This window comes from Eubalaena glacialis, chromosome 3, assembly GCF_028564815.1.
Source record: "Eubalaena glacialis isolate mEubGla1 chromosome 3, mEubGla1.1.hap2.+ XY, whole genome shotgun sequence".
Lineage (NCBI taxonomy): Eukaryota > Metazoa > Chordata > Mammalia > Artiodactyla > Balaenidae > Eubalaena > Eubalaena glacialis.
In genome coordinates this window covers 88235175-88307263 of record NC_083718.1, presented here as the reverse complement: position 1 = coordinate 88307263, position 72089 = coordinate 88235175, and the positions used below count along the sequence as shown (strand labels likewise).

Here is a 72089-nt window from a genome sequence, read left to right as displayed (position 1 = left end):
TCTTCTCTATCCATTCATCTGTCGATGGACAATTAGGTTGTTTCCATGTCTTGGCTATTGTAAATAGTGCTGCAGTGAACACTGGGGTGCATGTATCTTTTTGAATTATGGTTTTGTCCAGATCTATGCCAAGGAGTGAGATTGCTGGATCATATGGCAACTATATTTTTAGTTTTTTGAGGAACCTCCATACTGTTCTCCATAATGGCTGCACCAATTTTTATTACCACCAACAGTATAGGAGGGTTCCCTTTTCTCCACACCCTCTCCAGCATTTATTATTTGTAGAATTTTTAATGATGGCCATTCTGACTGGTGTGAGGTGGTACCTCATGGTAGTTTTTATTTGCATTTCTCTAATAATTAACAATGTTGAGCATCTTTTCATGTGCCTGTTGGCCATCTGTATGTCTTCTTTGGAGAAATGTCTATTTAGGTCTTCTGCCCATTTTTTGACTGAGTTGTTTGGTTTTTGTTATTGAGTTTTCTGAGCTGTTTGTATATTTTGGAAATTAAACCCTTGTCAGTTGCATCATTTGCAAATATTTTCTCCCAGTCCATAGGTTGTCTTTTCATTTTGTTTATGGTTTCCTTTGCTGTGCAAAAGCTTATAAGTTTGATTAGATCCCATTTATTTATATTTGCTTTTATTTCTATTGCCTTAGTAGACTGACCTAAGAAATCATTGGTACAATTTATGTCCTAGGAGTTTTATGGTGCCATGTCTTATATTTAAGTTTTTAAGCTATTTTGAGTTTATTTTTGTGTATGGTGTGAGGGTATGTTCTAACTTCATTGATTTACATGTAGCTGTCCAGCTTTCCCAACACCACTTGCTGAAGAGATTTTCATTTCCCCATTGTATATTCTTGCCTCCTTTGTCAAAGATTAATTGACCATAGGTGTGTGGGTTTATTTCTGGGCTCTCTATTCTGTCCCATTGATCCATATGTCTGTTTTTGTGCCAATACTACGCTGTTTTGATTACTGTAACTTTATAGTATTGTCTGAAGTCTGGGAGGGTTATACCTTCTGCTTTGTTCTTTTTCCTCAGGATTGCTTTGGCAATTCTGGGTCTTTTATGGTTTTGTATAAATTTTAGGATTATTTGTTCTAGTTCTGTGAAAAATGTCGTGGTATTTTGATAGGGATCGCATTAAATCTGTAGATTGCTTTGGGTAGTATGGCCATTTTAACAATATTAATTCTTCCAACCAAGAGCATAGGATATCTTTCCATTTCTTTGAATCATATTCAATTTCCTTTACCAGTGTTTTATAGTTCTCAGCATATAAGACTTTAACCTCCTTGGTCAGGCTTATTCCTAAATTTTTTTTTTATGTGATTTTATTTATTTATTTATTTTTGGCTTTGTTGGGTCTTTGTTGCTGTGCTCTGGCTTTCTCCAGTTGCAGCAAGTGGGGGCTACTCTTTGTTGTGGTGCGTGGGCTTCTCATTGTGGTGGCTTCTCTTGTTGCAGAGCGTGGGCTCTAGGCATGTGAGCTTCAGTAGTTGTGGTGCGTGGGCTCAGTAGTTGTGGTGCATGGGCTCAGTAGTTGTGGTGCATGGGCTTAGTTGCTCTGCGACATGTGGGATCTTCCTGGACCAAGTATTGAATACGTGTTCCCTGCATTGGCAAGAGGATTCTTAACCACTGAGCCACCAGGGAAGTCCCTGATGTGATTTTAAAAGGGATTGTTTTTTTACTTTCTCTTTCTGGTATTTCATTGTTAGTGTAAAGAAATGCAACAGATTTCTGTAGTTAATCTTGTATCCTGCTATCTTGCTGAATTCATTCATCAGTTCTAGTAGTTTTTGTGTGGAGTCTTCAGGGTTTTCTATATATAGTATCATGTCATCTGCATATAATGACAAATTTTACCTCTTCCCTTCCATTTTGGATAACTTTTATTTCTTTTTCTTGTCTGATTGCTGTGGCTAGGACTTTCAGTCCTCTGTTGAATAGAAGTGGTAAAAGTGGGAATCCTTCTCTCATTCCAGATTTTAGCAGGAGGGTTTTCAGTTTTTCACCAGTGAGTATTATGTTGGCTGTGAGTTTGTCATAAATATCTTTTATTATGTTGAGATATATCCCCTCTATACCTACCTTGGTAAGAGTTTTTATCTGGAATGGATGTTGAATTTTGTCAAATATTTTTTCTGCGTCTATTGAGATGATTGTGTGGTTTTTATCTTTTGTTTTGTTGATGTGGTGTATCACACTGATTGATTTGCATATGTTGAAACATCCTTGTGACCCTCTGATTCATCCAACTTGGTCGTGGTATATAATCTATTTTATGTGTTGTTGGATTTGGTTTGCTAACGTTTTGTTGAGAATTTTTGCATCTATATTCATCAAAGATATTGGCCTGTAATTTTCTTAATTAGTATTGTCTTCGTGTAGTTTTGGTATCAGGGTGATGGTAGCTTCATAGGATGACTTTGGGAGTGTTCCCTCCTCTTCAGTCTTTTGGAAGAGTTTGAGAAAGATTGCCTAAGTTCTTCCTTGTATGTTTGGTACAATTACCTAGTGAAGCCATCTTGTCCTGGACTTTTGTTTGCAGGGAGTTTTTTTTGTGTTTTTTTGTTTTGTTTTTATTACAGATTCTATTTCACTTCTATTGATCAGTCTGTTTAAATTGTCTATTTCTTCTTGATTCAGTTTTGGTGGGCTGCATATTTCTAGAATCTTGTCCATTTCTTCTAAGTTGTCAAATTTGTTGGCATATAATTGTTCAGAGTATTTTTTTTTTTAATGTCTGCGGTATCAGTTGTTATTTCTCCTCTTTCTAAAGGTTTTTTTTTTAATATTTATTTATTTACTTATTTGGCTGCACCAGGTCTTAGTTGTGGCACAAAGGATCTTTGTTGCCACATGCAAGATCTTCATTGTAGCATGTGGGATCTTTAGTTGTGGCATGCGGGATCCTTTAGTTGCATCATGCAAACTCTTAGTTGATGCATTTGGGATCTAGTTCCCTGACCAGGGATCAAACCTGGGCCACCTGCATTGGGAGTGCAGAGTTTTAGCCACTGGACTACCAGGGAAGTCCCAGTATTTCTCATCTTTAATTTCTTATTTTGTTTATATGGGTTCTCTCTCTTTTCTTCTTGGTGAGCCTGGCCAGAAGTTTGTCAATTTTGTTTACCCTTTCAAAGAACCAAATCTTGGTTTTATTGATTATTTTTCTACTATTTTTTAAATCTCTATTTTATTTATTTCCTCTCTGATCTTCATTATTTCCTTCATTCTGCTGACTTTAGTTTTTGTTTGTTCTTCTAATTCTTTTAGGTGGTAGCAAAGTATAACCCCAAGTTCTGTTTCATTCACTGCTCAGGTTATATAAGCGTGGCATTCATATTAATTCTTTGATTACACCACAAAGATGGTACACCCTCTGCCAACGGCAACCTGATAAGATTAATGGTATCCAAATCATGTCAGTGATGGGCTTTGGCATATGCCAACCCTACCAAAACATGCATGATCGAGCACAGGTTAGTGAACAAGTTGTGTTTGCTGTCCATTATGTCCCTGCTCTGTTTGGTCACAGCAGGACACTAGCTGGCAGCATCTAGTGAGTCAGATATGGAGCTTAAGTAAAAGTTGTGACCATGGGTGAGAATTTGTACAGACTTCTTCTTGAGTACATGGACTTAGACCTTTGGGCTCATGTTAGGATTATGTCAGTGTCCTAGGATAGAAAATCACTGCACTAGGATGAAAGAGGCTACAATCTTAAGAACCCCCTTCTGCTGTGGTTGACAAGAGCCCAAAGCCAACTCATGCCCTAACCCCACAAAGCTGGGTCTTAGGTTTGAAAAATGAGCACACCTGTTGCAGACATGTATTCCTGAGACACTGTTATAACACTGATGCCAGGGAGTTCTCCCAACTCCATCCCTTCAAACTACTCAAAATTGGCATGCACAATAAATATTCATAATCAAAGAGTTTTAACAATAAGAGAGTGCTTCTGGAAGGCCTACGATACACAGTAATTTATCATGAGGATAAAATAGCTACCCTATAATGGTGTTGTTAAAATTAAATGAAATAATTTTTTACAAGGAACTAAACACAAATTTGAATGTCCTGGATATTGTGAAGGAACAAAAAAGTTAAGTTGGGAATGAGCCTGGTGCTCACCTAAGTATCTACATCTTACCAGTGGAGACACAAGAAATCAGGAATTATCTCTCATTGTTGAGGTCCCGTTGTAACCTCATTTGCTCGGGGAATCCACAGGCAAATGTTCCATAGTGTTTTTCTCATAGGTGTGGCCCATAGATATGGATTCTGAAGGTAAATAGAAAACACACACTCACAGAGTATGGGATGTCTACTCAATGGTGGGGTCATGGGGTCATGGATAGCCAGCTTTGATAGATTGTAATACTGTTCCCAACTATTCACTTTCTCCCCTATAAGATGATTGTACATCCAGCCCTTAGCTAATAGACTTCAATGCCGCCCAATAGGCAGGGTCCGTATGATTTGCTTTGGTCAATGGAATACAAGTGGATGTGATGTACTCTATACGAGCTAAAGCTTTAAATGTGCTTGCTTAGATTGTTCCTACCCTTTGCCAAGAGAGCTATAGAAACCAAACAAGGGCTGTGCTGGTTAAACTCTTTCCTAATCTTTCCATGTCAGTACAATAAATTCGTCTCACTCAAAATAAATTTTTAAAAATATACTCAAAAAAAAATGTATATATTAGTTCAGGGGTCCCCAATCCCCTGGCCGCTGACTGGTAGTGGTCCATGGCCTGTTAGGAACTGGGCTGCACAGCAGGAGGTGAGCGAGCGAAGCTTCATCTGCTGCTTCTGATCACTTCCCATCGCTCACATTACAGCCTGATCCATCCCCCCAATCCGTGGAAAAAATGTCTTCCACGAAACCGGTCCCTGGTGCCAAAAAGGTTGGGGACCACTGTATTAGTCTATAGTATGGTGTCCCATAATAGAGTCCTTCCCCATCTTGATGAACATTTATGAAGTTATTTCAAATTTTTCACTATTAATGCCACCTGATACTTGAACTCGATGTGCCAGGCCATGTGCTGAGCACTTTACAAGTATATTATTTTCTTTGTTCCTCACAACAATGTACAGGGTAGGTAATATTCTATTCCTCATTTTACAGGTGAGAAAACTGAGCCACAAAAATATTAAGTTGCCTGAGGTCAGAAAAGTAGTTAGTGGTAGAGTCCACATAGTCCGGCTCCAGCACCTAAGCTATACCCCAAACAATGCTACAATAAACATCTTTGTTTATACACATGTGTAACTATTTCTGCAGGAAATCCTGGAAGGGAATTGGTGGTGAAAGGAACTCACAGTTTTGACAAACTTGTTCCACATGAAGGCTTAATCAGTTTATCTTCCACCCACAGTAGATGAGCATGCCCACTTCCACCACTTCTCCAGTTCTGAATATGACCAGTCTTTTTGTTTTGTTTCCAATCTGATGAGGAAAACAGATATCACGTTACCTAAAATTTCTTTTGTTACATGTCTGATTGAAGATCATTTTATAAACTAATTGGCTGTTTTTAGTTCCTTCTATTTGAATGGCCTGTTCATATCATTTGCTTATTTTTCTATTGTCTTACTTGTCTTTTTTTAATAGTTGTGTGAAGCTTTTCACACATTTTGAATTTTAATCTTTTGTTGAATTCCTTATTTAATATTATTTATATACAGAAGTTTTGAATTTGCATGTGTAAGACTTCTCCTTCACTGTTCTTGGATTTTTGTCTCTTACTTATAAATGCCTTCCTTTTCTCCCAGATTATACAAATATTCTCTTATATTTTCTCCTAGTAGTTCTCTAGTTTTGTTTTTTATATCTATCTCTGGAATTTGATACAATGCAGAGTCAGGACCTAACTTTACCTTTTTCCCCAAATAGATAACAAACATTATTTATTGATAATTCATCCTTTCCTACAATGATTAAAAGTAACATCTTTATTGCAAACTAGATTCCTTTATGTACATGAGGCTATCTTTTTATACAACTATACCACACTGTTTCAATCACTATACTGCTAGTTTGTTTTTAAATATTTCTTTTCAATTTTTGTCTTTCTTTTAATTTTTTCACACATTTTCTTTTCCAGTATTCAATATAAATTTGAGAATCAACTCATCAAGGTCCATAAAAATTCAACTGAAATTTTGATTAGATTGCCTTGACATTACCAATTAATGTTGGGAGACTGGCAAACTTAATAATTTGTACAATACTAAGATTCCCTATCTGGGAACAAGATATTTATTCAAGCCATATTTTATGTCTTTTAGTCAGGTTTTATTGTTTTCTTCAAATAGGTCTTGCATATTGCTTTTTTGTTTATTCTTAGGGAATGTTTAGTTTTTCCTGCTATTGGTTTTTTCCGTTTTTGTTTTTTTATAATTTTTATTTGAGCTGCTACTTTCTCCATTGCACCTGCAAAGATAGGTACTCTTTTTTTTTTGGCTGCACTGCACAGCTTGTGGGATTTTAGTTTCCTAACCAGGGATCGAACCCGGGCCCTCAGCAGTGAGAGTGTGGAGTCCTAACGACTGGACCGTCAGGGAATTCCAGGGACTCTTTTTCATTTATTTATTTTTTTTGGCTGCATTGGGTCTTCGTTGCTGTGTGCCGGCTTTCTCTAGTTGCGACGAGCGGGGGCTACTCTTCGTTGACGTGCACAGGCTCCTCATTGCAGTGGCTTCTCTTGTTGTGGAGCACAGGCTCTAGGCGCGTGGGCTTCAGTACTTGCAGCTCGCGGGCTCAGTAGTTGTGGCTCGAGGTCTCTAGAGCACAGACTCAGTAGTTGTGGCACACGGGCTTAGTTGCTCCACAGCATATGGGGTCTTCCCAGACCAGGGCTTGAACCCGTGTCCCCTGCATTGGCAGGCAGATTCTTAACCACTGCACCACAGGGGAAGCCCCCTTTCCTGCTATTGTTAATGGGATCTTTTATTCTCTTACTTTTTTAACTGGTATATAGGAAAAAAAATCAATTTGTGTATGTTGATCTTATATTCTGCCCCTTTATTGAACTGTCTTTTTAATACAAATAGTTATTCAGTTGATTCTTCTAGATTTTTTAAATTTCCACTTATAAAAAATGTTACTGCATGTTACTGTGACCTTTAGTAAATGGCTTAAAAGGTAAAATAAATGTGTTTTCAGAGTAAGAATGAGTCAGTAATGCCTAACAGAATAACAGATAACCATTAAAATATACTGGCATATATGGGGCCAGGGAGGATAAATAGCAACTATCTTATTTTATTGCACTACCAGCCATAAAATTGTAGGCTATGTGGACTTTCAGTTTGACCCAAGATGATGAGTCTAAACTCTCATGTTACTGAACCCACGTCCAACTGCTTGCCGCTTGAAAGCCAATTCTCGAGAGACAAGTGTTGGTAGGAAAGGAAAGCTTGCTTTATTTCAGAGCCTGGCAACCGGGGGAGAGGGTGGGCTCCTGTCGGAGAACCAACTCCCGACTGCTGCTCAGGGGAAGGGGATTTAAAGGGGAGTTTCAGGGCTGTATAGGCAGAGGGAGGGAGCAGAACAGCACAGTCAGCTCTGACAGTCATCTTGAAACCGGTAATGTGGTGGTCTGATCAGTGTCACCTTGGTTGTTTTAAGTACAGTTAATCTTTAGTTCCAGAGTTTGTTCCCATTTCTTTGAGGCCACTTCTTGGAACTGTGGCAGCTTATGTCATGGCTTCAATTTGGTCATCATGTAGTCATCCTCCTCCACCTGGTGGGGGCTTCAGTATCTGCAAAACAGCTCACAGGACATAGATCAGAATATTGTCTGTAGCCCTTAAGGAGGAACTAAAGGTCCTTGACTGTGCTTAATGATTAAACTATTATTATTCGGTCTCCTTTGACTGTTTTCCTTGGTTTCTGCATTTCCTCACTTCTCTGATCAAACCTATTCTTTGGCTAAAGATTATCCACAGACAAATGGCAGGCTGAGGACAGAGGGTGGGGCAAGGACCATAGGGTCCTGCTCCGTTTCACTAATATATCTCAACTTATTTATCTATTAATCATTTTAAAGTTTACACACAGCAAATTCACTCTTTCTTTTTTTTTTTTGGTTTACTGCTTTATGAGTTTTAATAATGCAGAGATCCTTATAACCACCACCACAAGCAAGATAAAGAACAATTCTAACACTCCTTAATCAGTCTCTCAACCCACCCCTAATCCCCAGAAACCATTGATCTGTTTGCCATTACTACAGTTTTACCTTTTCCCGAATGTCATATAAATGTAAATGTACATTATGTTACATTTTGAGACTGGCTTCTTCCACTCAGCATAATGCATTTCAGGTTCATCCATGTTGTTTGTGTATTAATAGCTTATTCCTTTTTACTAATGAGTAGCACTCTATTGTATGAATACACCACAGTTATTTATCTATTCATCTGTTGAAGGCCATTTTGGGTTGTTTTCAGTTTTTGACAGTTATGAATAGTACTGCTATGAACCTTTATGTACAAGTTTTTGTGTGGACATGTGTTTTCATTTCTCTAGACTAAATACATAGAAGTAGGATTGCTGGGTCACATAGGTATTTGTTTAACTTTATTAGAAACTATCAACATGTTTTCCAGGATGATTATTCCATTTTGCATTCTTACAAGCAATGTAGGAGAGTTCCAGTTGCTATAGATCTTTACCAGCACTGGGTATTGTCATTATTTTTTATTTTAGCCATTCTAATAGGTGTGCAAGAGTTTCCCATTTGGTTTTCATTTTCGTTTCCATAATGACTAATGGGTTCATCATGTGTTTTTTGCCATCCATATATCTCCTCTGGTGAAGTGTCTGTTCAAATCTTTTGCCCACTTTTTTTAAATTGTATTTTTTTTTCAAGTTTTAAGAGTTCTTTATATATTCTAGGTTAACGTTCTTTGTCAGATGTATGATTAGTAAACTTTTCTCCCAGCCCATGGCTTGTCTTTTCATTCTCTTAATGTCTTTTGAGGAAAAGAAGTTTTAAGTTTCAACAAAGTCTAATTTATAAATTTGTTCTTCTATGGATTATGCTTTCGGTTTTGTATTAAGAAATTTTTGCCCCACCCAAAGTCATGAAAATTTTCTCCTATAATTTCTTCCAAGAGTTTTATAGTTTTACATCTTACACTTAGGTCTATTATCCATTTTAAATTCATTTTCTATGTGGTGTGAGATACAGGTCAAGGTTCACTTTTTTTTTGCATATGGATGTCTAATTTTTCCAGGATCATTTGTGCAAAAAACTGTCCTTTCTCCATTGAATTGCCTCTGTATCTTCATTAAAAATCAATAGACTGAATTTATGAAAGTCTATTTCTGGAGTCTATTCTGTTCTACTGATCTGTGTGTCTATCCTTTCACCAATATCACCATCTTCTTTACTGTAGCTTTATGATATATCTTAATGTGTAATGTGTCTTCCAACTGTGTTCTTGTTTTTCAAAATTGTTTTAGATACTTCAGTTTCTTCACATTTCCATATGAACTTTAGAATTATCTTTTCTATACTTGCAAAGAATTATGCTGGGATTTTAATAGGGATTACATTAAATCTTTATATCATCTTAGGGAGAATTGACATCTTAACTATATTGAATTTTTCAATCAATGAAAAGGGTATGTCTCACCATTCATTTAGGTCTTCTCTGTTTTATTTCATCAACATTTTTTGATTTTCAAAATAAAGATCCTGCATGTCATATTATAATTATACCTAGTGCTTCAATTATGAAGAGCTATTGGTACCGTTTTTAACTTTTGGATTCCAATTGTTTATTACAAATATATAGAAATGCAAGTTGATTTTTGTATGTTGACCTTTTTTATACTGTGACCTTGCTAATCACTTGTAAGTTCTAGTAGCTTTTTGTGTAGATTCCTTGGAATCCTCTACATGGACAAATGTGTTCTCTGCAAGTAGGGACATTTCTTCCTTTCAGTTTAAATACCTCTCATTTCTTTTCCTTTTTAAAAAATATTTATTTATTTATTTATCTATCTATCTATTTATTTATTTGGCTGTTCCGGGTCTCAGCCGTGGCACACGGGATCCTTGTTGCCGCATGAGGGATCTTCAGTTGCGGCATGCGGGATCTTCATTGCCATGTGTGGGATCTTTAGTTGAGGCATGCGGGATCCAGTACCCTGACCAGAGATCGAACCCGGGCCCCCTGCATTGGGAGCGCAGAGCCACAAGCACTGGACCACCAGGGAAGTCCCAGTTCTTTTTCTTATTACACCATCTAGGATTTTTAGTACATTTATGTCTATAAATTGGAATTCGTATTTTGTAGAATGTTAAGTAAGAATCAAGCTTTGTGGGGTTTTTTCCGCCTAACACCATTTATTGATAAGCTATTTTTCCAAGTGCTTTGCAGTGACAACTTCATCATAAATCAAATGTCTTTGTGTGCATGAACCAGTTTCTGGATTCTCTATGGTGCCCTATTCACCTACTTGACTATTCTTACACCAACACAACACAGTTGTAGCTTAGTACAGCAAGTCTTCCACCTTGTTCTTTTTAACAAAAAGAATTATTGAAATAAAATTTTTTGATTCCATTTTTTTAGACTTTTTTTATTTTAGAGCAGTTTTAGCTTCAAAGTTAAATTGATAGGAGGTACAGAGACTTCCCATGTACTCCCAGCCCCACACAGGCATAGCCTACCACATCATCAGCATCCCCCACCAGAGTGTTACATTTGTTACAATCAAAGAACCTACACTGACACATCATTATCACCCAAAGTCCATAGTTTACATTAGGGCTCACTCTTGGTGTTGTATATTCTATGGGCTTGAACAAATATAATATAATAACATAAATCCACCATTATATTATCATACAGAGTATTTTCACTGCCCTAAAAATCCTCTGTGCTTCACCGATTCATCCCTCCCTCCCCTCAAACCCCTGGCAATCAGTGATCATTTTACTGTCTTCATAATTTTGCCTTTCCCAGAATGTTATATAGTCAGAATCATGTACTTTGTAGCTGTATTAGTTAGGGCTCTCCAGAGAAACAGAACTAATAAGATATATATACACATAGATAGATTGATAGATAGATAGATAGATAGATAGTAAGAGACTTATTATGAGGGATTTGTTCACTGATTACGGAATCTGAGAAATCTCCTGATCTGCCACATGCAAGCTGGAGCACAGGAAAGCCAGTGGTGTAGTTCCAATCCCAATTTGAGAGCCTGAGAACCAGGGAAGCCAATGGTTTAAGTCATAGTCCAGTCCAAAAACCCAAGGACCAGGAGCGACCATGTGTGAGGGCAAGAGAAGATGGATGTCCTAGCTCAAGTAGAGAGCAAATTTGTCCTTCCCTCACCTTTTGGTTTTGTTCAGGACGTTAATGGATTGGGTAATGCCCACCCACATGGGTAAAGAGTGATCTTCTTTACTCAGTCTGCCAATTCAAATGCTAATCTCGTCTAGAAACACCCTCACAGACACACTCAGAAATAATGTTTTACCAGCTATCTGGGCATACCTTAGCCCAGTCAAGTTGACACTTAAAATTAACCATCACAGTAGCCTTTTCATTTTAGTTTCTTTCACTTAGTAACATGCATTTAAGTTTCCTCCATGTCTTTTTATGGTTTGGTAGTTCATTTCTTGTTAACACTGAATAATATTCTGCTGTCCAGATGTACCACAGTTTATTTATCCATTTGCCTACTGAAAGACATCCAAGTTGCTTCCAAGTTTTGGCAATTACAAATAAAGCTGCTATAGAGACTTCCCTGGAGGTCCAGTGGTTAAGACTCCATGCTCCCAATGCAGGGGGCCTGGCTTCAATCCCTGGTCAGGGAACTAAGATCCCACATATTGCAACTAAGCCCATGCACCACAACTACTGAGCCTGCGCACTCTAGAGCCTGCGCGCCGCAACTAGAGAAGCCCACATGCCGCAACAAAGAGCCGACATGCTGCAACAAAGACTCAGTGCAGCCAAAATAAAAAAATAATTTAAAAATGAAAAACAAATAAAGCTACTATAAACATCTGTATCAACAAAAGACTCCAAATAGCCAAAACAACCTTGAGAAAAAAGAACAAAGCTGGAGGCATTACACGTTCTGATTTCAAACTACATTAAAAACCTATAGTGGGCTTCCCTGGTGGTGCAGTGGTTGAGAATCTGCCTGCCAATGCAGGGGACACAGGTTTGAGCCCTGGTCTGGGAAGATCCCACATGCCGCGGAGCAACTAGGCCCGTGAGCCACAATTACTGAGCCTGCGCATCTGGAGCCTGCGCTCTGCAACAAGAGAGGCCGCGATAATGAGAGGCCCGCGCACCGCAATGAAGAGTGGCCCCCACTTGCTGCAACTAGAGAAAGCCCTCGCACAGAAACGAAGACCCAACACAGCCATAAATAAATAAATAAATAAAACCCAAAAATTAAAAAAAAAAAAAACCTATAGTAATCAAAGCAGTATGATACAAGCATAAAAAACAGATGCATAGACCAATGGAAGAGAGTGGACAGCCCAGAAATAAATGCATACATATACAGTTAACTAATCTTTGACATGGGTGCCAAGAATATAAAATGGGAACAGATAGTATCTTCAGTAAATGGTGTTGGGAAAACTAGATATCCACATTGCAAAAGAATGAAATTAGACCCCTATCTTATACTACTCACAAAACTAATTTGAAATGGATTCAAGACTGAAATGTAAGACCAGAAACGATAAACCTCTTTGAAAAAAACATAGGGAAAAGCTCCTTGGCATTGGTGTTGGCAATGATTTTTTTAGATCATCCAAAATCGCAAGCAACAAAAGCAAAAATAAACAACTGGGACTACATCAAATCAAAAAGCTTCTGTACAGCAAAGGAAACAAGGAAATGAGAAGAAAACCTACAGAATGGGAGAAAATATTTGCAAATCATATATCTGATAAGGGGTTGATATCTAAAATATATAAGAAACTCATGTAACTCAATAGGAAGAAAACAAATAATCTGATTAAAAAATGGGCAAAGGACGTGAATAGATATCTTTCCAAAGAAAATACACAAATGGCCAACAGATAGATAAAAAGGTGCTCAACGTCAATAATTATCAGGGAAATGCAAATCAAAACTACAATGAGAAATCACCTCATACCTGTTAGAATGGCTATTATCAAAAGAAATATATGTAAGAAATAACAAATGTTGGCAAGAATGTGGCAAAAAGGGAACTCTTGTACATTGTTGGTGGGAATGTAATTTCGTACCGCTATTATGGAAAACAGATTGGAGGTTCCTCAAGGAATTAAATATAGAACTATGATAAGATCCAGAAATCCCACTTCTGGGTACGTATCTGAAGGAAGCAAAATCAGTATCTGGAAGAGATATGTGCACTTCCATATTCATTACAGCATTATTCACGATAGTCAAGATATGAAAACAGCCTAAGTGTCCACCAAAAGATGAATGGATAATGAAACTATGTTATATACACATACAATAGAATATTATTCAGCCATAAAAAGGGAATCCTGTCATTTGTGACAACACAGATGAACCTAGAAGTCATTATGCTAGGTGAAGTAAACCAGAAGGGAAAGACAAGAACTGTACGCTATCACATACAGTAGGATGTGGAATTATTATATGTGGAATCTGAAAAAAGAAAAAAGCTGAACTCATGAAAGCAGAGTAGATCGGTGGATACCAAGGGCTAGAAGGTAGGGGAAATGAGGAGATGTTGGTCAAAGGGTATAAACTTTCAGTTATAAGATGAATAAGTTCTGAGAATCTAATGTACAGCATGGTGACTATAGTTAATAATGCTGTATTGGATACTTGAAATTTGCTAAGGAAGTAAACGTTAAGCTTTCTCACCACACACACACAAAAGGTAACTATGTTAGGTGATGGGTGTGTTAATTAACTTGATTGTGATAATCATTTCACAATGTAAAAATGTAGCAAATCATTGTGGTGTACACTTTAAATATATAAATTTTATTTATCAATTATACCTCAATTAAGCTGGGTGGTGGGGCGTGGAAATCTGAGTGCAGGTTTATGTATGGACATAAGTTTTCAACTCCTTTGGCTAAATACCAAGACTCACGATTGCTGGATGGCTGGATGTATGGTAAGAGTATGTATAGTTTGTAAGAAACCTCCAAAGTGGCTATACCATTTTGCATTCCCACCAGCAATGAAAGAGTATCTGTTGCACCATAGCCTTGCCATCATTTGGTGTCATCAGTGTTCTTGGTTTCTGGCCATTCTCATAGGTGTGTAGTGTTACCTCATTGTCACTTTAATTTGCATTTGCCTGATGACATATGATGTGGAACATCTTTTCATATGCTTATTTGCCATCTGTATATCTTCTTTGGTGAACCTTGTTCTTCTTCAGGTGCCTTTGCTAAGATTTTAAAATCAGCTACACACATACACATGTGCACACACGTCTACGCATTGAGATTTTGATTGGCATTGCATTGAATCTGAAGACTAAATTGCAGTGACCTGACATCCTTGCAATATTGACTCATAACGCATAAACATCGTATCTCACTCCATTAATTTAGGTCTCTTTAATTTCTTCCAATATTTTTTCCCCTTTCTGCATAGAGGACTTGTATATCTTTGGTTAGGTTTATTCCCAGGAATTTGATACCTTGATATGGTATAAATGGTAGAAATTTTAAATTTTAAATTTTTCACTTCATACTCTTTTTAAAAGACTATTTGCTGTTTAAAACAATAATACTGTCAATGTATCATGGGGTTCATAACATTTGAAGTAACATATATGACAATGATAACACAAAATTCAGGAAAGATAAATAAAATTATAATTATACTGTTGTAAGGCTCTTACATTGTATGTGAAGCAATTAAGTACTAATTCAAGATAGACAGTAATAAATTAAAGATGTATATTGTAATCATTAGAGTAACTACTAAATATATAAGAAATATATGTAAAAAGACAATAAAAGAGGAAAAATGGAGAACTAAAACATACTTGACGAACCTGAAAGAAACCTGGAAAGGAGGAACAAAGAAAGAAGTAACAGATGGAACAAATTAAAAAACAAATATGGTATACTTAAAGCTAACTATATCAGTAATCACAAAAAATTAAATGGACTAATCACTCTTTAAAAGAAAAAGATTGTCAGACTATTTTTAAAAAAACAACCAACAATATCCTGCCTAAAAGAGATACACTTAAACATAATTGATTTAAATATAAGTAACTGGAAATAAAACATGGGAAAAGATAGTCCGTGAAAACAGTAACCATATGAAAACTGATATGGCTATATTATTAATGGTCAAAGGAGGTGTTAAGAAAGAAGTAACAGAGAATAAAAGGAAATTCATAATAATTAGAAGATCAGTTCCATAGGAAAAATACATAATCCTAAATGTATATGCACCTAATAATATAACTTCAAAATTTATGAAGCAAAAAATTGACAGAACTGTATGGGAAAGACAAATATAGAATTAAAGTTGGAGATTTTAACATATCGTCAGTAATCAATAGACAAGCAGGCAAAATATTAGTAAGGATATAGAACATTTGAGCAACAATACTAAGCAACTTAACTGACACTTGTAGAAAATTGTACTCAACAGCTGTAGGTTGCTCCATCTTTTCAAGTGCATATGGAACAATGAACAAAATATATCATATGCTGAGCCATAAAACTAGTAATCAATTTCAAAGGATTAAAATTATACAAAATATGTTCTTTACCACAGAAAAATTAAACCAGAAATCAATAACAATAAGATATCTGTTACCAAACCAAAACGTGGGTCCACTCGCCTGGTGGGTTGTGGTGAGGGAAAGCGCAGCATTTATTGTAAGGTGCCATATAAGGAACCCGGGACAACTAGTGCTCAAAAAGCCTGACCTCCCCAATGGGTTTCAGCAAGACGTTTTTAAAGGCTAGGTGAGGGAGGGGCATCCCAGTGTATGTGATGAGCTCCTGCTGAATTCTCTGATTGATTGATGGTGAGGTAACAGGGCGGTGTCACAGGGGTTAACATTATCAATCCTCAGGCTCTAGTAGGTCTGCGGGCTACGTGCTCACAGTCATCAAGTAGTTAATTTCATCCATTTGGTGGGGGCTTTAGCATTTATAAAACAACTCAGGAACTGTGTGTCAGATACAATCATCTAAGTAAAATACTTCAGAGGAGCTAAAGCAGAGGATATAGGGAAGAAGTCTGTTAGGGGAAGGACCCATAGGATCCTGTTTGGTTACATATCTAGAAAATCCCAAATCATCTGGAAATTAAGTAACTTACTTCTAAGTAACTGATTCATCAAGGATTAAATTACAATAGAAATTAGAAAATATTTTGAAAGTAACAGTAATGAAAATACAGCATATCAAAATTTGTGAGATGCAGCTATAGCAGCTCTTAGATGGAAATTTGATGAATTAAGTATCTATCTCAACAAGGTACAAAAAAGAGAAGGTAGAAAGAAAGAAAGAAAATCAGAGATTAATGAAATAGAAAAGAGATATAAAACAGAAAGTCAGGGACTTCCCTGGTGGCACAGTGGTTAAGAATCTGCCTGCCAGTGCCAGGGACACAGGTTGGATCCCTGGTCTGGGAAGACCCCACATGCTGCGGAGCAACTAAGCCAGTGCACCACAACTATTGAGCCTGTGCTCTAGAGCCTGCAAGCCACAACTACTGAAGCCCTCATGCCTAGAGCCCGTGCTCTGCAACACAAGAAGCCACCACAATGAGAAGCAAGTGCACCACGATGAAGAGTAGCCCCCACTCTCCACAACTAGAGAAAGCCCGCGCACAGCAAGAAAGACCCAATGCAGCCAAAAATAAATAAATTTTTTTTAAAAAGAGAAAGTCAATGAAGCCAAAATATGGTTCTTTGAAAAGATTAATAAAATTGACAGAATTGATCAAGGAAAAGAGTAAGAGAGAAAACAGATATACCTAATATCAAGGATGACAGAGGCAACATCACTATAGATGCCACATACATTAAAAAAATAATATGAGGATTAATGAACAACTTTATGTCAATAAAGTTGACAGCCTAGATGAAATGGGTAACTTTTTAGGAAAACACAACTTACAGAAATTTTGAATAATCCTGTATCTTTTAATGAAATTTAATCCATAATTTATAACATTCCAACAACAAAAACACCATATCCAGATGGCTACCCTGGTAAATGCTACCAAACTTTTAAGGAAAAAGATTAACAATTCTACACAAAATCTTTCAGAGAGGCCAGCATAACCTTGATACCAAAACCTATCAAGGATATTACAAGAAAAAAAATTACAGAGTAATATCCCTTGAGAATACAGATGGAAAAAAAAATCCAAATGAAACACTAACAAATCAAATGCAGTATTATGTAAGAACCACACACATCATGGTCTTGTGAGTTTATTCCAGAAAGACATAGCTGGCTTAACACTTAAAAAGTCATTCAATATAATTTTAACAAGGTGATCATTTTAAAAGATACAGAAAAAGCATTTTATAAAATTCAAAACCCATTCATAATAAAAACTATTAGTTGACTAAGAATAGAGAGAAACTTCCTCAATTTGATAAGATTATTTACCTAAAACATACAAATAATATCACACTTAATGGTGACATAGTGTATGCTTCGCCCTAACAAGACAAGGATATCTGTTATCACCACTTCTATTCAACATTGTATTGGAGTTCCTCTCAGTACAATAAGGAGAAAAAAAAAATTTTTTAATTGCAAAGGAAATAGTAAAACTGTCTTTATTCATAAATGAGATGATTGTGTACATAGAATATCCAAGGAATGTACAAACTACTAGAAGTAATAAGTGAATTTAGCAAGGCCATGTGATACAAAGTCAATATACAAGTATCAGCTGTATTTCTTTATACTTGCAGCAAACAATTGAAATATGAAAATGTAAAAATAATACCATTTACAATAGGATTTAAAACATAATAAGGTACACAAGACTAAGTAAAATGCGTAAGATTCTACAGTGAAAATCATAAAACAAGGAGAAATCAAAGAAGACCTAATGAAAGAAGAAAGAGCCTATTTCACAGAGGAAGATTTGTTATGATGTCACTTCTCCCCAATTGGTCTATACATTCAATGGAATCCTAATCAAAATCACAGCAGGCTTTTTTGGTAGAAATTGATAGGCTAATTTTAAAATTTAAATGCAGTTGCAAAAAAACCTAGAATCGTCAAAATCATCTTTAAAATAAGCATAAAGATGGAAGATTTATGCTACCAATTTTCAAATTGATTTTACTATCAAGGTAATTAATACACTATGGTATAGGCATAAGGATAAACAAATAGACCAATGGAACAGAATAGAGTCCAGATATAGGCTCACACATATACTGTTACTTGACCAATGAAAAAGACACCAATGCAATTCTAGGGGAAAGAAAGGTCTTAGAATAAATGGTGCATACATTTCTATCTACAGCATCCAGATAGAAAAAAAATAAACCTTGACTCTTACACTCATACCACTCACAAAAATTAATTTCAAATGGATTGCAGGGGACTTCCCTGGTGGTCCAGTGGTAAAGAATCTGCCTTCCAGTGCAGGGGATTCGGGTTTGATCCCTGGTCAGGGAACTAAGATCCCACATGCCGTGGAGCAACTACGTTCCAGTGCCACGACTACTGCTCTTGTGGGCCTCAATGAGAGAGCCCGCATGCTGCAGACTACAGAGCCCACATGCCCTGGAGCCCAAGCGCCACAACTAGAGACAGAAAACCCACATGCCACAACTAAAGAGAAGCCCGCACACCACAACAAACAGCCCGTGCCGCAAGAAAAAGATCCCACATGCCTCAATGATGATCCCGCATGCCACAACTAAGACCCGACGCAGCCAAAAAATAAAGAAAATAAATTTTTAAAAAATGGATTGCAGATCTAAATGTGAAATCTAAGTTATAAATCTTCTAGCTGGAAACACAGGAGACTATATGAGCATAGGGTAGTCAAAGATTTCTTATAAAAGAGCAAAAAGTACTAACTATAAAGGAAGAAAAGATAAAATAGATTTCATCGAAATTTAAAACTTCTGCTCATCAAAAAACACAATTAAGAAAGTGAGGGACTTCCCTGGTTGCGCAGTGGTTAAGAATCTGCCTGCCAATGCAGGGGACACAGGTTCCTGCCCTGGTCTGGGAAGATCCCACATGCTGCAGAGCAAATAAGCCTGTGCGCCACAACTACTGAGCCTGTGCTCTAGAGACCACAAGCCACAACCACTGAGCCCATGTGCCACAACTACTGAGGCTACGTGCCTAGAACCCATGCTTCTCAACAAGAGAAGCCACCGCAATAAGAAGCCCACACACCGCAATGAAGAGTAGCCCCTGCTCGCCACAACTAGAGAAAGCCCGCGCACAGCAACGAAGACCCAACACAGCCATAAATAAATAAATAAATAAATATTTTGAAATACATACATCTGCAAAGGATTTGTAACCAGATAGTACAAGGAACTCTTAAAACTCAATAATAAGACCACTCAGCTTTTAAAAGTGGGCAAAACATTTTCACAGACACCTTGCAAAGAAGATATACAAATGGCCAAGAAATTAAACGGAAAGATGTTCAACATCATTAGTCATCAGGGAAATTCAAATCAAAAACACCATGAGATAATACCACACACCCACAAGAATGACTAACAGTACCAAGTGTTGAGAGGCTATGAAGCTACTGGAACTTTTATATATTGCAGGTGAGTGTATAAAATGGCACCTCTTTTGAAAACTTTTTGGCAGTTTCAACTAAAGTTAAACATAAACCTACCCTATGACCCAGCAATTTGCACTGTTAGGCACACAAGAAAAATGAGAGCAGACGTCCACAAAAAAGACTTGTTCAAGAATAAAACACCTTCATTACACCAAAAAGTGGAAATAATCCAAATATTCAACAATAGGAGAATGGATAAACAAATTATATATTCATACAAATAAAAAGAGCAACCTACTGATACATGCAACTACCTGGATAAATCTTAAAATCACTACATTGTGTAACGATTCCAAGCACAGAGTGTGAGTACATACTATATAATTCTATTTATATGAAGTTTGAGAACTAATAAAAGCATCAGATGTTAACTACACTTATTTTGTTTATCATTTCACAATATACAAATATCATATGCAGATGTACAAGTATTGTACACCTGAAACTAATATGTTACATGTCATTTATACCTCAGTCATAAAAAACAAACAAAAACAAAAGGAAACAATGCTTACCTCTGGAGGTGGATATTGTCTGGGAAAGTGCACAAGAAAACTCTCTATAGGACACCTCTGCTCCACATCCATCATTACAGTCATTCTACCTCTGAACCATACCTAGAATCATCTTCTTCTCATGATTTCCACTGTCCCCACCCTAGGCCAAGTCTCAACTGTCTCTGATGTGCAGGCCACAAGAAGGATCCTGTGCCTGAGGAGTGAATGGAGGACAAGAGCCCCCAGAGACTCATCAGATATGAGTGTTGTTCTTCTCTATGTAAATGAGCCATTACCACAAAACTTCCATTCCTACTGATCCAGAATTTTAACTGATTTTCTTTTGAGCTTCAATTGGTTTTTACAATATTTCCACTGCCTTAACCATGGAAAATGACATTGTTTCTATGGGAAAATGTATTCTGATTTTCAACAATTGATTAAAATTGTTAAAATTGATTAACTTTTTAGAACCCAGTCATTTCTTCATTGGAGATTTTCCTCTTGTTTTTTATGGTATTTTTAAGTATCTAAATCTTTTTAATGGGTTTATATTCCATATTTCCAATCATCTTTGAAAATCACGAAGGGCAGGCTCTTCCATTACTTGTGTTTGTGTGTTAGAGCAAGGCATGCAGCACTGAATGCACAGGAGGCACAAATGAAATGGAGCAGGACCCTATGGTCCTCCCCCACCCACCATGTCCTCTGCCTGCCTTTTGTCTGTAGAAAAACTTTAGTCAAAGTTGAGCCTGTATATACTCACTTGCAAATTTGCAGTTAGCCTAAACAGAGAGAAAATTTGACTCAAGGATTAAAACATTTTACAAGTAATTTAAAAACAACATAAAACATATTTGCCAAGTTTAAAAGTAATTCATTACAAAACACAAAGTAGTGGAGCAGGGCTTCCCTGGTGGCACAGTGGATGAGAATCCGCCTGCCAATGCAGGGGACACGGGTTCGATCCCTGGTCTCGGAAGATCCCACAGGCCGTGGAGCAACTAAGCCCTGTGTGCTACAACTACTGAGCCTGTGCTCTAGAGCCCGCAAGCCACAACTACTGAGCCCGCGTGCTGCAACTACTGAAGCCCGCGTGCCTAGAGCCAGTGCTCCGCTACAAGGGAAGGCACCGCAATGAGAACACTGTGCACCACAACAAAGAGTACCCCCAACTCACAGCAACTAGAGAAAGCTCACGCGCAGCAGCAAAGACCCAACACAGCCAAAAATAAATAAATAAAATAAATACGTTTATTAAAAGAAAAAGTAGTAGAGCATTAAAATTACATTTTAAAATACTAAGTTTTAAAAGTAATTCTTGTATTGTTCTGAAATTCTAAAACCGATTCAGTAGGGAGACATTAATATTCAGTTTATAAAAGTATTCATCAGTTTTCCTATAACTAGGCATCTCTAGTACATTCAGAATTATCCAATTTACAAGTAATTCATTTATAAGTTAAACTTCCAACATGTAAAATGGTTGCATTAAAACACTCTTTTCAGAATTTTATTTTTAAAAGTACTATTATAGTATAAGTTCACGTTTATAACTGAAAACTTTTATGAAAGTTATCAGTCTAAAGTTACAGGTCCAAAGAATATTGATACTAATATTAATTAGGGTTGTCTAAACTGCTGTAAAAAGCAAGATTAAAAATTCGATAGCATAAACAAAATAGCAATTTACTTATCTCTCATGTAAGAGTCCAAGATTAATAGATCCAGATTAGAAGATCCAGTCATTTAGGGCCCCAATCTGATGGTGGACCTACTTCAATGCATAGTTCCCAAACATCTCTCTGGTTATCATTATTCTAGGCTACAGGAAAGAAGAGTGAGCAGAAGTCCAGGGAAAACCATTGCTTTTTAAATGTGTTAGGCAGAACTTAGTGAGAGCTTAGTCATATGGCCACGTGCAGCTGCAAGGGAAACTGGGAAATACTGTTGCTATTTGGGCAGCCCCATGCCAGCTACAGTCCTATAATGCTGTAATAGGAGGAAAACAGATTTTAATGAAGAGTTAGCAGTGTCTGACACCCCTCTAGCCACTAGAATTCTGTGTTCATCCTTCTCCTGTTATACTCATCCCCACCCCAAGGGAGACAACTCCAAATTCCATCCAGGTGCTACATCCAGCTCAAATTCTGGGATCTCTGGGTGACTTGCAATCATCTCCCTCAGACTCAGATTGGCTTTTTGTGGTCCAGCAACTGATTAACTCAAAGGAAGTCACTTACTTCTCCAACACCCAATAAACCATGGTCTAACAGAAACAGGATGATTATATGAGAACTTCTTGTTCTTTAGTATTCAGTGGCCCTTCTGCTGCCATAAATCTTGGGGAGGGATAAGACAAGAGGTTAATATTTTTGAAATCTCAAGGGAGATGCATTTAGGCAACTGGAAAAAAAAAAACTCCTGCTGTTTCTTTCTAAGAGAAAGTAGCATTAGACAGAAGAAAAGATATTTGGTGACAAAAGACATTCTATTTCATGGTATTTGACGGTGAGGACACTAGTTAAATAAGGGATTTCTGGAGCAAAGTGAGAAGAGAATCCAGAACAAAAGTAAATAGTAGCTTTTTTTTTTAAAGAAAAATATGAACTTTTTGATTAGCTTGTCTTAAGATGACTATTGAGAGATTAATGACATTTTGATAATAAGAACCATATCAAAAAGACAGAACCACATCAAAACACAAAAACACTTTAATTACTGAGAAATATATATAACTCCATCCTTAAGCTTCTTTCCCTTTATTCTCCCATTAGGCTATGTTGATGTCATGTGTTCCCCACTGTGTGTGTGTTTACATGTGTGTGTGTGTGTGTGTGTTCATATAATTCAGACCATATTTTGAGTAGGAGTCTTCCTGATGAAGCCAAATGATTTCCCAAACCAAATATCTATTTCTAAACATATTTTAAAGTAGTTGAAATAAGGCAACAGCTAAAAGAAGTTCAACTAAAGTGTAAACTGTAAAGGCAGGAGTTAGGCAAAGACAGGGGATGCAATAGAGAGCTGAGAAATGGACAAAGGACTTGTGGCTAAAAAAGACGTAAAAATATCCTCATAAAGGAGCAGTATAGATAGTGATTGAAGCCAGACTGCCGGTGTACCTCCCTGCCTTTCCACTTACTTGCAAAAGAAGTAGTTGATAGTATGTTCTTCTTGGTGTTGCTGAGAGGATTACATGTGTCCATTCCCATTGTATCTTTTGTACCATATAAGATAAACCCTTGAGAAATAACGATTGTTCTGGGAAGGATACTTTTGGGGTGATGTTAGTAAGTCAAAACCCTGGGCTGGAATTATTAGCATCAAATCATCTTCAGCAAGGTTGACTCAGGGAGTAGTATAAGGTGCACAAAGATGCATGGCATCGGTCACAACCCAGCTCTCCCAGAACCCCTTACACCTGTCAAAATAGACTCCTGGGTTGAACAAGCCCTGATTCTGACCCAGTGTATGAAATCCTATATCCATTACATTGGTCTTTTCCGAATAATTTGAAAAAATTGTTACATTTTAAAAGTGGATATTTTGTGTTTGTAATCACACAGGTAGCTGTGTGAGGAAAGTTCTTTTTTACAGTATTTTTATTTTTTTGAAATTATCTGTTTGTGTATCAGTCTTCTCTACTAAACTATAAGCTCCTCTAAGTAGGAAACTTAATCCACTCACTCCTCACTGAACCCCAGCACACAGCTCAGTGCATGGGTATTTTAAAGTAAATTTCTTCCCGTAGCACAGAACCAAAGATCCGATTTGTGGGGTTGGGGGTTGGGTTGGAGAGGTGGATGAGGGGCTGGGATGTGTTTTAACAGATCTCCTGAAAGATAGATGTTCTCCACTTAAGCTTTTGGAGCAAGACTTGCTTCGGGGTTGTTGGTGACAGTTTCCCTTCACCAGTAGGAGTTTGTCACTGTAAGACAACACCAGGAAGTTAAAAGTGAATGGGAAGGGCGGGTGATGGAGATTCCGACCCCTAGGGTCTCCCCTGAGAGTAGCTGAGAGTGCGGGCCACTGCAGGTGAAAAACAGAGAGGTCATAGGGTTAATTTTTTCTGCCCAGAGCAGGTTTGGCCCACGTTTTATACCCTCTGTGGGGGTAATGGGTGCTGCTGAGTGGGCGGTGTGTTGGCTGAAAGGAGGTGGAGCTGAACAGCCCCTCCACATTGGCTATTGCTGCTGTTTGTACTTTGTTGCTTTACATTTCTTTGCAAAGAGCTGAAAGTGCAGTGCCCTCCAGATCGCAGCTGAAGGATCTGCCAGTGTTGGGGCAAAGGCAGCGAGGTCGGGTACCGCAGCAGAGCTCTCAGCTCTGGGTCTCAGCTCTGGGTCTTCCAGGCACAGGGCTCACCCATCCAAGGTGTAGTAGTTCCCGGTGGTCCACGAGGACACTGGAATCTGGCTTCCCCAAAGGCACCTGCTGTTGCAGCATTTATCTAAATGCCACATTCAAGCTCTTCTTTGAAAGGTGTTAACTGATGTGTGCTTTCTGTCTTTTGTCATCCTTTCTTTAGGACAGGTTACACTGACCCAGCCCGGTGAAGATCTCTGGAGACCATGACCAAGAAAAGAATTGCTGTGATTGGGGGAGGAGTGAGTGGGCTCACGTCTATCAAGTGCTGCCTGGAAGAAGGCTTGGAGCCCGTCTGCTTTGAAGGGACTGATGACATCGGAGGGCTGTGGAGGTTTCAGGTAAATCTTCTGGTTCCTTAATACTTGGAACTCTCGCCGTAACTAGGTGCATAAGATATTTTACCTCGTGTCAGGAAGTATGACGGGCTTCACAGTGATTAAACCTGCCAGACTTCAACCTGCTGACCTCTTAGCAGCCATCACCTCAGGTTCTATGCAGGTTCCTCTTTCCCTACGCTGGCAGCAAAATGGGACGCAGGTATCACTCGTTTTTTCCTTTACTGATGTCTGTGAAAATGGCACAGAGATCATTTTCATTTACAGATCTTCCTTGATTTACAATGAGGTTACATCTTGATAAGTCCATCGTAAATTGAAAATATCCTGTTACAAATGTATTTAATACACCTAACCTACCTAACACTATAGCTGAGCCTAGCCTACCTTAAACGTGCTCAAAACACTTACGTTAGCCTACAGTCAGGCAAAATCATCTCACACAAAGCCTATTTTATAATAAAGTGTCAAATAGCTCATGTAATTTATTGAATGCTGTATTGAACATGAAAAACAGAATGGTTGTTTGGGTACAGAATGGTTGTAAGTCTATCAGTTGTTTACCACCCTGATCCTTCTAGCTGACTGGAAGCTGCCACTGCCCAGCATCACCAGAGTATGATACAAAATATCGCTAACTGGGGAAAAGATCAAAATTCAAAATTCGAAGTGTGGTTTCTATTGAATGTGTATCACTTTTGAACCATTGTAAAGTCAAAAAATCACAAGTTGGGCACTGTCTGTAATGAGTTTTGCTGCTATCCAGAAAAGGGTAACAATCCTGGTGGGGGGATGTAGCAGAATGGCAGACATGTAAAGTGGTTGCTCTTGGTCTGCGTTCATCGGGAAGTGATCTAGAATACTGCTTACAACTCCTTCCAGGAATCCCCCTTTTCAATCTCTTCTAACCTTACTGTTTTTTTTTCTTTTCTTTCTTACCTTCCTTCCTTCGTTGCTTCCTTCCTTCTTTACTTTAAACAGTTCTCTAATGATTCTAGTGCTTGAATAGGATATAAAATCTGGCTGCCTTCCTTGCTTTGCACTTTTCGTTCACTTGAGAAATCAAAGCAGTAGTCCGGTCTTCAGGGAAGGGAAGAGGGCACCTGCAACTGGGTTTTCTTGTCCTTGCACAGACTCAGTTTTAAAGTTGAGTTGCTTTAACATGCACACCCAGCCCTGCAACTTGTTACTAACAGTTAAGGTATCTTCTTACTTAAATGATAGTTAAGCTTATTATATGTCAAAGAATATCACCCTCCTTAACTGATCTCCAAAGCAACATCCATTGGGTTTGCTTTTCAACTCACTTTTTAAGCCAGTGAATGGTATTAAAGTGTCCAGATTTGTTTCATATTTCACAAAACGAACACGGTGTTGGCCAGCTACTTAAAAGTGGTTTCATTCGTTCATAGCATTCCTTAGTAGAAGAGCAGTACAGTTGTTTTGCATCTTGGCTCTGCCTTGGGGACTAACTCTATTTGACAATCGTCCTTATTCGGATCTAGGGTGGATACCCCTTAGCACACCACCCATGCCTCGGTCACAATCAGTCTTGGGCATGGGCTGAAAAGACTGTTAATAAATATTTTGTAATCAATAGAAAATTTTACTTTTGAAATCCAGCCACAACATAGTGTGGAGGTTAAGAGCACGTCTGGTTTCAAATCCTACTGTGACGTTGGGGAAAACCATTAAACCTCTCTGTACCTCTGTGTTGTCATCTTTAAGAAGGAGATAATACTGGCACCCACTTCATAGAGTTATTGTGGGGATTAAGTGAATGAATAATTATGTCATGACTAATAACAGTGGCACAATAATTGCTAAACATCAGTTATTATTCAGTAGGCCTAGAGTGTGGCCCACACATTTGGTGTCTGGTAAGCATCCTAGCCAGGTTTGGCAACTACTGACCAGGCATGAAATTAGTGAAGGGTCCACCATCCTACCTGATTATCAGGTTTTATTTCCAAAGTGGTTTAAACTTCCTCTCTGTTAAAGACCCAATTTGGAGTTTTTTCTGATTATACTCTTGGCAAAATTTCAGCACCTTATAAACTGTTTTCTTGAAAATAAATAAGCTATATTTCATCATAATGCTCTGACTGCTGTTAAGACAGACCACATCTGTGTCTACTATATTATATATAACATACATATATTTTACATATATTATAAATGCACACACAAACACCACTATATTTCTAGAGCCACGGGGGATGCCTGGCATATATTAGGCACCAAATATATTTACATTTTATAAATGAATCCTAGAGAAGCAAAATATCTTGGGTGGCTGCTTAGAATGCTTGTGGAAATAGAGACCTTCATCTCACATGTTCCACAGTTACACAGTTGTGGAGCCTGAGGTATTATAAACATCCATTAATTGCAGATTAAACATGTTTTACATGCTGATGCTGGTTTCCTCAAGAATTGCCTCGGAGATCTGCTTTTCTATGACCCCCTTGCTTGTTACTTGGAGTCTTCCTCTCCCACATCCTACCCACCCTAAATTTTCTGTAATTCATTGGGGGTTTCATATATAGGATCATCCCAAGCAATTTGGAATTCCACCATTGCTACCGGGTGTCCAGTAAGCTACTGGGAACTCAAGGCTTCCATTTTCTCTTTCTTTTAACAGGTCTCAGGGACTCAGTATAAATTTCTTTCTTCTTGATCTCCTCATTAATATTAGACCAGACTGATGGTGAAAAGTTGGTAGTAATGTGAGACATATCACTTTAATTTTCATACTACAATATTACTTTATGAACGAAATAGCTTAAAATGATAAATCCTTATGAAATGCTGAGGTTTTAATAAGTATGTATTGCTGGAAAATAATTTTTAATATTCTTTAGTCAATCTGAATTTTAAAAATCCTTAAAGTATACCAAAGCAGTGCTTCTCCAACTTTAATGTGCACATGAATCACTGGAGCTTTTGCTGAGGTGTACATTCCGATTCATTAATCTGGGCTGGTGCAAGATTCTATATTTCAGGTAAAGCCCCAGGTGATCTTGATGCTGCTGATCTGATAACTACAGTTCACGTAGTGAGGTTCTAAAGTGTATATGTGATACAAAGATACCACATGGATACAATATAATGTAAAATGAGGCATATTTAATACATTTTAATTTAAAGTATGAAATTAAGTAATAAACACGCTTAGATGAATAGGTGTTTTTAATTCTTAAATATCAACCCCCCCCCAAAAAAAAGACAACTGAATGGATACAAAAATACTTAAAAGACGGTAACTGTAGAGCAGTGGCTGTCAGCTTTGGCTGCAACACTGAACAATCACCTGGGGAACTTTAACAAACTTTAACAAATACTGCTATCAGTCCATCCAGATTCTGGTTTTATTGGCCTGGGGTGTCAATAAACCTCTCCACTAGTTATTTCTAATGCACAGCCAACATGGAAACCTTTGCCCTTCAGCTTTTACCCCAGCTTTCCCAGGCGATAAATGAGGATGACATTGCGTGTTTAAAACAAAATCGATAACAGTTCATTGAACAAACATTTCTGAAGCTCAGACTTTGTTAGATGGTGTGGAGATACAGAGTTATATAACCTCCTGCCACTGCCCTCAGGCATTCTGCAGTTTAGCTAAGGATGTGTGGAGAAAAGACTTCTGAGGTGGATGGGATAAACTCTGGTGCCCTGAGCTTTCCGGGGCCAGCACACCACCTCTTACCAGCAGATCTCAACCTTGTCTACACATTAGACAAGGAGCAATTAAAACAGGGTCTCTGGGAGTAGGGACCAGGCATTAGTATTTTAGAGTTCCCCAGATGAGTCCAGTGTGAAGACAATGCTGTGAACAACAGTCCTAAGACAGCTTCTGTCCCACGGGATTCTGAGAGTCTGTCAAAGGAACAGAAGCTCCACACTGTTCTCACTCCTCCCACTGAAGGGGAGTCATTTTGCTCCTTTCTTCTGCCCTTACTATTGCCTCCAATCCCTTCAGTTCCAATTATACCACCCTACGTCCCTGGTTCTCTCTTTTCTCATATGAACTTCCTACTCAATGCGAGTCATGTGCTTAGGCAGGAAATAGAATCAAGATACATCTCTAGAGGGCAGATTATTCACCTATGGTAGGAAATACTAAAGTGCAGGAGCAGAAGCTTCTTTTTCCACTCATGGACCCAGTACTGCTCTGCCCTCACTCTCTTTTATAAAGCAGTGAGTTGACAGTAATGAACCCTACGTAGGATCCAATCAGGTGTTTAGAAGGGCTTGAAGGTTTTTGTTGACACACAATAACACTTTGTTGTCTTAGTTACTTGAAAAAGAATACAAATATATGATTATTGTCACAGAGGTAAGATCTGTGATTCATTTAGCGCGGTGACCCCAACAGACCTGCTGTGGAAAGCATGGCTCTACTCCTTGTACTAAACTTTGAACCCTTGGAAAACAGGGACAGACTTGTATTTTTTAGCATTAATATAGCGTTTTTATTACAGAGAGACTTTAGAAATATCTACTGAATGAATGAATGAAGTCAAATTTGATAGTTAGGAATGTGTCTACCCCTGCTGCCTCAAACATCTTGGTTCCAAAAGGACCCTACCAGTCATTAATTTAATTTTTAAAAAAAAAACATACTATGTAAAAACAACATGTTTAAATAAACTTTGAATTTTAGAACTGTGTTAGATTTACAGAATTATTAGGAAGATAGTACAGAGTTCCCATATACCCCATGCCCAGATATTATTAACATCTTACATTAGTATGATACCTTTGTCCTAATTAATGAACCAGTATTGATACATTATTATTATGCTTTATTCAGATTTACTTAGGTTTTTTCCTAACGGCCTTTTCCTGTTCCAGGTGTTCCCATCCAGGACAACACATTACATGTAGTTGTCATGTCTCCTTAGGCTCCTCTTGGCTGTGACAATTTCTCAGACTTTCCTTGTTTTTGATGACCCTGACAGTTTTGAGGATTACTGGTTAGGTATTTTATAGAATGTCCCTCAACTGGGATTTGTCTGATGTTTTCATTATGGTTAGACTGGGGTTATGAATTTTGGGGAGGAAGGCCTTAGAGGTAGGGTGCTGTTCTCATCACATCATATCAATGGTACACGTTATCAAACTTATCACACTGATTGATGTTAACCTTGACGACCTGGCTTGAGATGGTGTTTATCAGGGTTTGCCACTGTAAAGTTGCTCTTTTTTTTCTCCCTTGTCATACTATACTCTTTGCAAGAAGGTCACTAGGCACAGTCCACACTTAAGGACAAAGTTGGCTATTCTAGGCCTTTTTTCTTTCCACATATATTTTAGAATCAGTTTGTCAATATCTACAAAATAGCTAGCTGGGATGTTGATTGGGATTGTGTTGAATCTACAGATCAAGTTGGGAAAACTGACATCTTAACAATACTGAGTCTTCTAATCTATGAGCACAGCATATATTTCCATTTATTTATATCTTTGATTTTCTTCTTCTGTGTTTTATGGTATCTGCATATAAGTCTCATACATATTTTGTTAGATTTTTACCTAAGCACTTAATTTGGGGGGAGTGTTATTATAAATGGTAGTTTTTTTAATTTCAAAGTCCAATTTTTCATTTCTGGTATATAGGAAAGTAATTGACTTTTGTATATTAACCTTGTATCTTGCAACCCTGCTATAATTGCTTATTAGTTCCAGGAATTTTTTTTTTTAAACCTTTGAGATTTTCTACATAGTCATATCATCTGTGAATAAAAATCGTTTTATTTATTCCTTCCCAATCTGTATACTTTTATTTCCATTTCTTATCTTATTACATTAGTTAGGATTTCTAGTACAGTGTTGAGTAGAAGTTGTAAGAGAGGATATCCTTGCCTTGTTCTCAATTTTATGGGGGGGAAATTGTCCATTTTCTCACTATTAAGTATGCTGTTAGCTGCAGGTATTTTGTAGATGTTCTTTATTAAATTGAAGATGTTTCCCTCTATTCTTAGTTTGTTGAAGTTTTTTATCATCAAGGTGTAGTATAAACAACATTTCTACAAAAATAAAAGAAAAAATCCTACCTCCTTAATAAATCAATTTTTTTCCTACTTTGAAGTTTTATTGATTTAAAATAAATAAAATATACTCATATAATGGGCAAGAGATTATATAATGTATAATTATATGAACATGGGTAGACATAGGTATACAATTGCCCTAGGCATACATAATATTATATATTTGGTGATTAGAATGTGACCTTAATTTTGTAATATTACTTTTTCCACTTAAAGTTATATCATAGGCCATTTTCAGTGTTCCTATACAGATTTCAAAATCATAGTTTTAAGTATCTCCAAATTCAATCTCTATAATTCACTCATTAGTTCATTTCAAAGCATTTATTAAGCATCCACTATGTATGAGGTACTGTTTTGATGATAGAGATGCAAAAAATAAGACACAAATCCTACTTTCGGGTACCTCACAGTCATAGAAAGAAATGCAGAATATTGTGTGTTCTAATTTGCCTTGATGGCAATCTGAGCAGAGAGTTTTGGCAGCTTGGAGGTTGAATGCGGCATTTAACTCAGTGGAAAGAACAAGAAATACTTCACCAAAGAAATGACATTTGATGTGACTCTTGAATTATAGATAGGAATTTTCCAAATGAAGGAGCAGTACTATACTGTTACAAAAGTTTAAAGTTGTGAAAGAGTCTGGAATGTTTCAACAACAATTTAATGACTCAGAAGCTTGAAATTGACTGAGGAGAGCAGTAAATGAAGATAAAAAGATAGATTGGGATAAATTGTGAAACATGCTGAGTTTCAAAATAAGAAATTTGGTTTTCCAAATGGAATCAGTTGAAGCTATTAAGCAGTGGGGTGACAGGATCTGCTTTGAGTTTAGCAGGATACTTAAGGAGTGGTGTGAAATGTAAATTCTGCATCATATTGAGATACCATAATTTATTAAACCCTTTTCCTATGGGGGGAGGGAGGAATTTTAAGTGGTTTCTAATTAATAGCTATTTTAAATACTATAAAATGAATATATCTATGCATTTGATTTTATATTATTTTGTAATTTTCCTTACAGCAAACTTTTGTGAATAAGATAAAAATATCTTATTCAACTGTTTTTGAAATGAATTTTGATGTATTTCATTATTTTGTTATGCATTTTGTGAAATTTATTTCCTTTTTTTATATGTACCTTTCTCAGTATAGTTCAATGTACATCTATTAAATATCTACTAAGTGCTATTTATAATTTTATATGCTGTGGGAAAGATCATGAATACAAGTCAAGGGGCTTACAGTCTAGTTGGGGAGATAAAGAATAAACTCTAAGACATTATGGAGGTCTTTGAATCCTAAGCTGAAAAATATAAAGTAGAGAAAATGCGGCAGCATCCAAAATTTTAATTAGGGCAGAGATACAACCATACCCTAGAAAGAATACTTTGGTTGAAATAGGTAGGATAGATTAGAAGAGACTTGTGGAAACATTTTTAGTAGCCAAAGGGAACGAGATCTTGAAGTATAGGGCAGAGAAATGCGAATGGTCTATTCAGGTTTCTGAAATTGAAAAATTCTTCTCTAAAAATGGGAGGAAAATCATCTCTAATGTGGGCAAAACCAATGAACAGTCTCCTTTGTGGCCATTTAATGTTCAGTAACATCCAAATATCTTTTTCTGGAATAAAAAGAGAAGAGGGGGTCCAAATTGGTTAAGGAAATTTTCCATAATCAAAACAATTTTTAAAAATTCTAGTAGAGTTGAAAAGTCATCATTTGTGATATCTCAGTGAGAGACTAATATAACAATCTGGGTAGATATGGTGCTATTTTATGTGATCACTACAACACCCCCGTGAGGTAGTTATTAGAAGTTTTTGAGGAAGCAAAGAAGATAACCTTGATGGGGAAAGAACAGTGAACTGGGGTTAAATGTCAGCTAGAGCAATGCTTCTCTGCTTTCAGATGCATCTGAAACTCTTGAGGACTTTGTTAAAAGGCAGGTTCCGATTCAGTAGGTCTGGGGTGGGGCCTGAGATTCTGCGTTTCTAACAATCTCTCAAGTGCTGCCCCTGCTGCTAGTCCACAGATCCTACTTTAGGTAGCAAAGATCTGGAGCAGTGGGTCTCAAAATTGCAGTGAATTTTGTTGGGCATTAAATGGTTCTGAGACCAATTCCAGTGTGTGTATGTGGGTGGCGGGTGGTCCCCAGACACCAGCAAACAATTCTCAAACAGTAGCAGGATGTCCAAGAATTAAACTCAATTCTGATCCCTATCTACCCAGAGACAGCATCAGATTCCACAAATTGAGGGCTCAGTCCTACAAGACTGCCCCCTCATAAGCCCTGGTTATTACCTGGGCTTCTGACCAACCAGCTACAGATTGGAGGTTCCAACAACCCCCTCCTTGGATTTGGACTTCAGTTGCCAGTCTCAAGTCCAGGTTGTTACGTATACTTCTGACCAACTGACTATAAATCAGAAATTCCCACGAACCCCTCCCCCATTGGGTTTGATTAATTTGCTAGAGCAGCTCCAGAATACAGGAAACCCATTTACTCACTAGGTAACTGGTTTGTTATAAAAGAATATAATTTAGGAACAGGCAAATGAAAGAGATACATAGAGAAAAGGACACTGAGCTTCCATGCCCTCTCCAGGCACACCGCTCTTCCCTAATCTCTTCCGTTCACCATCCTGGGAGCTCCCTGAACCCCATTCTTTTGGGTTTTTATGGAGGCTTTATGACATAGGCATGATTGATTAAATCATTGGGCATTGGCTATTGATTCAACTTCCAGCCCCTGTCGCCTCCCCAGAGGTCAGGGGATAGGCAACTGAAAGTTACAACCCTCTAATCACAGGGTTTGCTCCATTGGTAACCAGCCCCCATCTTTAGTTGCTTTCTAAAGGTCACCATACTAACATAACAAAAGACACTTTGTATCACTCTCAACACTTAGGAAATTAGGAGAGTTTTGGGAGCTCTGAGCCAGGAACTGTGGAGAAAGCCCATATATGAGAAATATATTTTGACCATCTGGATAACCAAATGTATATTTCTTATAAATCACAATATTGCAGGCATTTAGCTTATTTCATTTTTATGTTATAAATAATGCTATCATTAACATCCTTTAACATAAATCTTTGTTTACAATGCTGAATCTTTCTTTAAAACGCTATGTTGCAAGGGTTTCATATTCTTGCCACATTGCTGTCCAGAAAACATTGTACTAAGATCTCATTTCACCTCATTTTTGCTAACACTGAGTAATTGTCTTTTAATTTAGTAAAAATGAGGTAAAATGGGAACACATAGTGGACAGAATGTAAGTTAGTACAGTGTTTCCTGGAGAACAATGTGGCAAGTGTATGAAACTCTTGAAACTTCCCTAGGCTTTGAAATATATATACTATTTAAAAGACTATTACTCAGATGGGCAGTTCTCACTTGGAGTCTTATGTCATGGCAATCAGGTGACAGCTGGGACTGGACGTGTGCTGTGACCTCTCTGCTCACATATTTAGAACGTCAGCTGGGATAACTAGAACTTCTTGGGGCTGGCTGCACATCTCTCTATCCCAAACATGCTCTTCATGTGGCTAGCTCGGGCTTCCTCACAGGATGGTGGTCTCAGGGTAGCTGGACTTCTTACGTGGCTGCTGACTTCCACCAGAGCAAGCTTTCTAAGAGACCCAGACAGAAGTTGCAAGACTACCTATCACTTAGTCTTGGAAGCCATTCAGTATCATTCCAACTGCATGCTGTTGGTCAAAAGCAAGTCATAAAGACAACTTAGATTCAAGGAGAAGAGACTGCACAAGTGCACAAATACTGGGAGATGTGAAGGGTTGTGGGGAGGGGACATTTTTTAATTGGCATTTCTTTCAGAAAACATTTTCAAATGTTTGTTGGCTGTTTATAAACCATGACCTTAATTCTCAAGTTGCTCTGAATGCTTTTTATTTACTACAGGAAGAACCTGAAGAAGGAAGGGCCAGTATTTACAAGTCAGTGATCATCAATACTTCTAAGGAGATGATGTGCTTCAGTGACTATCCCATCCCAGATCACTATCCTAACTTCATGCACAACTCCCAGGTCCTGGAGTATTTCAGGATGTATGCCAAAGAATTTGACCTTCTAAAGTACATTCGATTTAAGGTAGGGAATTTCATGGGTATCTCTGTGTTCTGAGTTGTTTGTCAAGTAAATGAATAACCGGTCTCATTTACCGGTGCTCAGATTGGTTTGATATGCTCATGTATCTATCCTATCCAGACTCCACTCTGTGTCTTCTCTGTGTCTGAAAATATTCATGGAAAGGTCCCTCTTCTATGTATTTTGACTGCAGATCCGGGAAGCCACCTTCATTTCATTGCCTTCATTCTATATCATTTGATTACAATAAAACAATGAGGGGAACTGACAGGTATGGGAACTTTAAAACCTTCTGGTTCCACAACTTGTTCCACAACTTGCTGCTTAGCCCTTTCATACTTTCTGAAGTATTTTCCAGTGCATTATTTTTTTTTTTTTTTTAAACATCTTTATTGAAGTATAATTGCTTTACAATGGTGTGCTAGCTTCTGCTTTACAACAAAGTGAATCAGTTACACATATACATATGTTGCCATATCTCTTCCCTCTTGCATCTCCCTCCCTCCCACCCTCCCTATCCCACCCCTCTAGGTGGTCACAAAGCACCGAGCTGATCTCCCTGTGCTATGCGGCTGCTTCCCACTAGTTATCTATTTTACATTTGGTAGTGTATATATGTCCATGACACTCTCTCACCCTGTCACATCTCACCCCTCCCCCTCCCCATATCCTCAAGTCCATTCTCTAGTAGGTCTGTGTCTTTATTCCCATCTTGCCACTAGGTTCTTCATGACCTCTTTTTTTTTTTTTTCCCTTAGATTCCATATATATGTGTTAGCATACTGTATTTGTTTTTCTCTTTCTGACTTACTTCACTCTGTATGACAGACTCTAACTCCATCCACCTCATTACAAACACCTCCATTTCATTTCTTTTTATGGCTGAGTAATATTCCATTGTATATATGTGCCACATCTTCTTTATCCATTCATCCGATGATGGACACCTAGGTTGCTTCCATGACCTGGCTATTGTAAACAGAGCTGCAATGAATATTTTGGTACATGACTCTTTCTGAATTATGGTTTTCTCAGGGTATATGCCCAGTAGTGGGATTGCTGGGTCATATGGTAGTTCTATTTTTAGTTTTTTAAGGAACCTCCATACTGTTCTCCATAGTGGCTGTATCAATTTACATTCCCACCAACAGTGCAAGAGTGTTCCCTTTTCTCCACACCCTCTCCAGCATTTATTGTTTCTAGATTTTTTGATGATGGCCATTCTGACCGGTGTGAGATGATACCTCATTGTAGTTTTGATTTGCATTTCTCTAATGATTAATGATGTTGAGCATTCTTTCATGTGTCTGTTGGCAATCTGTATCTCTTCTTTGGAGAAATGTCTATTTAGGTCTTCTGCCCATTTTTGGATTGGGTTGTTTGTTTTTTTGTTATTGAGCTGCATGAGCTGCTTGTAAATCTTGGAGATTAATCCTTTGTCCGTTGCTTCATTTGCAAATATTTTCTCCCATTCTGAGGGTTGTCTTTTGGTCTTGTTTATGGTTTCCTTTGCTGTGCAAAAGCTTTTAAGTTTCATTAGGTCCCATTTGTTTATTTGTGTTTTTATTTCCATTTCTCTAGGACCTGGGTCAAAAAGGATCTTGCTGTGACTTATGTCATACAGTGTTCTGCCTATGTTTTCCTCTAAGAGTTTGATAGTGTCTGGCCTTACACTTAGGTCTTTAATCCATTTTGAGTTTATTTTTGTGTATGGTGTTAGGGAGTGTTCTAATTTCATACTTTTACATGTACCTGTCCAATTTTCCCAGCACCACTTATTGAAGAGGCTGTCTTTTCTCCACTGTATATGCTTGCCTCCTTTATCAAAGATAAGGTGACCATATGTGCGTGGGCTTATCTCTGGGCTTTCTATCCTGTTCCATTGATCTATATTTCTGTTTTTGTGCCAGTACCAAACTGTCTTGATTACTGTAGCTTTGTAATATAGTCTGAAGTCAGGGAGCCTGATTCCTCCAGCTCCATTTTTCGTTCTCAAGATTGCTTTGGCTATTCGGGGTCTTTTGTGTTTCCATACAAATTGTGAAATTTTTTGTTCTAGTTCTGTGAAAAATGCCAGTGGTAGTTTGATAGGGATTGCATTGAATCTGTAGATTGCTTTGGGTAGCAGAGTCATTTTCACAATGTTGATTCTTCCAATCCAAGAACATGGTATATCTCTCCATCTATTTGTATCATCTTTAATTTCTTTCATCAGTGTCCTATAATTTTCTGCATACAGGTCTTTTGTCTCCTTAGGTAGGTTTATTCCTAGGTATTTTATTCTTTTTGTTGCAATGGTAAACGGGAGTGTTTTCTTAATTTCACTTTCAGATTTTTCATCATTAGTATACAGGAATGCAAGAGATTTCTGTGCATTAATTTTGTATCCTGCTACTTTACCAAATTCATTGATTAGCTCTAGTAGTTTTCTGGTAGCATCTTTTGGATTCTCTATGTATAGTATCATGTCATCTGCAAACAGTGACAGCTTTACTTCTTCTTTTCCGATTTGGATTCCTTTTATTTCTTTTTCGTCTCTGATTGCTGTGGCTAACACTTCCAAAACTATGTTGAATAATAGTGGTGAGAGTGGGCAACCTTGTCTTGTTCCTGATCTTAGTGGAAATGGTTTCAGTTTTTCACCATTGAGGACAATGTTGGCTGTGGGTTTGTCGTATACGGCCTTTATTATGTTGAGGAAAGTTCCCTCTATGCCTACTTTCTGCAGGACTTTTATCATAAATGGGTGTTGAATTTTGTCGAAAGCTTTTTCTGCATCTATTGAGATGATCATATGGTTTTTCTCCTTCAATTTGTTAATATGATGTATCACGTTGATTGATTTGCGTATATTGAAGAATCCTTGCATTCCTGGAATAAACCCCACTTGATCATGGTGTATGATCCTTTTAATGTGCTGTTGGATTCTGTTTGCTAGTATTTTGTTGAGGATTTTTGCATCTATGTTCATCAGTGATATTGGCCTGTAGTTTTCTTTCTTTGTGACATCTTTGCCTGGTTTTGGTATCAGGGTGATGGTGGCCTCGTAGAATGAGTTGGGGAGTGTTCCTCCCTCTGCAATATTTTGGAAGAGTTTGAGAAGGATAGGTGTTAGCTCTTCTCTAAATGTTTGATAGAATTCGCCTGTGAAGCCATCTGGTCCTGGGCTTTTGTGTGTTGGAAGATTTTTAATCACAGTTTCAATTTCAGTGCTTGTGATTGGTCTGTTCATATTTTCTATTTCTTCCTGGTTCAGTCTCGGCAGGTTGTGCATTTCTAAGAATCTGTCCATTTCTTCCAGGTTGTCCATTTTATTAGCATAGAGTTGCTTGTAGTAATCTCTTATGATCGTTTGTATTTCTGCAGTGTCAGTGGTTACTTCTCCTTTTTCATTTCTAATTCTATTAATTTGAGTCTTCTCCTTTTTTCTCTTGATGAGTCTGGCTAATGGTTTATCAATTTTGTTTATCTTCTCAAAGAACCAGCTTTTAGTTTCATTGATTTTTGCTATTGTTTCCTTCATTTCTTTTTCATTTATTTCTGATCTGATCTTTATGATTTCTTTCCTTCTGCTAGCTTTGGGGTTTTTTTGTTCTTCTTTCTCTAATTGCTTTAGGTGTAAGGTTAGGTTGTTTATTTGAGATTTTTCTTGTTTCTTGATGTAGGCTTGTATTGCTATAAACTTCCCTCTTAGAACTGCTTTTGCTGCATCCCATAGGTTTTGGATCATCGTGTCTCCATTGTCATTTGTTTCTAGGTATTTTTTGATTTCCCCTTTGATTTCTTCAGTGATCACTTCGTTATTAAGTAGTGTATTGTTTAGCCTCCATGTGTTTGTATTTTTTACAGATCTTTTCCTGTAATTGATATCTAGTCTCATAGCGTTGTGGTCAGAAAAGATACTTGATACGATTTCAATTTTTTTAAATTTACCAAGGCTTGATTTGTGACCCAAGATATGATCTATCCTGGAGAATGTTCCATGAGCACTTGAGAAAAATGTGTATTCTGTTGTTTTTGGGTGGAATGTCCTATAAATATCAATTAAGTCCATCTTGTTTAATGTATCATTTAAAGCTTGTGTTTCCTTATTTATTTTCATTTTGGATGATCTGTCCATTGGTGAAAGTGGGGTGTTAAAGTCCCCTACTATGATTGTGTTACTGTCGATTTCCCCTTTTATGGCTGTTAGTATTTGCCTTATGTATTGAGGTGCTCCTATGTTGGGTGCATAAATATTTACAATTGTTATACCTTCCTCTTGGATCGATCCCTTGATCATTATATAGTGTCCGTCTTTGTCTCTTGTAATTGTCTTTATTTTAAAGTCTATTTTGTCTGATATGAGAATTGCTACTCCAGCTTTCTTTTGATTTCCATTTGCATGGAATATCTTTTTCCATCCCCTCACTTTCAGTCTGTATGTGTCTCTAGGTCTGAAGTGGGTCTCTTGTAGACAGCATATATATGGGTCTTGTTTTTGTATCCATTCAGCCAGTCTGTGTCTTTTGGTGGGAGCATTTAATCCATTTACATTTAAGGTAATTATCGATATGTATGTTCCTATTCCCATTTTCTTAAATGTTTTGGGTTTGTTATTGTAGGTGTTTTCCTTCTCTTGTGTTTCTTGCCTAGAGAAGTTCCTTTAGCATTTGTTGTAAAGCTGGTTTGGTGGTGCTGAACTCTGTCAGCTTTTGCTTGTCTGTAAAGGTTTTAATTTCTCCATCAAATCTGAATGAGATCCTTGCTGGGTAGAGTAATCTTGGTTGTAGGTTTTTCTCCTTCATCACTTTAAGTATATCCTGCCACTCCCTTCTGGCTTGCAGCGTTTCTGCTGAAAGATCAGCTGTTAACCTTATGGGGGATTCCCTTGTGTGTTATCTGTTGTTTTTCCCTTGCTGCTTTTAATATGTTTTCTTTATATTTAATTTTTGATAGTTTGATTAATATGTGTCTTGGTGTGTTTCTCCTTGGATTTATCCTGTATGGGACTCTCTGTGCTTCCAGGACTTGATTAACTATTTCCTTTCCCATATTAGGGAAGTTTTCAACTATAATCTCTTCAAATATTTTCTCAGTCCCTTTCTTTTTCTCTTCTTCTTCTGGGACCCCTATAATTCGAATGTTGGTGCGTTTAATGTTGTCCCAGAGGTCTCTGAGACTGTCCTCAGTTCTTTTCATTCTTTTTTCTTTATTCTGCTCTGCAGTAGTTATTTCCACCATTTTATCTTCCAGGTCACTTATCCGTTCTTCTGCCTCCGTTATTCTGCTATTGATCCCATCTAGAGTATTTTTAATTTCATTTATTGTGCTTGTCATCGTTTCTTGGTTCCTCTTTAGTTCTTCTACGTCCTTGTTAAATGTTTCTTGCATTTTGTCTATTCTATTTCCAAGACTTTGGATCATCCTTACTATCATTATTCTGAATTCTTTTTCAGGTAGACTACCTATTTCCTCTTCATTTGTTAGGTCTGGTGTATTTTGACCCTGCTCCTTCATCTGCTGTGTGTTTTTCTGTCTTCTCATTTTGCTTATCTTACTGTGTTTGGGGTCTCCTTTTCACAGGCTGCAGGTTCGTAGTTCCCGTTGTTTTTGGTATCTGTCCCCAGTGGCTAAGGTTGGTTCAGTGGGTTGTGTAGGTTTCCTGGTGGAGGGAACTAGTGCCTGTGTTCTGGTGGATGAGGCTGGATGTTGTCTTTCTGGTGGGTTCGTCCACGTCTGGTGGTGTGTTTTGGGGTGTCTGTGGCCTTATTATGATTTTAGGCAGCCTCTCTGTTAATGGATGGGGCTGTGTTCCTCTCTTGCTAGTTGTTTGGCATAGGGTGTCCAGCACTGTAGCTTGCTGGTCGTTGAGTGAAGCTGGGTCTTGATGTTGAGATGGAGATCTGTGAGAGATTTTCGCCGTTTGGTATTACGTGGAGCTGGGAGGTCTCTTGTGGACCAGTGTCCTGAAGTTGGCTCTCCCACCTCAGAGGCACAGCCCTGATGCCTGGCTGGAGCACCAAGAGCCTTTCATCCACACGGCCAAGTACGTGGGGATTTTCTTGCCTTTTGGGAGGTCTGACGTCTTCTGCCAGCGTTCAGTGGGTGTTCTGTAGGAGCAGTTCCACGTGTAGATGTATTTCTCATGTATCTGTGGGGAGGAAGGTGATCTCCGCGTCTTACTCTTCCGCCATCTTGCCCCTCCCTCTCCAGTGCATTATTTATGTGATCACAACAACCCAGTGAAGTAGGTATTGAAAAGTTATGAGGAAGCAAATAAGTTAACTCTGGTGTAGAGGGAAGAACACTGAATTGGGAAGCAAAAACTTGAGTTCTAGTCTTTGCTCTACCACTAATCAACTTGTGACTTCAGACAAGTAAGTTCCTGTGTCTTAAGGAACGTTGATGTGTCTTAAGTTTATTTGTAAAACAAGATGATTGTACTAGATCACTTCATTGGTTCCTTCCTTCTGTAAAGTCTTCCATGATATTCCTATCATTTTAAACCATGACCATAAAAGAATCGATATTTCTGACAGCTGGCAAAAAGCCCAAATCTTCTACCTTCTGATCATTCTACTAAATCATGACTCTTTCTCTTTAACAACAAAATTAAAATGGCAATATCCAGTGACGACTTCCGAAGTCAGTCATTTACAGCCTAGTGGTCCTTCTCTTCACTTCTTTAAACACTTATTGAACAGGTTTGTTACCATACTAAGCACTGAAGACACAAAAACAAAAAAAAATAGTGATTTCACAGTCTAGTTATAGAGATAGAAAAATGAAGAGAAATTTCACTGTAAACATAATTATTAAAAATAAAGAGTTAGTGATAAATGCCACTGAAATCTATACATTGCAGCTCAGAGGAGGGATGCTTAACCCATCAGGGCATGAGGCATCAGGCACCAGGGAAGTTTTCTTAGAGGAGATAATACCAAGCTAAATGTTGAAGGGTGAGTATCTCCAAATGAAGAAAGAGTAAAAGGATGATCCAGGCAGAAGCACCAGCCTGTGTAAAAATAAGAACATGATAGAGAGGAACTATAAATAGTATAGGATGTCTCAGGTATACAAGAGGGGTATCTCTACTAGTCAACCAAGACATTATGGTTATAAACCCAGAAGCCCATAGGAACACATTCTTAATGTTTCCTTAACCTGGGTAGAGTAACCCATATTTATTATTATTTTTTAAAGCTAAAAATTGTGCCACTGACTATCCCACCTCACACCTCCTTTCTTTATAGTTACTTGTAAAATGGGCATTTATGGGAGTCAAAGAGAGGTTCGTTTATGTAAAATATGAGCCACTGAGGTGTTTTTCTACTCTATTAGGAAAGGGAGCCCTCTAGCTCAGTCACAAGTTTAAGGTCAGACAGTGAGAATAGGACTTGAGGTAAGAAGGCATCAGAGAGTCTCAGGATGTCTGGGGGTATGGGGAGGAATAGGCATTTAGTGCATGGAGTGTCTCAGAAGCACAAGAGAAGCCCAAACTTTATTCAAGTATCACATTGCCTTAGGGTATGGTCCAAGAGAACTAGTAATTTGCACTTTTCTAGAAGCAGAGGAGAGTGCAACATTAGTCTGCCAACTCTGTTTTATTTAGCTTGCCTCATGGAAGTTTTCTCACTCTGACCACAGCCCCAAACAAAAAAGATCTCATTTGTGGAGTATGAAAATCAAATATCCCTGCATGAGGCCTGTTATGTGGTATCAGCCCTTTGTTTACCCTCTGCAAGGAGAGTCCTGTCAGGGAAGATGTCCACTATATAGGCTGTGGTTATAGTCTCCTGTGGCTATCCCTTTTCTTTTCAGACCACCGTGTGCTGTGTGAAGAAGCAGCCTGATTTCTCCACTTCAGGCCAATGGGAGGTGGTCACGGAATCTGAAGGGAAAAAGGAGGTGAATGTCTTCGATGGAGTTATGGTTTGCACTGGCCATCACACCAATGCTCACTTACCCTTGGAAAGCTTCCCTGGTAAGTAGCCTACCAGGAAGGAAGACACTTGAACTATGCCTGTGACCTGATCCCTAAAGAATGGGAGGATTGTTGTCTGAGTGATTCCTACCTTGGGATGAAATAAGGCTTATCCTAATTCTACATATTCTGGGGTATGGGGTACCCCAGATGATGGGGTAACTTGTATTAATGCTATTTAGGGGGTAGAGATAACAGTAATTTGGGGGACTAGAGGAAAATTAGAAGCTTCTACATTTAGTTTCACAATAATTTTAGTTTTTTTAAGGATAAAAGTTGATCTGCATTAGATTGAATGAGGGATTTTTTCTTTTTTAATTTTTATTGGAGTATAGTTGATTTATAATGTTGTGTTAGTTTCTGCTGTACAGCAAAGTGAGTCAGTTATTCATATAAATATATGCACTCTTTTTTAGATTCTTTTCTCATATAGGTCATTACAGAGTACTGAGAAGAGTTCCCTGTGCTGTACAGTAGGTACTTATCAGTTATCTATTTTATATATAGTAGTGTGTGTATATGTCAATCCCAGTCTACCAGTTTAGGTGTCCCTCCCACCTTTCCCCCCTGGTAACCATAAGTTTGTTTTCTACCTCTGTGAGTCTATTTCTGTTTTTTAAATAAGTTCATTTGTACCATTTTTTTTCAGATTCCACATATAAGCAATATCATATGATATTTGTCTTTCTCTGACTTACTTCACTCAGTATGACAATCTCTAGGTCCATCCATGTTGCTGCAAATGACATTATTTCATTCTTTTTTATGGCTGAGTAGTATTCCATTGTATATATTTACCACATCTTCTTTAACCTGAATGAGGGCTTTTTTTAGCAATCGAGGAAATAAACAGAAATATTGAGTTTCTAAGGAAGAAAATAAAGCTTAAAGAAAGAGTTTAATTACAGTCTTTGGCCTGGATTTTCATTCTGAGAGGAAAAAAGCACTCTATGTATAGTTTAGAGTATATAAGAACATATATACTCCAATTGGAATGGAAGTAGATATTTACAGATGATGAAAAGAGGGGGTGGGGGCTGGGCAAAATAGGTGAAGGGGATTAAGAGATACAAGCTACCAGTTATAAAATAAATCAGTCACAGGGTTGTAATATACAGCACAAGGAATATAGTCAAAAGACTGTAATATTGTAATAACTTTGTATGTTGCAAAATCTATAAAAATATCAAGTTACTATGCTGTACATCTGAAACTGATATAATATTATAAGTCAACTACACTTCAATTTAAAAAAAAATAAAGAGGATGAAAAGACAAAAGAGAATGGAGGTTTTTGGAAGCAGTTTGGATTTGTGAGTCCACAGGTCTAAAATACTAACAGATCCTGAGTTAAGCAGACTACTTATAATAAGGAAATCACAAGGTTCCACTCTGAGGCTATGGGAAAAGAAAACAGGCAAAAATATTCAGAAAGGCAAGAATGCACCTGAGTAAAAGGAGAACATACAGAGAATATATGCATAAACTCTACACACTGCAAAAAAAAATGAATGATTTAACAAATGATATCAGATAAACCATCACCCAGTAATTATTTTCCCTTCTCTTGCAGGAATTGAGAAGTTCAAAGGACAGTACTTCCATAGTCGAGATTATAAGAATCCAGAGAGTTTCACTGGAAAGAGAGTCATTATAATTGGCCTTGGGAATTCTGGAAGCGATCTGGCTGTGGAAATTAGCCACACAGCCAAGCAGGTTTGAATTAGTAAATTATTTACTTTGCTTCACCAAGGAAGCTGCAGGTGGACCCAGCAGAGTGTATGGATACCTGCACACAGCCCATCAGTGCCAATGGCAAATGCAGGGCTTGGTTTCACTGCCTCAGTTGGCAACATTATGATTGATGATGTGATGGAGCCAAGGTTACAGGTTAGATTCCCATCATTCATTTGGCCTCACACTAAGGAATTTGGTCATGACCACAGACTGTGCTCATAATCTCACTCAGCTGTCTCTTCAGAGTGTGCCTCTGGCTTTTAAGAAGACCAGGTGATTGCTGGGAGAGCTTGTTAGAATGCAGCATTCAGAGTGTGGATCACCTGTTGGCCAGCAGAAGTGCTATGCTCTTATCTGAAGGAAAGTGTACTCAGTCATTGAAAGCTTTTCACTCATAGGATGTTGGGGGAATTTTCCTCTTCACTCTTCTTCACTCCCCAAATGGAAAACAGAAGCAGTCTAATCCTTCTAAAGACAACATGGATATCAGTATGAAAAGCATCCACACTGTAGCACATGCAAGCAGCTCTCCCCAGCCTTTGCATACAATTAGGTAACACAGAATTACATTTACTCTAAAGCAATTTCTATGTCCTTGACGTTTTTTGGTTTGCTTGTTTTGTTTTTTGTATCATAGCTTTTTTTAAAAAATAAATTTATTTATTTTAGTATTTATTTATTTATTTTGGCTGCGTTGGGTCTTTGTTGCTGCGCACGGGCTTTCCCTCTAGTTGCAGTGAGCGGGGGCTACTCTTCGTTGCAGTGCGCAAGCTTCTCATTTCGGTATCTTCTCTTGTTGCGGAGCACGGGCTCTAGGCGCGTGGGCTTCAGTAGTTGTGGCACGTGGGCTCAGTAGTTGTGGCCCACGGGCTTAGTTGCTCTGTGGCATGTGGGATCTTCCCGGACCAGGGCTCGAACCCGTGTCCCCTGCATTGGCAGGCGGATTCTTAAACACTGGGCCACCAGGGAAACCCTGTATCATAGCTTTTGAACTGGGAAAAAAGTATCTTAATTATAAATTCCTAGAAAAAGACATCATTAATATATTTTGTTATTCATGTCTTTATTGAATCATAATTTTGTTGGCAATACGTAAATGCCTGGTTATTCTTCAGTAACTTTAATTAAGTTGTGCTTCTCCACAAATTGTTTTTAAATTATTTTAAAAAATGGAAACTTAATGCCACAACTTTGTTAAATGAACTTTACCCACAAACTCCATTCAGTAACACTTCTCAGGCCTATCTCCATCTATCCCCACAAAACTGATTTTATATATTACTCCACGAATTAATTCAACAAGCATTTATTAGGAGATAGGTATATAAACAATAAAGGGTATGGGTGCTATGATAAAAGAATGTACAAGGTATGTGGTGGGGGCCGAAGGCATGAGCTTTCTTTAATACCATTGGCTTGTTAAATGGTCAGTTATAGAGGAGCTGGGCCTTACAAGCACTGAGCAATTGTAAATTGCCAAAGAACAAGGCAGCAAGAGCGGGTGGAGGTAAGGTGGTTGTGTCTGAGAGAGCTTTGTGACGTATGTATTTTTGTCACTGTTTTATACATAGAGAACTTTTTAACTGAAGCTCTGAGCATTTACATTACTCATAACCTATATTGAAAAAGTTATATAGACTGCACACAAAACCATTTGATTTCTAAGACCACGCAGGCTCTTTCAACTGTGACACGTAAAAGTGCTTATTTATGATAGCGGTTATGGTCACCATCGGTGAGAATATATGTATGAAGTACATGATTATCCCTCTATAGACAGGTCACCTTTTAACATGAAGGGTTAGACAAAACACCATAAAACAATGTACTTATATAGCTTACAACCGTGGAAACTATCTCCAGAGAGTTTTATAATATAGAGAAAGTGATGCTTTTGCCAGGTAGTTGAATACCAAACTTTTATCAGCTCTGAATGTGGACTTTAGTCAGCAGATAACAGAAAGACGGACCAGCTCCCTGTGGTTCTACTTGCAATCTTCAGTTTTTCCCTTAAATAATCGATGAAACATTACTTAAGCACAGGCTTTGGAGTCAGTCAGACTTAGGTCGGAAATTCAGCTCTACCACTTAGTAGCTATATGACCTCAGGCAAGTTATTCATCCTCTCCATGCTTCTCATCCATAAAAAGGACATAACAGTACCTACCTCAAGAGGCTGTTGTATTGATTAAATAAAAATATAGATAAAGGACCTAGTACAGTGACTTACAGGTTACAATTCTCAACAAAAGGAAGTGATGCTGATGATAGGCTGGGGACTAAAGGATGTATATGCTCTACCCCCCACCTTGGAGAAAACACATTTGGAAAGATAAAAAATAAGAATATATAATGTTAAATATCAATATAAATAAGTTTTTTGTAATAATATAAACAATGTCAAAGGCAAAATAAAGGCTGAAGGTTTTGGATTAAATGATGTCCAGTTGCTTTCAGCTTTACTGTTCCATGATTTTAAATGAGTTGCACAGGTGACAAGTGCTAGAGAAGTTCAGAAGATGGAGAGAAAATCATCAGCCAGAACGGTCAGTGGTATCTTCATGGAGGAGGGAGACTTGATCTGGATCTTAAAAATGAATAGGCTTTGGAGAATGAAGGGAATAGGGGGCTTTTCAGGGAGGCATAATGACATTATACAGAAATGTGCTGGTAGTTCAGAGCAAGACATAGTCTTGGTCAGTGACTACACCAATTTAATTGTAAGTTTAGTGTTTGAGAAGAAAACGGCAGGAAATTTAAAAATATATATATTGCCAGGGAATAAAAAGCCAGACTAATGAGTTTGAAATTCATCTTGAAGAAAGTGGGTTCCCATTCCTTCAGAGAAATGAGTCAGAGAATGGCAAAAACAAACATTTTTTTCCCATGCCTCAGGTTTTCCTCAGCACCAGAAGAGGGGCTTGGATCTTCAATCGTGTCGGAGACTATGGATATCCTTTTGATGTGTTGTTGACTTCCCGATTTCAATATTTTATGAGGAAGATTTGTGGTCAGTCATTAGCAAATACATTTTTGGAAAAAAAGATGAACCAAAGGTTTGATCATGAAATGTTTGGCCTGAAGCCTAAACACAGGTATGTTCCCAGGCTGGGAGGTGGGCAGTAACAGCCAAGGCAAAGAATAAGGACTGTTCACATAGGCTAATAGTAGGGTTACCTCTATGTTTACATTAAGCAAGTCCACAGAATCTGAGATTAGATTTCTACCTTTCCCCGAGGTACCAGTTCTTTTTACATGATGCCCAATAGCAATAACAAAATGGTAGTAGAGGGCAGGGCATCATTCATTCATTCATCCAACAAACTGAGCATGTTATGAGCCAAGCATTACACTGGCATGAGAATACTGAGACTAAAGACCTAATAGTAATACTAATAGTAATAATAACACCCTACCTTTTTGAGGACTTAACGTAAGACAAGCATGGTACTAAATGAGTTACGCGCATTATCTCATTTAATCCTCACAGCAGCCCTATAGGTTGGTACTACTTTGATCTCCATTTTGCAAATATAAAAATGGACACTTAGAGAACCTAATTTGCCCAATATCACACAAGTAATAAATGACAGACTGGAGAAATGGATATTTCCTTTAATACTCTAACAAGAAGACAGACAATAGAATATGATAAGGAAATGCATGGATTCCTATGAGAGTATGAAGGATGGGAGTTCTCACACAGCCTACAAGGTAGACTGTGATAGCATTTCCAAAGGCTGATTTTAAATGCTGTTTTCCCTTCCGAATTTTATTTTATTTTATTTTTAATAAATTTATTTATTTATTTATTTATTTATTTATTTTTGGCTGCGTTGGATCTTTGTTGCTGCACGTGGGCTTTCTCTACCTGTGGCGAACAGGTGCTGCTCTTTGTTATGGTACTTGGGCTTATCGCGGTGGCTTCTCTTGTTGCGGAGCATGGGCTCTAGGTGCGCAGGCTTCAGTAGTTGTGGCATGCAGGCTCAGCAATTGTGGCTCACAGGCTCCAGAGCGCAGGCTCAGTAGTTGTGGTGCACGTGCTTAGTTGCTCCGCAACATATGGGATCTTCCCGGACCTGGACTAGAACCCGTGTCCCCTGTATTGGCAGGTGGATTCTTAACCACTGTGCCAACAGGGAGTCCAATGTTTAGGTTTACTTGCTATAAAATAGCAAGTACAATATGCACCCATATACCCTTCACTTAGATTTACCTATTATTCACAGTTTACTATATTTGCTTTTTCCCTCTCCCTCACTGGAGATAGATAGATCCGTACATATATAGCATCCATATATACATACATGTATACATACATTTTTTTTCTGAACCATTCGAGAGTAAGCTGCAGGCAGTAAGACATTTTACCCTACATTCTTTAGCATATATTGCCTAAGAAAAAGGGCATTCTTCTACATAAACATAATTATCACACTTAGTAAATTTAACATTGATAAAAATACCATTACCTAATATATTGCATATTCAAATTTCCCAAATTGTTTCAATAATATTTGTAGCTTTTTAAAATTTTTAGCCATGCCGTGTGGCTTAAAGTGCAGAGTCCTAACCATTGGACTGCCAGGGAATTACCTGTAGCTTTTTTATTTTTAAATCCAGGATCCTATGAGGTATTACACCATTGCGTTTAGTTGTCATATCTCTTTAATCTCTCAGTCTGAAATAATTCTCTCTTTTTTTGACATGGATTTTTTTAAAGAATTGAAGCCATTTGTTTTGCAGAAAGTCTCTTTCTGCAACAACTTTCATAGTTGTTCTTCCTCCATTATATTTAGGTTAAACACTTTTGGTGCAAATACTCATATGTTATGTTGGGCCTTCTTGGTGGATCACATCAGGAGCCATATGATAGCAGTTTATTGCATATTAATGATGTAAAATGTGATCACTTGGATTAGATGGTATCTACTAGGTTTCTTTATTGTAAAGATATTTTTTCCTTTGAAATTAATCAGTGGGGTGGTATTTTGAGACTGTGTCTGCCAAGAACCTTTCAGGCATTTATTTCACCCAATTATGGAAACTGTAGCATCCATAACTTTGGTGATCACAAAATATATTGAGGTTATATGGAATAATAGAAGAGAGTCAAACAAACAGGGTAAGGAAGTAGCATTCTAATTATAAATACAAGGTCTTGGAATAGCAAAAAATACATTATGCTCTGAGACTGCACATAGTTTGGTTTGGCTGGACTATAGGCGAAGATGGAAGAGTGACTGAGTACATCTCCTGGTTCACTGGGCAGATACATGAAAATGTTCGTATGCTCTGCTAAATAAAAAGTTTAGAATGAAGACAGCCCAGAGCCATTGAAAGATTTTAAGCAAGTGAGTGACATAATAATAAATACATTTTGGAACAATCACTCCAAAAATGATGTAGAAGATAGATTGAAAGGGGATAGAGCAGGAGGCCCTAAAGACAGCTGTAATGGCCCAGGTGAAACAGAATAAGTAAAACTATTCTGGGGATGTTAAGAGGAGAAAGGGTGGCCTTGGTGATCAGATGTAAGACTCACAGTTTTGTGGCTTGGGCAACAATGTGGATGATGGTACTGTTAGTGAAAAGGAGTAAGTTTGGAGAGAAAGATGAAATGATGAGGTTGGAATGAGAACAAAATCTGTACCTAAAGGTTTGCATCAAAGAATTACTAAATGCAGCAAACCAGTAATACTGTTTAAACATATCTTGTTCCTAAGAAGAGACCAGCTCTGTCTGAACATGATGGGCTGAGGATTCTCAGAGCCTGTTAACACAGGATCCAAGGATTCACACTGCTTTTAGAAAGGTCCAAGATTCTGCACCTTATCCTATGCTATTTCGAGGAAACACTACTTACCATGCCTAGAGTATCTCAAGGGAGTTCATAAAAAAACATTTTGATATAAATCCTAAAATCCTAGGCTGTGTGACCTTGGGCAAGCCACTTAACTTCTTTAGGGCTCAGTTTCCTCATCTATAAAACCTGGATAATGACAACTGTCCTGCTTCCTTCGTTGGGTTTGTGTGAAACTCAAATAAGTTAATGTATGTAAAATCAATTTATAACTGTAAGTCACTATACACATGTAATTTGTTATACCGTTCAGAAAATGATGGTCCAAGCCTAGCTCTTGGGCCTTTGAAGCGGAAAAGAGACTCAACAGAATGCTGATAGTCCAGTTCTGCAGATTTCTTGACATATGGATAGAAGCTACTAGACTGTGGCCTTATCATACCACTGAGAGCATTATTAGTCCTTGAGAAACCATGCATGTACTCTTGAAATAAAACAATCCTTCCCTCACTTCTCCAACACCTTCTCTTTCAATGCCATCCAGGGTCCAACTTTTACTCTGAGATCCTTATCTTTATCAAGCTGGTATACATTAGACCTTTCCCAAATTTCATGAATAAAGGGAGACTATTGGCATATTGATTAACCACCTCAATCAAAGTAGAATTTTACTTACATGGTAATGATCTCTCTCTCTCATGATCTCTCTCGTTTTTCCTTGTTTATCATCTTTCACAGAGCTCTGAGTCAGCAACCAACCATAAATGATGATCTGCCAAACTGTATCATTTCTGGCTTGGTGAAGGTGAAAACAAATGTGAAGGAATTCACAGAGACAGCGGCCATATTTGAGGATGGCTCCAGGGAGGATGACATTGATGCTGTTATCTTTGCTACAGGCTATAGCTTTGCCTTTCCTTTTGTTGAAGATTGTGTCAAAGTAGTCAAAAACAAGATATCTCTGTATAAAAAGGTCTTCCCTCCTAACCTAGAAAAGCCAACTCTTGCAATCATAGGCTTGATCCAGCCCTTGGGTGCCATTATGCCCATTTCAGAGCTCCAAGGACGCTGGGTCACTCAAGTATTTAAAGGTAAGTGACCATGCAAGATGACTACCTAATTACTTAGTGGTTTGTTTAATTATGTTTACGTTCTTGCTTATAAATAGCTGAGACAGTATGTATGATTGTAACAGTGCCTGGCACAAAATTAGTGCTCAAAAATTAATTTTTAAGGGAATATAAAGTAGTAACTTATAATCATGGACATATAGCAGAATCTCCTAGGAAGTTTCCCTAAAACAGACATGCTTTTCCTGATGGTGTTTATTTAATAAGTCTGGTGTGGGACTGACATAAGATTGCTGAGAAAACGTTCCCCAGGTGATTCCAATGTGCACTCCAGATTAAAATCCACTCATCTAGATTTTAGACAACTGATACATATTTGTGAAGCAAAAGAATTTAATCTTCTTTCATTATAGTTAGAGAAAGTCAAATATAGAAGTGCTGTGATTTCATTTCAGACAAAAATTAAGAGCTGGTTAAAGACTAGTCCAGAATGAAGAAGATTCAGCCACTCAAAGTCTTACTTTCCCCCCTTTATATTCCCTCTTTCAGAAAGTTTTGGCTAGGAAAACATGAGAAAAAACTTTGAGGTTTGGGATAGCAGGCTCAATATGAATCAGCAAAATGATGTGGCTTCCAAAAGACTTAACTATATCTGGCATCATTAAAAAACTATAATGTCCTGGAATTTACAACTGTTCTTCCCTGAACTGGTGAGACCACACCCACAGACATTTAAAAAATGAATCTGGAGTATGTTAAAAGGAGAGAGACAAGAGTGGTTAAGGGGTTTGAAAATGTGCCATTTGAAGTACAACTAAAGGAGCTGGAGAGGTTTGGCCTGGAGAGGATAAGATTTAGGGGAGATATGGAAGTTCCCTTCAGATACCTGAAGAGATGCCCCATGGCAGAAGGTTTTATATATTTGCTCAGTATCACTTCAAAGGGTTGAATCAGAACCAAGGAGTGAAATTTTGAGGGTTTGCACAATATCAGCTTAACATTAAAAATAAACTTTGGCCAGGCCAGTATGGAGTAGATTCAAGCCTCAGAATAGGGAGAAATCAAATGACTTTTAAGGTTCCTTCTAACAAAGAAGTTCTTTGATTCTATGGTTATTATAATAAAATTTGCTACCATTACTAATGTTTAATTAAAACTATTCAAAGTTCTTGTTGAGGGACTTCCCTGGTGGTCCAGTGGCTAAGACTCCACATCCCCAATGCAGGGGGCCTGGGTTTGATCCCTGGTCAGGGAACTAGATCCCACATGCCACAACTAAAGATCCTGCGTACCACAAAGAGGATCCTGCGTGCCACAACTAAGACCCAGCACAGCCAAATAAATAAATAAACATGTTTTTTAAAAAGTTCTTATTGAAATTACAGATTCTTCTTACCTATTGAAGATCCTCATGGTAGCAGAGAAAAAAGAAGCAATGATGTTAGAGTTGATAGATAAAAAACTTTTCCAAATTCCCCAAAGTTCTTTCATTTCTTTTCTTTTTTTGTAATTTTTTGGCTGTGCTGTGGGGCATGTGGGAATCATAGTTCCCCAACCAGGGATCGAACCCACGCCCCCTGCAGTGGAAGCATGGAGTCTTAACCACTGGACTGCCAGGGAAGTCCCAAAGTTCTTTTATTTCTTAATTCCTTTTAATTCTATCCAGTAGATCATGTACTCCTTGAGCAATGGACCAGCAATCCAATGCAAGTAAACCATTAAGTTGGCTTAATTCCAGTCATATAAATTGGATCTTTTAATTGGGTCAATTAAGTAAGAGGGAAAAGTTGCATTAAAATAGGCCACAGCATCCTGTACACTTTGAACAACTGAGACTCTTTTCCAGGACCAAGTGAACCATTGAGAGGATTAGGGAAAATGAGTATTTGGAAGATTCTGTATTATGGCTATGGGATTAGGGGATTTTAGGGGAAATGCACAAAAAGCCCAGTTTCCTCTGCTAGCAAATCTTAGTGCTAATCCCTCTAGCTTTCTTCTAACACTTGGAAGGAAGGAATCATCAGAGAATCCCTATAACTTTATCAAGTTTCCAAAAGGAACCCTGAGTTTTTTGTTCTACTGTCTGCCTACCAAATCCTTGCTTTCTCATCTCTGAATTCTGCTTTCACTGTGCCAATTTTAAGACCTTAGAATCAGCTAGTTTCCCCCATTCTTTCACACCTGCCCAACTCAGCCTGTCCTCTTCCCTGGCCTGTCCTTTACCCACCAAGCCTCATTTCCCTTCTTCCTTTGTCCTCTACAATTACTATTCTCTTGTCAAGAAAATATTCCACCCTTTTATAGAACACTGAACCCACTTGCTTGCCTTGGCAGAAATCTGGTTTTCTTTTGTCTTGCTTGTAGCCCTCTCAAGAGCCCTTGCAAGTGTTCCACTTTCATTTAGTAGCTTTCTTCCCTTGCAAACCGTATGAAATGATACCAATTCTCTGGATCACAAGGAGGCATTATGTCATAGGATGGCATTCAAGTTCCTCCACAAATTGGATACAGGCTGCTTTCTCAGGCCCATTTTTCACTAGTCTTTACCATCCATCCTACAATCTTCTAGATGCACTGAATGACTTACCCACTATGCAGCAAACACAGCAGGTACTCTTGTACCCTGTGCCTTTGCTTCTGCTGTTCTCTCTGCCTGGTATGCCTCCCCTTTACTCGTTATTTGTGTGGAAAAAGCCTGTTTATTTCCTCCCTCTCTTTGTAGTATATTGAAAGCTCTTTAAGTAAAAGAATCATGTTTATTTGCCTTTGTATTCCAACACTAGACCAGTACCTAGCACATGGGAGGTAGCTAATACATCTCTATTCAGTGAATGCAAGTTTAGTTTTGGAGGTTTTCTAAACTCTATAGTAGAAAGTTCTTATCTGAGGATCTCAGCTTATGAACTACCTTCTCAATTTCCAGTCATGGTAAAGGCTGGACTGGACTGAAAGAGCAGAATGACAGCCACACCTCCTTTCTCTTGTAACATTATCTTTACATTTAATGTGCAGGGACTAGTCAGGATTACATAAATACCATCTGCCTTAGGCCTGAGAGCCCACTGAAAGACTTAGTTCCACAGAGTTATAATTCAGGCTCACCCCATTTGAACCTTGTCTTGCAACCCTTAGGAAATCTCTGAACTTCAGTTCCACACTGTTCTTCAACAACATTCTTCAGCTAACATTTACTGGCCTCTTAGTATATGCCAGACCCTCTGCTAGGTGCTGGAGATGCAAATATGACCAAACAGAAAATTCCTATCTTTATGGAACTCAGAGTCAAGCAAGGTAGACCAGTAAACAGACATTTAATGTGTTCATTCATTCAGCAGGTATTTACTATATCCTAAACAAGGGTCCAATAACAATGTAGAGGAGCTGGCTATGGGAGCAGGAAGGAACAAGTACCCAATTCTCCCTACAACTGCAAATACACTGTAAAAAATAAGAGTTTACTAGAAGGACAAGGCCATCTTGACCATAACAGAGAAGAGAACAATTAGTAATATTTATGCAAAGTTAGAGAAAATGACAAAATAAGCCAAGTCCTGAGAACTATAAGGAGTTCAGAATTATGGAAAACAAAGTGTTATAGGAATTAAAGAAAATGAAGCTGGAGATATTTATAGAGGCAAAACCAAGAAAAATCCTTAGGTGCCATGCAAGAAGTTTACGTTCAATGTAGGCAATAGAAAACAATTGAAGGATTAACTGGGAGAGGGAGAGTCAAATCAGATTTGTAATTCAGAAGATGTATTAGAGGGAAATGAAATGGGAAATAGGTCAGTTGCGAGCCTGTGACAAAAGTCCAAGAAAGACGTAATGAGGGCTTTAAACTAAGGTAAAGGAATACAAGGAGACAAATTTGAATGAAATTTCATTGGTGAATTTGAAAAGATTTGGATGGAATGTATGTTGGAGATGAAAGCGAGAAAAAGATTCTGCTCAGGTGCTATGGTCATTGATGTAAACTGGTAATATAAGAGGAGGAGCAAGATAGGAAGGAGGGAGATACATATGGTAAAAATGACACGTGCCTGAACGAGGAAACACTGCAACAACAGTATCGATGAATTAAGAACTGCACCACCGGATACAGTACACATCTTTATATATTCCTATCTATCTACCTATCTAATTTATAGTGATTTTTTGTTTGGTCGGGTTTTTGTTTTGTTTTGTTTTTTGGATGAATTGGCTGCGTCACAGGCAAGAAATGACCTCCTCCTCCATAATGTTTCTAGTTAAGAGAAGTAAAATTTACGGTTGTTCTATGAGAAATAATTTGGAAATCAACTCTCAAACTGTGTTTCATGAGCATCTTAAGACCTGTGATTAACTTCAAATGAAGCATTTCAGTGATTCCTCATTGACTTATGAACATACGTAATAATTCCCAAGGCTAAAATGAAAAGAACACATGGCAAAACACAAAAGGCTATTTCTTGAGTGTTGAATTTGAGTCTCATGTTTTAAGAGGGACACACCAGGATAGTTACTAGAGTGTGCCCAGAGAAGGGTAACCAATGTGGCAGAGAATGTGAAACCTGTTATATGGGGAACTGTTAAGGCTTTAAGGCTGATAATGAAAAGACGTAAGTTATGACAGTTGTTCTCAAATGGTTCAAAGGCTGTCATTTGTTAATACTAGACTCCTTGGCCCCAGAAGGCAGAGCTAAGTCCACTAGTGCCAGTTGCATGGAGCCAGGTTCTGGGGTCAATGAAAAGAATAATGTTCCAGCAAGTAGAGCAGCCAAACAATTAAATCATCTCCTCAGGTTGATGAGCTCCCCATCACCAGAGATATTTAAGGAGGAATGAGATAACACCTTGAGGGTATTTGTAGAGAGAAGGATTGTATTAGGTAAGATATATTCCCATTCTAAAATTACACGTTCCAGAATTTTGTGGAGTAACACTTTAGAGTTGGGTGTGGCTAAAGTTTTCTACATGGTATAGTGCCTGTAAATCCGGGCATAAAGCTAATCATTTAAATTGAGAGTTGTCTATGTCGACTTAAATACTATTTTACCTTTGTCTAGCCATGTCCTTGGTGTTAAATTCCTGCTACTGGAACTGTTCATTGGTGCTTAAATTTATCTGTTAAGATTGCGTATTATGAGTTGCCCTTGACCTTACCCCTCACTCTCAGTAAATAAAAAAATTTAGAAGGTAAGGCTTATCTTCCATGGAACTTTAGGCATAAAACAGGACTGAGAGTTTACTTTTACTTCCTTCTCCCTGTGGTATAAAGCCTCTTTGTTATTAAGAGTACAAGTACAGGTGTGCTTCCCATATTCCCCCTGCCCTTTTACTTTGTTCCTCATTTTCCATATACTTTTAAGGCCATTTATCATTTCCTCATGTCCAGATGTCATTTCCCAATTGAAAGACTATGTTAGGGAGGAGGCAGGTATTGGTTGGAAAGCAGATTAGGAGAAATATCTTCCAAAGACAAAGTAGAAAAGAGTAAGCTACTGAGGTTAATATGATTATATTCTGGTGGTGGTAGGCTAAAGTGATCAAGTGAAGGTGTAACCTCCTTTCTACAGACAACTAGCCTGTATTCCTTTGAATTTTCCATAGCATGGTAATTGTTAATAGGATTAGTGTTCATACTGAGGTAATTTTACACTTAAAATTTTGATTTTCCTCTTTAGGGTTAAAGACATTGCCTTCACAAAATGAAATGATAAAAGAAATAGCTAAGGTTCAAAAGGATATGGCCAAAAGGTAAGAGTTCTCCCAAGAAGACAGGTGGTTAATTTTTCCCACTTAGTTCTTTTTTTTGGGGGGGGGGGGTGGCTGCATTGGGTCTTTGTTGCTATGCGTGGGTTTTCTCTAGTTGCGGAGAGCAGGGGGCTACTCTTCTTTGAGGTGCATGGGCTTCTCATTGCGGTGGCTTCTCCTGTTGCGGAGCATGGGCTCTAGGCACTTGGGCTTCAGTAGTTGCAGCATGTGAGCCTTAGAGCGCACGGGCTTGTAGTTGTGGTGTGTGGGCTCTAGGGCACGCGGGCGTTAGTAGTTGTGGCACATGGGCTCAGTAGTTGTGGCACACAGGCTTAGTTGCTCCGCAGCATGTGGGATCTTCCTGGACCAGGGATCAAACCCGTGACCCCTGCATTAGCAGGCGGATTCTTAACCACTGCACCACCAGGGAAGTCCCCCCACTTACTTTTTAATAAGAGCAATGTTGTACTGTATTTATTGTCCTCATGTTTGTTTAAGGATTTAGATATTTTGAAGGAAAAGGAAATAATAGTTTGTGACAATAGAATAGAGAATTACCACCAAGTGGTTTGAATATGGATGGGAAAGGAGAGAAAAGCTTAAGAAAATTCTATGTTTAGGGCCTAAAAGAAAAGTTAAGTAGGAAAAAGCACATGGAGAGAAAACCAGGTATATTATTTTGGCAAGGATTACTTGAAGGGCTGTTAGAGCTGCCAGAGAAAGGAAGGGCAGCGATGAATTAATGAGAGGTACATATGGTTAAATTACAAATCTGTAGGTAGATTTACAAATCTGCAGAGGACACTTTGCTGGCTGTCATGTGACAGCATACTCAGGTCACAGTGGCTCTTGGTATGAGTAATCTATAGGATCTGGGAAGGTGGTACCATCAGCCAGTATTTTAGTGCTTGGGTGGACACATTTAGCAATCTGAATTTCAGAACTTGTGCTTATTCACTTGGTGATCTTTATTTGAACAAAGTTGATGTCGATGAAGTTCCTAAATTTTTGTGGAAAAGTCAGAGGCACAATCATCCCATGCCCAAAGATATGGTTTTCTTCAGTTGATTATACCAGCATAACTCTCCCTTCTGCAAGGAGGAGAAAGACATTTTTTATTTAACCCTGATACCCTTTCTAGGTGCTTTCCTATTTTCCTCCTTCCTTTCACTGCCAAACTTCTACAATATATATTCTACATTATATATATTGACTTGTAATACTTTCCTCTTTGTTCTCAGCTTATCTATTTCTTCCACATCCTTCAAGGACTTATCATAGCTCGATTTTAACTACCCTCTTCTACATTTCTATTTAGGAGTCTAATACCACATGATTTACCAAAAGTCTTACATTCGTCTCTGTTTCATGTGTATCTATCTTATCTAGTCCAGTGGACTATAAGGCCCTTAAGGATAGAGACAGTGTCTTTCTTCTATATTTTCTACAGCTCCTAGCCCAATATTGAGCCAAGAACAGATAGAAAGCATTGATTAATTGATGGATTGACTGAATTGTTAATAGGCATGCCTTCTGTCTTCTCTGCTTCAGGTATGTGGACAGCCAACGCCATACCATTCAGGGAGACTATATAGATACCATGGATGAGCTTGCTGATCTGGTGGGCGTCAGGCCCAATCTGCTGTCCCTGGCCTTCACTGACCCCAAATTGGCATTACGGTTATTTTGGGGACCCTGTACTCCAATCCAGTATCGGCTACAGGGCCCTGGAAAGTGGGATGGAGCTCGAAAAGCTATCCTCACCACAGAAGATCGTATCAGGAAGCCGCTAATGACAAGAGTAATTGAAAGCAATAATTCCACAACTTCAACAATAACAATGGCCAGGTTTATGCTGGCTGTGGCTTTCTTTGCTATAATTATGACCTATTTTTAGCTGTTCCATTGTCATTGTCCCAGTTTTCTTTGAAAGCTGGATCTGGAGATGCCTTTAGAACCTGACAAGATTGAACAACTCTCAGCTTCACATTGCCCAGAAATCTACTTTTATTTCTCTTTCCAAAGCATTAATCCTTTTTCCTCTTTTCCCTACAGTGAAATCTCAGCTCTTCATTTGTACTGACTTACCACCCTTACTCTTATGACCCATCACTTTTTCCTTTCAGTCATTCCTGGACTGTGAGCTCAGATACTCTTTTAGTCATCTTTGTTTTGTCCTTAGCAGAGTTCCTGACATGTGGAAGGTGCTTTCTTTTCTTTTTTTCACATCTTATTTGGAGTATAAAGGCTTTACAATATTGTGTTAGTTTCTGCTATACAACAAAGTGATTCAGCTATATGTATACATATATCCCCATATCCCCTCCCTCTTCAGCTTCCCTCCCACCCTCCCTATCCCACCCCTCTAGGTCATCACAAAGCATCGAGCTGATCTCCGTGTGCTATGCAGCTTCCCACTAGCCATCCATTTTACATTTGGTAGTGTATATACGTCAATGCTGCTCTCTCACGACATCCCAGCTTCCCCTTCCCCCCGTGTCCTCAAGTCCGTTCTCTAAGTCTGCGTCTTTATTCCTGCCCTGCCCCTAGGCTCATCTGTACCGCTTTTTTAAATCCCATATATATGCGTTAGCATACAGTATTTGTTTTTCTCTTTCTGACTTATTTCACTCTGTATGACAGACTCTAGGTCCATCCACCTCAGCACAAATAACTCAATTTCGTTCCTTTTTATGGCTGAGTAATATTCCAGTATATATATATGTGCCACATCTTCTTTATCCATTCATCTGTTAATGGACACTTAGGTTGGTTCCATGTCCTGGCTATTGTAAATAGTGCTGCAATGAACATTGTGGTACATGACTCTTTTTGAATTATGGTTTTCTCAGGGTATATGCCCAGTAATGGGATTGCTGGGTCATATGGTAGTTCTATTTTTAGTTTTTTAAGGAACCCCCATACTGTTCTCCATAGTGGCTGTATCAATTTACATGCCCACCAACAGTGCAAGAGGGTTCCCTTTTCTCCACACCCTCTCCAGCATTTATTGTTAATAGATTTTTTGCTGATGGCCATTCTGACCAGTGTGAGGTGATACCTCATTTTGGTTTTGATTTGCATTTCTCTAATGATTAGTAACGTTGAGCATATTTTCATGTATTTGTTAGCCATCTGTATGTCTTCTTTGGAGAAATGTCTATTTAGGTCTTCTGCCCATTTTTGGATTGGGTTGTTTGTTTTTATGATATTGAGCTGCATGAGCTGATTGTATATTTTGGAGATTAATCCTTTGTCAGTTGCTTCGTTTGCAAATATTTTCTCCCATTCTGAGGGTTGTCTTTTCATCTTGTTTACAGTTTCCTTTGCTGTGCAAAAACTTTTAAGTTTCATTAGGTCCCATTTGTTTATTTTTGTTTTTATTTCCCTTATTCTAGGAGGTGGGTCAAAAAGGATCTTGCTGTGATTTATGTCATAGAGTGTTCTCCCTATGTTTTCCTCTAAGCGTTTTATAGTGTCTGGCCTTACATTTAGGTCTTTAATTCATTTTGAGTTTATTTTTGTATCTGGAGTTAGGGTGTGTTCTAATTTCATTGTTTTACATGTAGGAGTCCAGTTTTCCCAGCACCACTTATTGAAGAGGCTGTGTTTTCTCCATTGTATATTCTTGTATCCTTTATCAAAGACAAGGTGACCATATGTGCATGGGTTTATCTCTGGGCTTTCTATCCTGTTCTATTGATCTATATTTCTGTTTTTGTGCCAGTACCATACTATCTTGATTACTGTAGCTTTGTAGTATAGTCTGAAGTCGGGGAGCTTGATTCCTCCAGTTCCATTTTTCTTTCTCAAGATTGCTTTGGCTATTCGGGGTCTTTTGTGTTTCCATACAAAATTGTGGAATTTTTTTTTCTAGTTCTGTGAAAAATGCCACTGGTAATTTGATAAGGATTGCATTGAATCTGTAGATTGCTTTGGGTAGTATTGTCATTTTCACAATATTGATTCTTCCAATCCAGGAGCATGGTATACCTCTCCATCTGTTTATGTTATCTTTGACTTCTTTCATCCGTGTTTTATAGTTTTCTGAGTACAGGTCTTTTGCCTCCTGAGGTAGGTTTATTCCTAGGTATTTTATTTTTTTTGTTGCGATGGTAAATGGGATTGTTTCCTTAATTCCTCTTTCTGATCTTTTGTTGTTAGTGTATAGGAATGTAAGAGATTTCTGTGCATTAATTTTGTATCCTGCAACCTTACCAAATTCATTGATTAGCTCTAGTAGTTTTCTGCTGACATCTTTAGGATTTTCTATGTATAGTATCATGTCATCGGCAAACAGTCACAGTTTTACTTCTTTTCCAATTTGTATGCCTTTTATTTCTTTTTCTTCTCTGATTGCTGTGGCTAGGACTTCCAGTACTATGTTGAATAATAGTGGCAAGAGTGGACATCCTTGTCTTGTTCCTGATCTTAGAGGAAATGCTTTCAGTTTTTCACCATTGAGAATGATGTTTTCTGTGGGTTTGTCATATATGGCCTTTATTATGTTGAGGTAGGTTCCCTCTATGCCCACTTTCTGAAGTTTTTATCATAAATGGGTGTTGAATTTTGCCAAAAGCTTTTTCTGCATTTATTGAGATAATCATATGGTTTTTAGTCCTTAATTTGTTAATATGGTGTATCACATTGATTGTTTTGTGTATATTGAAGAATCCTTGCATCCCTGGGATAAATCCCACTTGATCATGGTGTATGATTCTTTTAATGTGTTGTTGAATTCTGTTTGCTAGTATTTTGTTGAGGATTTTTGCATCTATGTTCATCAGTGATATTGGTCTCTAATTTTCTTTTTTTGTGATATGTTTGTTTGGTTTTGGTATCAGGGTGATGGTGGCCCTCGTAGAATAATTTGGGAGTGTTCCTCCCTCCACAATTTTTTGGAAGAGTTTGAGAAGGATAGGTGTTAACTCTTCTCTAAGTGTTTGATAGAATTCGCCTGTGAAGCCATCTGGTCCTAGACTTTTGTTTGTTGGAAGATTTTTAATTACAGTTTCAATTTCATAACCTGTGATTGGTCTGTTTATGTTTTCTAATTCTTCCTGGTTCAATCATGGAAAGTTGTACTTTTCCAGGAATTTGTCCATTTCTTCCGGGTTGTCCATTTTATTGGCATAGAGTTGCTTGTAGTAGTCTCTTATAATCTTTTGTATTTCTGTGGTGTCAGTTGTAATCTCTCATTTTTTGTGTCTAATTTTATTGATTTGAGTCCTCTCCCTTTTTTTCTTGATAAGTCTGGCTAAAGGTTTATCAATTTTGTTTATCTTCTCAAAGAACCAGTTTTTAGTTTTATTGATCTTTGCTATTGTTTTCTTTGTTTCTATTTCATTTATTTTTGCTCTGATCTTATGATTTCTTTCCTTTTACTAATTTTGGGTTTTCTTTGTTCTTTTTCTAGTTGCTTTAGGTGTAAGGTTAGATTGTTTATTTGAGATTTTTCTTGTTTCTTGAGGTGAGCTTGAATTGCTATGAACTTCCCTCTTACAACTGCTTTAGCTGTGTCCCATAGGTTTTGGACCATTGTGTTTTCATTGTCATTTGTTTCTAGGTATTTTTTGATTTCTTCTTTGATTTCTTCATTGATCTCTTGGTTATTTAGCAGCGCACTGTTTAGCCTCCATGTATTTGTGTTTTACTGTTCTTTTTCCTGTAATTGATTTCTAATCTCATAGCATTGTGGTCAGAAAACATGCTTGATACGATTTCAATTTTCTTAAATTTTCCAAGGCTTGATTTGTGATCTATTCTGGAGAGCATTCCATGTGCACCTCAGAAGAAAGTGTATTTTTCCACTTTCAGGTGGAATGTCCTAAAAATATCAATTAGGTCTCTTTGGTCTATTGTGTCTTTTAAAACTTGTGTTTCCTTATTTATTTTCTCTCTGGATGATCTGCCTATTGGTGTAAGTGGGGTGTTAAAGTCCCCCACTACTATTGTGTTACTGTCAATCTCCCCTTTTATGGCTGTTAATATTTGCCTTATGTATTGAGGTACTCCGATGTTGGGTGCATAAATATTTATAGTTGTTACGTTTTCTTCTTGGATTGATCCCTTGATCATGATGTAGTGTCCTTCCTTATCTCTTGTAACAGTCTTTATTTTAAAACTATTTTATCTGATATGAGTATTGCTACTCCAGCTTTCTTTTGATTTCCATTGGCATGGAATATCTTTTTCCCTCCCCTCACTTTCAGTCTATATGTGTCCCTAGATCTGAAGTGGGTTTCTTGTAGACAGCATATATAAGGGTCTTGTTTTTGTATCCATTCAGCCAGTCTGTGTCTTTTGGTTGGAGCATATAGTCCATTTACATTCAAGGTTATTATCAATATGTATGTTCCTATTACCATTTTCTTAATTGATTTGGGTTTGTTTTTGTGGGTCTTTTTCTTCTCTAGTGTTTCCCGCTTAGAGAAGTTCCTTTAGCATTTTGTTGTAAAGCTGGTTTGGTGGTGCTGAATTCTCTTAGCTTTTGCTTGTCTGTAAAGCTTTTGATTTCTCCATCAAATCTGAATGAGATCCTTGCCAGGTAGACTAATCTTGGTTGTCGGTTTTTCTCTTTCATCACTTTAAATATGTCCTGCCACTCCCTTCTGGCTTGCAGAGTTTCTGCTGAAAGATCAGCTGTTAATCTTATGGGGATTCCTTTGTATGTTATTTGTTGATTTTCCCATGTTGCTTTCAATATTTTTTCTTGTATTTAATTTTTAATAGTTTGATTAATATGTGTGTCAGCATGTTTCTCTTTGGGTTCATCCTGTATGGGACTCTCTGTGCTTCCTGGACTTGATTGACTATTTCCTTTCCCGTGTTATGGAAGTTTTTGACTATAATCTATTCAAATATTTTCTCAGACACTTTCTTTTTCTCTTCTTCTTCTGGGACCCCTCTAATTCAAATGTTGGTGTGTTTAGTGTTGTCCCAGAGGTCTCTGAGACTGTCTTCAATTCTTTTCATTCTTTTTTCTGCTCCCTGCAGTTATTTCCACCATTTTATCTTCCAGCTCACTTATCCGTTCTTCTGCCTCAGTTATTCTGCTATTGATTCCTTCTAGAGTATTTTTAATTTCAGTTATTGTATTGTTCATCACTGTTTGTTTGCTCTTTAGTTCTTCTAGATCCTTGTTAAATGTTTCTTGTATTTTCTCCATTCTGTTTCTGAGATTTTGGATCATCTTTAGTATCATTGCTCTGAATTCTTTTTCAGGTAGGTTGCCTATTTCGTCTTCATTTATTTGGTCTTGTAGGTTTTTACCTTGCTACTTTGTCTGCAGCATATCTTTTGTCATATTGTTTTTTTATGGGTGGGGCTGTATTCCACTCTCACTGGTTGTTTGGCCTGAGGCATCCAGCACTGGAGTTTGCAGGCAGTTGGATAGAGCTGGGTCTTGGTGCCAAGATGAGGACCTTTGGGAGGCCTCACTCCGATTAATATTCCCTGGGGTCTGAGGATCCTTGTTAGTCCAGCGGTTTGGATTCAGAGCTCCCACCACAGGAGCTCAGGCCCAACCTCCGGCCTGGGAACCAAGATCCCGCAAGCCACGTGGCATGGTTAAAAAGAGAAAAGAAGGAACAGTACAATAACAATGAATAAAAAACAAAATAAAATTAGAAAGATAAAAAATGTATTAGGAAAAATAAAAATATAATTGAAACAACTGCAACAAGGTAAAACAAAACCACAACAGAAAAAAGAAAGAAAAAAAAGGGGGGGGGAAGAAGACAAAAGGAGCAGAACAATAACAAAGTATAAAGAATAAAATAAAATAAGAAAAATAAAAGATTTATTAGAAAAAATAAAAATATAAATGAATCAACAACAAGGTAAAACAGAACCCAATCTAAAAGAGGAAAAAGAAAAAGAAAAAAAAAAAGCCTTGGCTATGGGGGGCAGAATTTAGGCAGGGGTGGAACTTAGGCAGTGGTGGGGGTGACTTTTGAGCGTGGGGCAGGGCCTAGTCAGGGTGACGTTCAAGCTTGGGGCAGAGCCCTGCTTAGGACCTGCCCGTGAAAGGGGAGAGGTAGCACCTCCAACGGAGGGCCCTCGGAATGTGGAGTTCCGGAGTTTGGAGGTAAGGCCCTGGGTGAGGGCGTGTGGATGGGGTTTAGGCCCAGTGTGGTTGGAGGGGCTCTCAGAGGGGGTCTCCGAGTGTAGAGGTAGGGCCCTGGGTGGGGGTGTAGGGGCGGGGCTTGGGCTCTGTGCGGCAGGAGGGAGGCTCCAAGGGAAGAGGATTAGGCCAGGGAGCTCCCCGGTGCCCAAGTGCACAGGGAAAACACTGGCCGGGTTCCCTTCCATTCCTCCACGCCCCCCTCCCCGGGTCTCCCCCAGGGTCTCCCCCATCCCCGCTGGACCCCTAACCGTGGGTGGGTCCCACTGGGTGTAGGACTCCTCCCCTCCCCCAGCCACCCCTCAGGGGTGCCGGTCCTGTAGGTCCGGCCTTTACTTTTGCTCCCCTTTACCTCCCTCCCACTCCCTCAGGACCTGTACGGCTGGAGGGGGCCTTGGTGCACAGAGGATCAGGCCCAGGATCTCAGCAGGCTCCTGGGGGCCCAAGTGGGCAGGGGAAACCTGGGCATGCTCCCTTTTGATCCTCTGCCCTCCCAATGACCAATTTTCCCCTTCAGGAGTGGGATCCCTTCCCTTCCCCCAGCTGCCCCTCAGGAGTGCCAGTCCCGTCCCGCCTCCACTTCTCCTCCCGCCTCACACGCCGCATGCCCCACATCCTACCCGGTGGCTGGGGGTTCCTCCCATCCCCTTAGTTGTCCGTGGTCCCCCACCAGTACCTGGTAGGTGCCTTAGTTGTGCAGAGACGCGAATTCCGCATTCTCCTAGTGCATCACCTTGACTCTGCCCTTGTGGTAGGTGCTTAATAAATGTTTGCTGTCATTTATCAAATATTATGGTGGGGAGCATAAGCCAATATCTACATAAGAAATGGGTGACTCCATGTAACTGTGCCTCTGACAGTATTTGGTTTTCTACTGGAAGTTTAATCTTTTATTTGTTTTTAATATTGTAACTAAATGTATTTTTCCTGAGATAAGGGAAATAAAGGATTTATAACAGTTGTATATATATATATCTAAGATAAGATATACAGATACTTAAACACTTTGTTTCACTAGCTGTTCACTAGGGTGTCTGATACCTTGTCATTTTCACTCTTTTCCTCTAAGCAAAACCTCTCTATTTTCTCGATGAAGAAACTACCTTCAACTTTCTAGGCTCATGGATCATTCTAACAATCTAGCAGCTGCCACCAGGTTCAACTTAGCTGGAAAAATTGGGATTTTAAATGAGCTGTCCAGTCTTTTTTTGATCTCTTAGTTCCTGTATTAGGATACAAGAATTTATCATAGGAACTATGATAAGTAGCCATCAACTGCTGTGGTGTGGCCTACAAATGTGATTGGATTTTCTCCCCTCAACTCCTATTTTCTCCCCTCCTCACCCTCCCACACAGAGAGTCTAAGTAATAAGTATTCAAAGAGGTCAGTTATGTAATAAATTAGGATTGATAACAACTAAATATAGGGGTATTCTGATTATGATAGTTCTTCTTATGTCACACACTGTAGTTATGAAAGACAAAGCAAATGAAATGAAACCAGGGACTCCAGTTTATGTCCAAGTGCTGCTGTTGATTCTGTTTTCTCATCCCTAGAAGTTTTGCTCTGTTCTTGTCCGTCAGAGTAGTTAACTAAGTGTTAGATGTCTGGCACACCTAATTTCATGAAGAAAGGAACTGGATGTACCAGCCAAGTGTGTTCATAAGCTGTGGTGTAATACATTTGGGATTGCCACCTATTGCTTAACCAAAGAATAAATTTGAACAACTGGAAGAACAACATTAGAAATCATTATCTTTCCCAATGTACAATAAATAAGAGAACCAGAAATGTGAGAACAACAACTTCCTCCTAATCATATAACTATTTGTACAATTCCCTGCTATTTCACCTAATTTCACCTGTGGAAATGCTTTTTGAGAATTAGAAGGTCTTTTTTCTTCCATAATCCTTGTGATACTGGGGATTTATCCTCTATTGAAATGGACCTAGTATCTTTTAATCTTCAGACTCTTCTAGTTCAAAAGTAAATTGAAAGCTGCTTCTTTTAACAAATAAATTTGCCTCTTTCAGCATGTAAGTCTGTTGAATTAAAGTCCTTTGATAATGTAATTCCTAGTTATCAGCAATAAGTACCCCAGTTTCCTCTTTAAATAAAAAGCATGTAATTCTAAGTTCATTGATTCTCTCATTTTACTTATAATAAGAAAGGTTACCAAAAAAAAAAAAATCATTGGTTAAATTCTAATCCAAGCTAAAAGTAGGATGTGAATAGGAAAGTGAACTCAAAACAACTCAAGATACAAAGCCCTAGCTACTGGTGAATGTGTATTAATACTCATCAATTTACCACATCTTGCTTTTGTAATTATATTAAAAGGTTGTATCATTTTCCCAATTATATTGTACAGAAAAATGCTTTCTTGTAGTGCCAGAAAGTAAGGAAGTGCTCAAAAAGCAAACTGATGGGGGTATGTCACAGGGACACAGGAACCAACTGAAAGTGGTCCCAATGGCCAAAGCTGGAACAATTTGAACAACAATATAAATTGCCTAGCATTGGATTATAATATAAAGTATAAAAAATACCCATCAGTCCATAATGGTATAAATAAGTGATTGAATAATAAGTGGGGTAGAATAGACAAAACTCCCATACGGAAGAATTTGAAACAATTTACATAAATACTCTGCCCTCCAGGAGTTGGAGCATAACTCCCCATTCCTTAAGTGTAGGCTGCATAGAGTGACTTCCTTCCAAAGAGCGGTAAAGGGAGAAAAATAACTTTACAGTGGAGAAATCTGACAAACACTACCTTAGCTGGGTGATCAAGATTAACATCAATAGTAAAGTCATGTGGATAGTAGTACTCTTTATATGATGTGATGAGAAGGGTACTTTGCCTCTGTGGTCTTCCTCCCTAAAACCATGACCCAGTCTAACCATGAGGAAAAAATCAGACAAACCCAGGTTCAAGAATATCTTACAAAATACCTGACCATCTCAAAACTGTGAAGCTCATCAAAAAAAGGAAGGTCTGAGAAATTGTCATAGTATAGAGGAGCCTAAGGAGACCTGATGTCTAAATGTAATGTATCTTGGATGGGATCTTGGAACATAGAAAGACATTAAGTAAAAACTGAAGAAATATTAATAAAGTATGGATTCTGGTTAATAACAATGTACTGATTGGTTTATTGGTTGTGACAAATGTAGCACTGTAATGTAAGATGTGAACAATAAAATAAATTGGGTGTGGGATATACAGGAACTCTGTACTATCTTCCCAATTTTTCTTAAATCTAAAACTATTCGAAAATTTTTAAATTATTAAAAAAAAATGTATTCTTTTGGTTCAGGATTTGACCCAGAGGCATAGTCTAGTGGAATTTTCTCAGAGGAGGAAGAATATTGAATAGTACCATTCATTTAAATTACTATCTTTTCCCTTGATTACAAATTAAGTTATTCTAATAAAGCATACTATTACTTACTATAGCAATTTTGTTCATTTGTTGAATAAGTATAGACTACAGTTGTAGAGAGGAGAAAATGGTAATATGAGCTCAAAAGACACATTTTCTTAAAATACTCTGATAAGTTCTTATAGCTGAGAACATTAAGCCAATAGTCTCCACTAGCAAAATGTATGGTATATTAATAACAAGTACATTCATGAATGAGATAATTTTACTCAATACTGGATCTGTGCATGGTTACTTTTGTCAGTAGTAATATAATGTATAATACTATACAAACATCCTCCAAGCTGCCTACTTGGAATTTCCCAAAGTGCTGTGTTTTTCCATGTTTCTACATACATTCTTATGTTTCCGCTTGCCCAACCTATTTCACCTTCAAGATTCACGTAATCTGTTATCTGTTCTAGAAATCTCCAGGATGAAATAGGTGACCTATCTTTATGCTTCACACTGCACCTGGTATATTGCTCAATTATATGTGGTGACTATCATTTGTCACACTATATAATGTCAATTGTTTCTGTCACCTAGCTCCTCCTTGAACTAGTAAATTTCTTTGAGGAAGATACTTTGTAATTAATCTGTATGTTCCTAGTGCCTAATATAGTACCTGAAACACAGTAAGACCTCAGTAAATCAATGATTAATTAAATGATTAATTAATTAAGTTCAACATGGGAGATAAAAATATGGATGTGTTTTTAAAGGAATAAATAAAATAGTGAATAATACCTCACTATTTTATTAAAAAGTTATTGAGGAGATTATGGGGTGCTTAACATTTTGAAATGTCTGTAGGGCCAGCATGTTCTTCCAGAAAATATTCTGGAATAGATCATTGATCTGAGTCAGTATGTCATCTCTAATATTCTGTTTGGTTTGAAACACAAGTGACATGTCCTATCTGTAACTTATTTCCTCAATCAAACACAGGATTTAAAAAGGCAATATCTTAGCACAGGAACGAAGGTGGGGTGCGTGTCTTCCTTGATCCTCCTTGCTGCCTTGGTCCTCACTGCTGTTTCTCCCTGCTTTCTCAAATTCCCCAGCTTCTTTAAAGCAGCCACTACCTCTCCTGTTTGAAATTATTTACGAACCTCCCGTTTACTCCTCTTCATTCAGTGAAGATTTTAGCACCAAGCTTTCCACCTCTCTCTGTATATAACTACTCCTGTAGTTAATTTTTTCAGCAGTTTTTTAACCTCAATTTTTTTATTGATATATAATTGACATATAACATTATATTAGTTTCAGGTGTACCATATAATAATTTCTATATATATTATGAAGTGATCACCAAAGTATGCCTAGTTTACATCTATGGCCACAAATAGTTAACAAATTTTTTTCTTGTGATGAGAACTTTAAATATCTACTCTCTTAGCAACTTTCAAACTGTAGTCACCATGCTGTACATTATATCCCCAGGACTTGTTTATCTTATAACTGGAAGTATTTACCTTTTGACCCCCTTCACCCATTTTGCCCACCCCCCGCCTCTGCCAACCACCAATCTGTTCTGTGCATCTATGAGTTCAGGTGCTTTGTTCTGTTTTTTAGATTCCACATAGAAGTGAGATCATACAATATTTCTCTTTCTCTGTCTTACTTATTTCACTTAGCATAATGCCTTCAAGGTCCATCCATGTTGTTGCAAAGGCAGGATTTTCTTCATTTCTTTGCTGAATAATATACTATTGTGTATATACACCACATTTTCTTTATCTATTTCTCCACTGATGGACACTTAGGTTGTTTCCATGTTTTGGCTATTGTGAATAATGCTGCCATGAACATGGATGTGCAGCATTATTCTGTAGTTCACATCTGTGTAGGTAATACTTTCACCAATACAGTGTATTAGTTAGGATTAGATTCAACTGCATATAATAGAAAAACCCAAAGTAACAATGGATTAAACAAGGTTTAAGTTTATTTCCCTCTCATATGAAAAAGTCTGGAGGAAGATAGTCCTGAAATGGTGTAACAGCTCCACAGCATCTCTTTCTGCTCCACTATCAGCATGTGGCTTCTACCTTATGGTCCCAGATGGCTGCTGGAGCTCCAGCCATTATATGGACATTCTACACAGAAGGAAAGAGAAATATAGAAGGCCACGCCCCTTTTCTTTTAAGGAAAATTACTAGAAGTTCCATATAACATTTCCACTTAGATCTCATTGGAAGTATTTAGTCACATATATCTAGCTACCAGGGAGGCTAGGAAATGTGTCTTTATACAGAGAGGCAATGTGTCCAGGTAAAATCAAGGTTCTGTTATTAAGGAGGATGGGAGAATGAGTATGAGTGTTGAGGTAGACCTTTAACACCTGGCCTCTCACTTCAATAACCTTCTCATTCCAATGATTTTATAATCTACCTATGTCATTACCACCAAAATCTCGATTTCAAGCAACCCACTCTCCAAAACCTTCTCTTATCTTTTCAGCACATTCACTCCATTACTCTAACTCCAGTTTTTTGACTCTACTTCATGCCCTCCATCAACCTGCTCTATCTTCACTTCCTAGCCCACCTGGTCTATAAGCCATGGTCCAACATTATAATCATACCCTACCATGCACTCTCAATTCCTTTGCCCTTTCCTCCGTACTTGCTTGGCTAAACATTACCTTTGGTTATGTGCCTGCACTAAAACACTTAAATATGGCAAGAGAAAAATATCACTATGCTCACTTGACCTCTTAAATTCATGAACACTAAACCTTGCTTCCTTTTTCTCTAAGAAAGCAGAAGCAGTCAAAACACTTTCACATCTTTCCACTCTGTGCCCAAGGTCTGTAATGAGGGCTAGTCACACAGGCACCCTCTGTCAGCACATATCAAAATTCCAGACTCCCAGAAGGAGAGCAGGTGTTCAGTATAAACCACATGGTTACACAGTGTAGGCACAGCAAGCCACTCTTATCAGTTAGGGTGGTAAGAACCCTCCCAAAACCCAAATTCCCAGACACCAGCCATCGGCCAAAGATGCAAGGTGGCCTTCCGAAGGACAAGCAA

The 72089-nt window shown here is 38.1% G+C and overlaps 1 protein-coding gene across 2 annotated transcripts; it reads left to right on the top strand.

Moving 5' to 3' along the window:
• Positions 1 to 24868: 24868 nt before the first annotated feature.
• LOC133088242 (flavin-containing monooxygenase 5) lies at positions 24869 to 68585 on the top strand. 2 transcript variants are annotated; one of them, XM_061186089.1, is made up of 8 exons: positions 24869 to 25024; positions 35005 to 35193; positions 42994 to 43156; positions 44730 to 44872; positions 47789 to 47988; positions 51435 to 51787; positions 57430 to 57502; positions 68525 to 68585. In XM_061186089.1, exons 1-8 carry the CDS (start codon positions 24890 to 24892, stop codon positions 68583 to 68585), a joined length of 1317 nt encoding a protein of 438 aa, XP_061042072.1. In that variant the 5' UTR covers positions 24869 to 24889. The 2 variants fall into 2 exon arrangements, with proteins under 2 accessions (XP_061042072.1, XP_061042071.1); XM_061186088.1 differs by lacking the exon at positions 68525 to 68585 and adding an exon at positions 59051 to 59396.
• Positions 68586 to 72089: the final 3504 nt, after the last annotated feature.

Bases quoted from the DNA above. Each gene is read 5' to 3' on its own strand.
- LOC133088242 (XM_061186088.1), top strand. From the start codon at position 24,890: ATGACCAAGAAAAGAATTGCTGTGATTGGGGGAGGAGTGAGTGGGCTC. The intron at 43,157-44,729 runs GTAAGTAGCCTA...CTTCTCTTGCAG, and splicing joins ACCCTTGGAAAGCTTCCCTG to GAATTGAGAAGTTCAAAGGA. The intron at 47,989-51,434 runs GTATGTTCCCAG...CATCTTTCACAG, and splicing joins GGCCTGAAGCCTAAACACAG to AGCTCTGAGTCAGCAACCAA.